Source organism: Salvia splendens, chromosome 20, assembly GCF_004379255.2.
Source record: "Salvia splendens isolate huo1 chromosome 20, SspV2, whole genome shotgun sequence".
Classification (NCBI taxonomy): domain Eukaryota; kingdom Viridiplantae; phylum Streptophyta; class Magnoliopsida; order Lamiales; family Lamiaceae; genus Salvia; species Salvia splendens.
In genome coordinates, this window is record NC_056051.1 from 21,156,626 (window position 1) to 21,223,461 (window position 66,836).

Consider the following 66,836-nt stretch of genomic DNA (forward strand, 5'->3'; position numbering starts at 1 on the left):
GTGAAAAGTTACATCATTTAAACACATGTAACGGAATGTATTAAATTGAAACACAAGTGAAATATTTTGTATGATTATGTAAACTTCAAACTTTTTGTATTAATATGAAACAAACGTTAAACATTTTGTATGCGATATGTATTCATCCCTTAAAGTTGTTAGTGTAATGAAAAAGGTATACATCTTCTCAAAAACAATATACCCTTTAAAAATTAACATATTCAAAAGAAAAAAAGATATATAGAAAGGTAAACTATTTTTTAAATAAAATAATAATACAAAATGCAATTTAAAAAAAAAGGTAAATATAGTAGTTATAGGATTTTACCTCTCAATTATAGAGAGGTAAAGATACCTATTCAAAATGAAAAAAAGGTATAATATCTTAGTGAGTATGCTATGAAATGTAATATGTTGACCCAACTATCTTCACCAGTAATAAAATGTGAAATCAACCCAACTAATTCTGAATACCCTTTCGGCATTGACCAACCAAAGGATATGTGGCTGGCTCAATAAGCACAGTCCTAATATTTACAAACGTTGCATTTTGGTTTCCACCTTGACGATAATGTGTATTTCAGTATTTCATCCATGGGAGTTGAAACGCATATTTGTTCCACCTCATCTAATTTTTTTCATAAGTCTAAAATATATTATCTAGAATATAGTTTATTCATATTTTTAGATTGTTAAGATTTGATGTGATTTTATTTGATTTATTAGTCTAGTATATCTTTTATAAATATGTGTGAAGTATTGATTATTATTAACAACGAAAAAATAAAATGTTTTTATCAATCTCTTTATATAAACAATTTCTATCATTTTCTTCAAGAAAAGAATGTCGTTCTCTTTCCTCTTGGAATATAAAATCACCACATGTTTTTTATAATTTCTTCTGTACATATTAACTAATACAGCAAACTTGCTTATATTTATGCCACCTATCGTGAGAGCAACTCTCTTTCAAATTGTTTAATCGTTTCGATGAGAACTCGACAGTAAATGGCTATGAAATGTGACACACCAAGATTGATCGCTGCCCGATTTCATAGCCAACTCTAGAGCTCATCTTGAACAAATTCATACCAGTCTAACATCGGGTTAGGGTTAGGGCAACTGACATCTATTTTCATTGTGGTCTTAAACTTATGGTGGATTGCTCAAATGAGAGTGCCATTGACGATGGCCTATTTCACAATGTTGCACCACACCCACCTGACCAACGCCGGCCATGGGAACAAGGTTGTTTTCCAGCTGAGAGAAGGCCGGTTTATGGATAAACCTTGGAGATATCGTCAAGTTGTTTATCTTTATCTTTCGTTTGCTATTATCTTTAGTTATGAGTCTTGTGTTTATCTTTAGTTATTCAAACTATTCGGTAAGTTTGTATCAGCTGAAGTCTGAGGCCTCGCAAAAAGATAGAATTGGTATTGACTATTGAGAATAAAATTAATCAATCATTTATACGATAAATGTAAACCACCTTCAGTATTTTATGTAATGAACAATGATGTGAGATAAATTACATCAATGACCTATGCTACTTTGCTATTAGTTTGCATAATGCAGTGACCAAACTACCATCATCAATCCTTCAGCGAAGGGAATCATAGTAAAACTCGGTGGTGAGTTTCACCTTACAAAATGAAGCCCTATTTCTCATCCGTTGGTGATGGAACACTACTGAGCAGCCATATTAGAACAACACCGATGAGGGCGCCAGAGAGATGCGCGATGTGGTTTACGTTCTGCATCGCACCTCCTCGGAAGCTTCCACCTAAGCTCGCCGAAGCTTGGGCTGCTTCCATAACCTGATATGGGTTATCAACGTTAACCACAAAACTCAATTTTACAAGCATTCACACGAAAACTAGTTCTGAGTCACGAAAGAAACCATGCATCAGGTAAATATCAGTTTATGTCCAGAGCAATGTCCAACATTTCAGCATCTTCACAATCTCAGTGTAACATTTCCGGCACCTAAAACCTAATGTGACACGCACTCAGTTTGATTCAGAAATACATGCTAATATACGAAATCTAATATTTCCCATGGGCACAATACGGTGAAGTGACGTGAGATTTCAAGTGCCATAAATATCACATATGGGACATAATTGTTAAAATGTTGAAAATTTGAGTAATCTATCAAACGTCAAGAAGCTATATCAAGACACTAGTGCCACAGTTACAAAGTTACTGGAACCAAACAAAAGGTCTCGTAGCTATGAACCTTTTCTACCACAAATTGCCCCAATATAAGAACTTCGAGGATTTTTCTCCAGTCCCATGACATCTGCAGCACATGTAGATAGAGTTTCAGCAGCTTAAAAAAAGCAAGCAATATACGTCACCTCATCCCTCGAGAAAGGCTAACATTCATCCTACCTTCACGAGGACACTAACAGCAAAGAGTCCAAATACAGCACCTGATGCCCCGATGGAAACAGCATTTCTTGGAAGAACCAACCAAGAAACAAGGTTCGCCCCCGCACCTGTCAAAATATAGGAAATCCACAGAGCAAAGTTCCCCTCTTCTTCTTCAACAAGTTTTCCTGGATCAAAAAGAATTTACAAGCCAGCCGTTAGCACTAGTCATGACTTCAAACTTTTTTAAAGGGAACGGGCGCAAAACTTCTCACCAAAAATATACAAGAAAAACAGATTGCTCGATAGATGGCTCCTGCAAGCAAAAATACTTTCTGAATATGATCTCAAATTCCAAAAGTAAGAACATAGAGAATGAGCAGCCTTACCAGTTGAAATGACAGAACGTAGACGTTATAAATTGGTACCAAGCAGGATTATTATGATACAGATACAGTTCCTTAATCAACGGAACCTATAATCGGAGCAAATCCTTAGTTAGCTTCTTCACAAGAACTAACTCCACCGGTTGGCATTGTTTATGAACTAAAGAACCCAAAATTTCATGAGTTTTTCTCTCGGACAAATGAAACTGTCGACTTCCATCACACTAAGACACTAGAGATAGCAGCCGAAAAATTTTATAACCCTATACTTTACAGACTAAGGCATAATGCATAATACAATCACCACCTATCTAGTAAGTATGTACAAGATAGTGAAACATCAAAAAATATGAGATTATTCAAACCTGGAACACGTGATCGGCCACATATATCCCGATATTGACAAGTAGAATCCAAAATATGCCATTAACACGCTTCACAACCTTCCTTTGCTCTTCGGGCTTCCCAAGTTCCAGCTGTGATATAATGTCTAAGTGAAACATCATCAAACTGAATTACAAATTATACAGAAATCAAATCCCTAAATCTTGGTCAGTTACAAGCTTATTCCAATAAACAACTAGATAAACCTTTTATATGAAAATTTTCCCCTCTTTTCCAATAACAGCAGCAAACTTAGGGCTTCACCAGCTGTGGCATAATGTCTAAGTGAAATATCATTAAATTGAATTACAAATCCCTAATTCATAGTCAATTAAACCTTCGAAATAAAGCAAGTGAATGAAAATACAGCACAAAATTCTATTTCTATTGTAATAATAAATCAGAAAATTTAGGCAATTCATGTAAAAGTACCAAATGTAACTAATAATAGGAGTGAAACTGGAAACTGACCTGAATTATCCTTCGCTCGGCAGAGAAACAACCGGGAAACCGAGTTCGCACACAATCCAAAGTTAACTCGACTGAGTTGAAGAGGAAGAGGGCGCAGCGCAGCCGCTTTGTGGGGACGGACGCTGTGGAATTTCGGCACTGCGAGAAACTGCTTCTGCTGAAGCTGAAGATTGAGCTGAAGCATTTTTCTGCTTTTGGATTAAAGCAAACCAATACAAATGAAGAAGATCACATCGACATCGATGAAATCGCTACCGCAAAACATTACTATTTTATTAACACCCGTGATTTGATATGCATCGCACGTAAATGTTTCCAATTATAAATACAAAATAAATGAATATATAAAACCATAAACCATGTATGGCTATATCTTTCCCCCAACTATTACATTACTATGCACAAAAACAAAATGCATATACAAAATGCACAAATACACACAAAGTGACAAATGACAAAAAACACTACACAAACATCTAAATTTAATAGACGTTTTGTTTTATGAGAGATATATAACAAAGACACATTCAATAAAAACACGTGTAAGATGGGGAGAATCCTCTGCTGTGTTATAATATAACGTAGCGGGGTTGCTATGGTTAAACGTAACCACTATCATATGAAAAGCAGTAGGATGGTAGAATTTTAAACACGTAGTACTATAATTCTATTTCTCTCATTGTTTTTTCCCTATTTCTTTCCTTAATTAAATATCCGGTGGGCCAATGCAACTTTTTTACATGGAATAGTCTTACTACCAATAAACTTGTAGAGCTTAATAGAAATAAAAAAAATGAAAACAAATTAGAGAAGGTATTGCTTCTTATTGAATGGTTGTAGAGTTTGATCTACATAGTAATTATTTATATAAAATAAAATCAACTCAATTAGAATTATGTAAGAATTATGTATACTAAATTTACCTGTAGATATATTTCCATAAATATTAAAAATAAATAATAAATTTTACTATTTTATATTGCATATGATAGTTTTAATATACTAAAGGGTTAAAAAATTATGTAATAAATTAATGTTAAATTTATTTATTTCATTACAAAGAATTTAATTTTTAAAATACATACTAGTAAACATAATCCAAAAATCAAAAGTCAAAATTAGAACCTACTAATTTAAGACATAATTGAGCAAAACACCCAAATTGAAACTTTTAAATATTAAATATATATTTAAATCTCAATATAATACCCAAGTAGTACATTAATACCCAAAATAAAGCCCAAAAATTATGGAATACATAAATTAATAAACCTGCATCTATTTAAAAGTGTTTCAAATCTTCTTCAAGAAGTTTGCATTTGGTTGGACAATTTGAGAAGCCATTATTGCTCCATAGGAGCTGTCTTTTTTCTATCCAATGGCTGTCATTTCGCAAAATGACCAAAATAGCAAATAAAATAGCTTCACAATTTCTCGCCAAAAAGAGCAAATAAGTCTTTTCATTAAACTGATATTTTAGATTATGATGGATGTATCACGCGTGTGTTTCATCTATATGAGAAAATAGAGAATTAAGTGCGTTGAAATAAAATATTAGTTGTAGTACTTGTAGTACAAGTATTTTATAGCTTAAAATATAAAACAAAAATATTTCTAACAAGACATCTTATAAATTGTTTTGCAGTCCAATATAGAAGAATCTACAAACCATATATGTGTCTAACCGTTCGTAATAATGTTTAGTTGTTTACAGAAAAACCAATTGAAATTAATTATCTACAAACTAAATTAAGTCAAAGCTACTAACTAAAAATTAAAATACATGGAGAGATAATTATACATATGAAGGAAATTTATAATAATAATAATAATATATTGAATTTTTAAAGGAAACTAATGAGTGTAGATAAATTTGAAAGGAAAGATTTAATGATGGAAAATAACAAATCCTATAGGTTAGTTTCTTGATTCTTATATGGCTAATTAAGTGAGTCCACAATAGCGGAGCCGCGGCTCCCTATTGCTAAGGAAATGAAGAGCTGCAGCGGGGGAGAGCCCATGGGCGCGCCGCGGAGTTGGCCTGGCCGGGGCTCTTGGGCGCCGGGCGCGGCGCCCTATTGTGGCGGCCGAGAGCCGCGGTGCCCGCCCGGGTTCGATTTTTTTTATTTTTTATTTTTTAATAGTTTTCAAAAAAAATTATATATACCTCATTCCACACATTTTCACCTCACACACATTTTACACCCTAATTTTCATTCTCTATAATTTTTTTAGTCTCAAAATACAAGGTGGAGATGATGACTCCCCCGGCTATGGAGAATCGGGATATGGCAACATTCCACCTTCCCAACTGGAGATCGAATCCCACCCCCCCTCCATCCTAGATGTGGAGTCTGCAATCGCCGCCGCCGTGGCAACAGACACCCCAATATCGGGGTCAGTTCTCCTCTCATCTGCAGAGGAACGTGGGTCGTCCCCAATTAAGGTTCGGCGGCTACCAGCCCAATATGGACGCGATCAACACCCCTTCTCAGCAATTCCAATCCACCCAATCTCCTCTGTTTGAATCTGATAGATTCACATGGCAGCAGTTGATGGGGACATCGGAGACCCCGACGTCCGGACGTGTGGACACGGGGAGAGGAGGCGGTGGTGGGCGAGGCGCCGGCCGCGACGGAGAGCAGCAAGGAGGTGGCCTTGGCGGCGGCGGCGGCGGCGACAGCGGTGACGGTATCGGTAGCGGTCCACGGGGGTCGTACTACAAAACGGCGGAGCCCGTTGCTATTGCCAGGGCCTGGGACGCGGTCATGACGGATGTCGTAGTTGGTACGGATCAGATCGACGTATGCTTCTAGAAGCGCGCCAGTGTACAACGGATTCAAACCGCCATGCAGCACCGAGTGTACACACGACCAGATCTGGAAGAAGTTCACCAAGATCACTAGAGCCCTCAAGAGGTTCACTGGCATAAACGACAACCAACTCCGCTCTGCTGAGAGCGGCCGCAGTGAAGCCGACATACAAGCGTTGTCGAGTCAGTTGTTCAATACGGAAGGGTGGCCCAAGTTCGGCTACTGGGACGAATTACTCGTTCTGCGGGACTCCTCGAAATTCAAGGCCATCTGCGAGGAAGAGCGTGCTCCTGGTGCAAAACGGACAAGACTCGGCATCGCCGACAACTACAGTAGTAGTAGCGGCTCACGTACCTTCGACCTCAACGACGATGTTTCGGATGAGCCCCTCTCGACACTCTCCAGGCGCCCACGTCCATAGGGCCAGCAGTCCGCAATCCGAGAAGCTAGATCCGCCTCCCAACTCTCTGCTGCGGGCACGTCTGGATCGCGCCCAACACCGGCCGCGGAGGCGTTGAGCCATACCCTGGAGGTGCAGATGATGAAGCAACTTCAGAAGAACTTGTCCTTGTACAAGAAGTCGACCAGCCCGGTCACCAAGGGGATGTACTACGAGCTCATACTGAGGCTGAGGTCGAAGTTGGGGTTCAGCGAAGCGGCGGAGGTGGGAACGGTGGGCGGCGGTGGGGGTGGCGGCGATGGCGATGAAGCTGGTGAAGAAGAAGCGGCGAATTCTGATGACGCCATCGAATAGGCGGCGGTGGCGGTGTTTTTTTAATGTTTTTATAAAATTTTCATTGTATAATTTTCCCCTATCTATAATACAACGAAGATTTGGTTTTAAATTTTTTTTATTAATTTGTGGCTTGGATTTGTCCACTATTAGGGTGGATAAGTTTTTTTTATGGCCTGGCCAAGTTTTTATGACTTGAGCTTGGGCTTGGCCTGGGCCTTCGCCTCCACCATTATGGACACTCTAAGTAACTGGGTTCACGTATTGTTTTGAATTTGATAAAATATTACCAACAAATCCTATCTTTTTGTCTCTACGAATTTAGAAGATGAAAATAGGAAAAACTTATTCAATACAATTAAAAAGCTAAATAAAAAAAATAATATTCTAGATGAAAATAGGAAAAAATTATTCAACACAAATAAAAAGCTAAATAAAAAAATAATATAGAAAAAATTATTCAATACAAATAAAAAAATAATATTCGCTCACTGTGGGGCTCGACCCCACAACCACAAAAATAATATCGAAAACATTATTCAATACAAATAAAAAGCAAAAATAATATAGAAAACATTATTCAAGACAAATATAAAAAATTAATGTTCGCCCACCGTGGGGCTCGAACCCACGACCACAAGGTTAAGAGCCTTGCGCTCTACCAACTGAGCTAGACGGGCTATTTAATAGTTTTCTACTATATATTTATCCATAGACGTCTTTAATGAATTTTAATGTACAAATAGTAAAGTAATCATAAGAAAGAAAAGATGATTGAAGTATTAGTAGTGAATTATTGATTAGAATTTAGAAGGAAAAAAATTACTAATAGAATATTGGACTATTTTTATGGGACATGCAAATATGAAAATATGTCTATTTTTATAGAACCAATGGTGTATATTTTATGAAATATTTATGAATAATGAATAGTAAAATAATAATGTAGTTGTATTTGAACAGTGATCGAATTAAAAAAGTTTTGGCAACGTGATCAATTATATAATTCCAGTTCTATTAATCCATGATTAATCCATGATCCGAATTGAATCTAGAATGAGTGGATTTCTAGAATGTGTTAAAGATTGTGCATTTAACTTACACGTACATGGAACTTGGATTTAAATGCAATGAATCGTCTCCATCAATAATTTGTGGAACTACTTAGTGATTTACTTTCCAATAATTGATATAAAACGAAATGATAGATGCGCACTACCAAATTTGTCATTATCATGCAATAAACACAACATGTCCTACCTAAATAAATAGAAAAAACCAAAACATATAAAAAACAAATACGAATTGCACTATTCGTGTTATATTCGGTATTGAAATTGTCATGCCCACATTTTCTAAGGATAGAAAACAAGGTTGATCGCGACTAGGGGAGGATTAAAGAAGCGGGGAAGAAAGAGGAAAACAACATAACTCGACCATAGCTCGAAACAAACGGGAATAGCTTGAATAAAATCAGAGTATCTCAACAATCAACAACTCAAAAATAAATATCATCTCAACGATACAAGAACTCAAAAGAAGGACAACTACTTAGCGGATGCATTTGAGAGAAGGAATATGCCACGTGTGAAGACATGACCCATTCTACACACTTAAATTTCTTCAATGGTCTTGCTCAACACCCGCCGCGCCCGTCACGCTCAACCTGCAATTTTTAAAAAGAAAAGCAGGGCTGAGTACTTGATGCACTCAGTGGACTCATGCCGAAAATATTTTATAAAAAGTATTTATCATGCCACCATTGAGTGACCTTGGGGTTTTAACTTTAGAAATCGCCCAAGACACTAAAATCATTTCCATCGTAAAACTCGTGACTGCAGTCATTTTCCCATAGATGTCTACCATATCTGATCCATTGATGACAAGGAATGTGGCCACATTCCAAGTCACTAGACCGGCCGACCCAAAAGACGGCTCACGATCTCCATAGGTGTACACTAGCCTGAATAGGGACTCACTCGCTAGACAGACCCGAATTCGATTATCCATTGATGGCAAAAGCCACATCAGATAGGTTCCATAGAATAAAACAAAACACGGCATGACAAATATTCATATCATTTTCACATAAAAAAGTATACTTAGGGCATTGCCCTTATTTAAAAAGAAAGCTCACCTCGCTTGCTTATACCACACAATCACGACTTTACGCAACCTTTTACTCTTGGTACCCTCGTACGTGCAACAACCCTTGTCAATATCACCACACAATCAGGTTTTCCATTATTACAATTATTATGCATGTCCTATCGTTCCTTTCATCGTTTTCTTAGATTGTTCATTCCCGAACGTTCATCAACATAAGGAAAAACATGCCATAATACTTCTCAACGTGTTACACATAATCATGCCATAGGATACCTTCTTAAATCATACATGCATCATATAATTCATTAAAACTTAGCAACAAGTGATATTTTCACCTAACAACAAAACTGGCAGAAATGCGCGGTTGGTTTGTAAAAATCATTTAAAATTCATCCGGTCTCCGTTGGGGCTGAAACTTTTCCACAATATAGTAGACACATAAAATATCATTTAATTAAAATTTCACATCAAAATAATCTTTTTAGATCGGTCAAATCGAAAACGTAACTCCCTGGTCGAGAAAAACAATTTCTGGCAGAACTGCGCAGTCAACTTCAAAAATTCACCAAAAATACATCTTTCGTCCAAATAGGTTGAAATTCACACACCACACAGAAGACACCTTAAGGTTTACTCAGAAAAAAGAATCGTATAAAAAGGAGTTTGTTTGGTCGGTCAAACATGCGTCGGAACCTACTGTCCGAATACTATAGATTTCATGCTCCAAAATTAGAGTTATCCTAAATGAATGCAAGGAAATCAAGGCTAGAAATTGATCGGTGATTACCTTCTTAGGCGGCAGAAAACTCTCTTCTCCAACTCGGTTCTTTCTCTAAATTTTAGTTCCTGGTTTTTCTTGGTATTGAATTTATGTGTAGAAAGATCGTGAGATTGATTGGATATATATAGGCAAAACTGATAGATATTGATGGATTTGGTGGTTGGAGAGATTTTAGGGAGTATAGATATGGGAAAATCGTTTGGTGATATGGTTTGGAGAAATATATTTGACCAAGTCAACTAGGAAAAGATTTAATTAGATTAATTAGTTTTTTTTCGAGGTGTTACAAAAATTCAAATAAATAAATAGGCACTTATTTGCATAGGGCATGTCCACATATATGTACAAGTTTATGTCGCATCATTTTTAAGCTATAGTGGTTGTGGCTGCTTTGTTTTGTTTTATTTTATTTTAAAAAATAAATCACTTTTTTTCTTGTGGTATTACTAGCATACAAATAATTACATCTGAAAATAATGGGACCTCTTTCTTTCGTCCTCATATTTTACATCAAGAGAAAAAGACAATATGAAAAGATTTGGAGTTACTCGGAGATCACACCCCGTGATAACTACCAAAAAACTCGCCAATTACTGATGGATATTTCTGTCACTAATCAGTAAAATTTCTTCACTTAACAGATTAGTGACAAATCAAATTTCGGCAGATCCGTCATTAACGAACTTGTTAGTAAAAAGTTTTAGTGACGGATTTTCCGTCACTAAAGTTACTATGAAGGAAACCATAGGCGGCTGCTTCGCATTAGCGACGGAGTAATCTGTCACTAATTAGTGACTCACACTTTTCAGTCACTAATTCTGTCACTAGTTGTTGAGCTATTGGATGCCGTCACTAAATCCAGCACTATTTTATGCTTTTTTATAGTGATATTAATTCGTAGTATTCATTGTTTTAGTTCTGAAATTGAAAATGAAAATGAAAATGAAAATGAAATATGAGTATACAATACGTAACATGGAAAGGACTTAATAGCAAAATAAATTAAAATTACAAATCCTAAAAAATAGAAAATTAAAAAGCAGAGTTCACTTCGTGAAGATGGTGTTGGACTCGGGCGATTTGATCATGACGTTTCCAAACCCTTAAAATCTTGTCTTTATGTCCTTAATTTTGGGCTTTATGACCCACTCATTAACCTTTTCTAAACAAATAGGCCCATTAACCAATCGGTACGGATCCGATATCCAATCGCACAAAACATTGAAGAAAACAAAATACATTAATTAAATTATTTATTTATTTATTAAATATAAACGGAGAAACAGGGAGGCGAAAATGAGAGACTCATCACCGCGAAGCTTCATATTCTAATTCCATCGTCAAATTCATCAGAATTCAAACCCTAGTGATTGAAAGGGGAAGACACAGAAAAAATGGTTTTCTACTTCAAGGCTCGCCCTGAGGCTGGGGATTTCACCATATTCATGGGCCTCGACAAGTATGAGAACGAAGAGCTCATCAAATACGGATTTCCTGAAGATATTTGGTATCATTTTCCCCCTTTTCTTTTCTTATCATAACACCTTCATTGTTGGAATACTTTTGAGTTCATTTCCTGGAGTTGTTCTTTGACGGGAGGGGGTTTCCGATGCGCCTATGCACAAGGAATACGGGAGAATGGTGATAGATTTTTGTTGGTAATATGATAGGATGCGTTTATGCTCTGTTTGGAAGCTTATTTTCATGGAAATGCATTTTCATTTTAGGTGGAAGTCGAGTTGAGAGGTTGTTGACTGTGGAATTAGAACAGATAGAGCTGTGATGTGTTTAGATTAAGGGTTGTGTATGGTGAAGGGGATTGAATTTATCAGGTTGTAGGTCGAAAGGTATAGGTTTCGGTCTATTTTCTGTAGTTCTATCATAATTTGATTAAGTTATTACTCTAGGGCAAGGTCAAATCTTGGACTTTTCTTATGTGTTTTGGAGCTTAGGTCTATATTGCAATTCAAAAGATGTATATATGGAAGAATTGCTTTTGATTTTGTTAAAATGAATGAAATTTTTAGCTCAATATAATGGATGCTAAAACATGTTGTGATGATTTAGCCTTGATAACCTTTTCTCTTGTGGATTTGTGGTGGTTGCCTAAACAAGCGCCCTAGGACTGCCGAATATGCTTCTAAAATGTGGCCTATTGTGCTGTTCAATAATTGCTGCAGCTTACTTGACAGGGATGATTTGATGCAGGTTCCACGTGGATAAGATGTCTTCAGCTCACGTGTATCTGAGATTGCACAAGGGTCAAACTATTGATGATATATCTGAAGGTGTGTTAGAAGATTGTGCTCAACTAGTCAAAGCAAATTCTATCCAAGGTAAGATTTTGTTTTTCTTCATCTCGACTTTGTTCAGTGTAGCTTGCGAACTTAAGTGTATTTTGCTGAGACTTCTGAGTGTTTTTGTTTGAAGCAAAACCTTGATTTGTTTGGCATATGGTTCTATTGTCTGATCTAATATCATGGTTATTGCAGGAAATAAAGTAAACAATGTCGATATTGTTTACACTCCTTGGCAAAATCTTAAGAAGACTGCATCGATGGATGTTGGGCAAGTTGGTTTTTATAATTCTAAAATGGTGAGCATTAGTCTGTGTGACTTTTATGATAACTATATGGGGTATTTTCCTACTGCTTGAAGTCTGATACCAGAGATAAAAGTAAATGTGTTCTTCTAATTACCCAGGTTCGTACCGTGAGAGTCGAAAAGCGAATAAATGAGATAGTCAACCGATTAAACCGGACCAAAGTGGAAAGAACTCCTGATCTAAAAGGTTCGTATTTTGTTGTTTATTGTGCAAAAACCCTCATGTTAGACAATAAGAGAAGAGAGTCGAGCTATTCTGTACATGATTATTTTTTTCTTTGGCATGCCTTTCTTGGCTTGAAGCACACAACTAAGTAGTATGCGAGTAAAATGTCCTCCAATTTCCTAATGATTGCCATTCTTTTTGTGTGATTAGCTGAACGGGAGGCCGTAAATGCAGCAGAAAGAGCAGAAAGGAAGCAGCAGCTCCGTGAAAAGGTTAGTTATTTTACCTCTTGATATAGGTACAAGGGTTTTTCATGATTATATAAGTGAGCCACTGCTAATCAGATGCATATTGAAATGTTTCCACTGACTCTTAAGTCTCTAACAAAACTATATTTGAGGTACGATACCTGAAGTTGTCTCTGTTTGCAGTATCAATTTTCCTTACGGATATGTGTGGGGCCAGTTTTTCTTTGTTCCGTGATTGTGGTTGGCATAACTGTATGAAATTCACTTCTCTCAAACTACGACCTGGTATCTAAAACATCTGGGTATTTAGTTTTCTAGGACTAGTTGATTTAACAAGCTATTATATTACCCCAGGTTTGAGAAACTAAGTCATAAAGAAATCCACTGCTCATATTGTTAGTACTTACTTGACTGTCTGGACAAATATAATATTTTTTTCTGCTCTATCACGGGCCTCACCTCAGTAGAGCTTCCCTGGCTACTACTAGCTATCTATGGCACCATGAAAGTAGATTGATGGTGCCTGCTGGTCATGTAACAATTAAGATGTCTTGCAACTATTTTTCTGTGACCGAGTGCAATGATTATCACCTTGTTAAAATTTAGTGAAGGAAAAAGCTATAATGTAATTTGGTTGAGATATTTCTATTGAGGTTCTTTTCCCATATCTGATGTTTAAGTTCCCTATATTTTGTTAGTTTTCTTAAGTAAATTTTTTGGTAGGATTGTACAGATTTTTCGATTGCCACAATGACAAACTAACTAATTCACTGATTGTCACTTTGAAAAGCTCTTTTGTGGCTTACTTATGCTTATATGTGATTATATGTTTTGCAGAAGCGACGGGAGGAGTTGGACAGACTTGAGAAAGACAGGCAGGCTGAATTAAGGAGCTACAAAAACTTGATGGTAGCTGAGAAGATGACATCTAACAAGGACATAGCATCTACCAACAAGTCCCTTCAAGAACTCGAGGAAGATTTCATGTGAACATAAGATGCTTCTACAGTCCCTCAACATCCAGCCATTAGTCGAGTATATGAGTTCTTTGGCCACAAGGGCCGAGGACCACAATGAAGTTCAAAAGAGAAAGTCCACGCGTCATATGCCTTAAGACACATTGATATGAAATCTTGATATATTGAAGCGCTCCCTGATTGTAGTAATAATATGTGGGGAGCAAAGATTTATATAGAGGGAACTGCCCAATTCGATCTGTTGAAGCTCTGATTATGACGAAAAGCTTGTGTTTTGGATTATGACACGTTGTTGCCCTTTTTCTTGGTTAAATTTGTTGCAGGAAATATATAACTTGCTCAGCTTGTATGTGTAATTTATTGCTATTTAAGATCTATGGCATTTTTTATGTTACTTCGATCAGTTTTTGATCGTTTGTGGTGTGTTCGCTTTTCTGGGACGTCTCTTACTTTGTGACTGGAGAGGTTTAGGTTCAATCTTCACTGTTTCGTTTGGTGGCTTTATAGTCTACCTCTGGATTTTCTGGGTATGGGAGTTGATTTCGGAGTTGATTTTTCGGGCCTGTGATGGTGTTAGAGCATCCGCAGCGGCAGCGAGACGAGACTGAGACGGCAGCGAGACGAGACCGAGACAGCATCGAGCCAGCGATGTGGCCACTCCGTCTCGTCCCGTACCCCTCGGCTATCCCTCCGCCAAGAGCATGTTGGCGAGCTGGCTCGCCAGGCGCGTCGGCCACGTGGCAAGCAGCGGATGGGTCGTGATGCCCACTCGCCGGCTCTGCGAGTGGGCGTCGATTTTCGGAGATTTGTAATTGTTTTTTTTTTAATCTGAAAAAAAAATTACCCTTTTTTTGCCCCTTTTTTTGCAGATTTTTTTTTGTATTTTTAATTTTCTTTTTTTTTCCACATTCATCTATAAATAACTCAATTCCCCCATTATTTTTTCCACACAAACACTACACATTCACATCCTCCACGCACGTTGAACATGCTTCGGAATCACCATCAGTGGTGTGTGGAAGGAATGCCGCAATTTCAACGCCATCTACGTGGCTGAACATGCTTCACAACGCTGAAGCCAACATCGTGGGTTTGCACAAGTCGTTGCTATGTATTTCGTTACTCAAAATAAATTATAATATTAGGATTTCAATTATGTATGTTTTGTATTTCCTGATGATTTAATTTCCGTGGTTTTTAATTAATTTATGAAATTATTAGTATTAATTTAATATTTCAGTGAAATATTGATTGAATTTGTTGAAAAATAAAAATAAAAATGAAATGGGATGAATGGTTAAGAGATGGAGGATTGTATCTGTTGTTTCTTAGTTAATGGATGTGGAAAAAAATGCAGTGGGGCCCATGAATAGTTAATGGATGAGACGGTATTGAGATAGAGACGTGGATGACCTTAGATTCAATATCATTTGTCTTTTGGAATGGCTTCTATCTTCTGGTTTGTTCTTGAATATTTGGAGGTTGGTGGATTCAATGTTCATAGAAATGAGTGTTGTTATGCGATGCATATCTGAGAGTGTCTTTGTCTTCGCGATTGCGATTTATAATGATAAATTCTCAATTTGCAACTCACGGTTTCTTTCCATCTACTAGTCTGTATTCTTTAATATAGTGAAAATATATAAAAAATTGCATTAAATTAGTAAATTTGTTGGAAAATTATATATTGGTCAATAACCAAATATTCACCTCTCACATACATATCCATGCACACACATTGTCTATCTTTCTCTCTCACTCAAAAGATTAATCCATCAACCTTCTATAACCATGTCTCCTTCAATGAGCAAATGGAGAAGCTCACGCAGCAAAAGCATGAAATTAGGGCAAAACGCATACTCATCATCATCGAGTGATCACAAATGCCTGATGCTTTGGCGAAAGCTCAAAAGAGGGAAGAAGAAAAGCTCAGAATTTCCCTTTGCAAAGCAGAAAACCTACGATCCGCAGAGCTATATGCAGAACTTCGACGAGGGATCTGCCAGTGCCACCTTCGAGCCCGACATCGACAATCTCTACCAATCATTCTCAGCCAGATATGCCAATCCTTCAAGATTTGATCCAGATGAATTCAGGAGATCCACGTTAATTGATGTATGAATCACACCAAATCTCAATGTATGTAATGTAATCCTAGTTTTCATGTTTTTTTTAGATTTTTAGTTTCCTCATATTTTCTCTTTGGCTGGATAAATATATATATCCTAGCTCTGTCTCTCATGAGATTTTTTTTCTTGAAGCTTATTGTATCAGTTGTATATTGAGGAATGAATGCTCAACTTGTGAATTCAGCTTGCTTTTTTGCATGTGATAAGATGAAGGATGAGTCATACAATGTAGTCTAAATCAACTTCAAGATATTGATTATAGGGTATATAATTTTGAAAATTCTGGCTGCATTAATGCAGAAAGGTTTGAAACCGTGTAGCTAAATATCAAATATTTACAGTCAAAATTCATTCATGATGACAAAAAGGAGTAAGGAGTGATGTCATATTGGACAAAGAAATAGGCATAAAAATGAGAATAAGCAGTCAAATTAAGATTTTTGAAACAGGGGAAATGAAGAACATTCATTTCTTGATTAAAGTTGAGGGATACATGTTCTTCATCATACAATCTGGTTATTCAGTCAGCTGTAATAATAGGTAAATATCACCAATTTTGGTTGGGAGAGACTTCATCAATGAGCAAATTATGGGAGGTTCTTCTATGCTGCATGCTTGCATGGAATCGCCTGTTTCGGGTTCTTCAGCTCATCTCCAGCTACAAGGAAGAATGCGGTGTGCCTAGCAGGAAAAAAAGATCGAATCATGATCGTGCAAAAATACAGAAGACCCGTGAAATCGAAGTGAGTTGGGAGATAAGTTTGCTGTAGAGTTGTGCTATTGTACACACGGTACCTAAAGAAGTTCATCATTTTGGTTTTGGAATCTGAATCAATATCCTTGGTTGTGTCCAGTGCCTCCTGCATGTGGTGCAGCCACCTCTCAGCAGCTTGATGAGTGACTGGGAATGGCCGGTGGCGACCAATCAGAGCAGGATGGCCTGTCCAAGGAATGAGTGCCAAAACACAATTAGGTACAACAAATAGAATAACACAGAAAGCCAATGAGCTTGTAAAGTAGTAATGAATTAATCCTATCTTTTCATGAGTAAGAAACTAGCTGATCATTCAAGCTTAGCAGCTATGTCATTGTTTAACTTCAATTACTTGAATCATCACGTTTCAAAGCACATGTTCTCACATTGAAGACCATAATCGAGAAAGTTTATATTTTTCCATCAAGAAAGATAGTACTAAAACAAGAGAGAAGGTTCAAGCAAGAATCTTCTGATACTGAAAAGAGGAGACACTTTCACATACCAATAGAGATCAATTCCATCTCAACAGTAAAATCACACAATATCTAACTACAAGTTAGTAAAGGGGATGATGAAAATCTCAGCATACTATAAGATTGAAATCACAGTAACAAGAAATGGCATAATAATTGAAGTCAGATTTCAGTCACCTCTTCTTTGGCTGAACAGTGGAGGCCCTCCCATTCTCTGTATAAAGAATTCATACTGATTTTGAATGGCATCTTCCTTCTTAGAATTTGCAAAAATTGATCGGAACCACTCTTCCTCATCATCATATACTCTGTCATCCAACATCATCATAAATTATACTCCAGATATTACATTTATCAACAAATGCCTTAGAGGCTTAGGGCAGAGCAAGTTTCCATGAAAAAACCCTATTTTTTAAATAGATTATTTTTTAAAAAAGCGTAAATAAGAAGGAATACTTGGTTTCATTCTTTTTGACTTCTCCTATGCCGTTAATGAATAAACCCTAAAAAAACCTTACAACTCATGTGGAAGCTTCAGTTCATCCAAAAAATCCAAACTTCAACCCATTCTCAATAATGAATTTAGAGAGAAATACGATCGAACAGCGATATCGAGTAAAATTCAAATGAAAAATTGAAATAGCGATGTCAATTTTACCTGTTGTAGAAATTGGTGGAGAGGTTGATGAATGTCTGGTGGCCGAGCTTCTCGTAGAGATTGGTGTCGTCAATGGCGAACGCGTCGTTTTGGGATACCCCGCTCCACTCCGACGCCTTTTCTTGCAGTGTCTGCATCTCTGCCTCTCTCTGATTTGTGGAAATTTGGAAGAGGGAAATGAATTGGGTATTTATAGGGGCACGTGTAGATCGCGTGGGCGGCACGCTGTAGAGTGTGGTGGTGGGGACACTCGCATAATTTTATATAAATATTTAATATTCTTCTCATAAATAAATTAAAATTACTAGTATTAAAAAAATGTTTTGATAATGTGTAGCCACTAGTTTCATTTGAAACAAGGGGCAGATTTTTTATTTTTAACTTTTTACTGTTTTTTAATGGAGTTACGTGTACAGGATATTTTCTTTGTATATCATGGGTAATTTGTTATTAAATTCTTCAATCTAATTACAGAGCCCAATTTTATAGACCTATTTCAATTTTGACGACCCAAAGAAAATTTATCATTTCTTTTTGTGAATAGTAAAATATGGTTTTCGTTAAATGTCATAAACAAATGCTTATATTTTATTTTTGTAATCTAAGTGGTATATTGATCCAAGTAATTTTTTATTTTTGTGGCATTGATCATGCATGTGATGTGATGCAAGAATGTGGGCATGACGCATGTCAAAATAGAATTTATTAAGAAAAATATGTATGTTGTAATTATAAATTTAGAATTAATTTGTTTTTGGAAGTGAACAATCATGTAAATCTAATAATCGCATAATAAAATTATATTGCAGATGATCATATATCTTCTGAAATATCGGGTTATTTGCTGGATCAAAAAATATACTATGAATTACAAGACCTTAAGTAATGCCACTTTTTGATTTTTTAAAAATGATAATATTACCATTTTTTTTGTATTTATCCGATGAATTACAATGACCATCTGTGGATTCCGAAACATATTTCTCGTGTATCTTTCTTGATAACGTATTCAGTTTGTCATTTTGATTGGTGAGGACATAATGAGGCAATTGTGTTGTAACTTTGAATTCTTTTCGCCATAAATATGAAAATGCATCCAAATTCGTTGTAACACATCATGAAGACATATTTTCTAGAATATTCTTTTCTCTTATTTTATCATTTTTTTTGGTTTAATAGTAGATATAGTACTACAAATTATTGAGTTTATTTTACTATAATGTTTTTCTTTCAATCAATAAATTGAGAGTTTGAATCATAGTATTTATGTAAGTACAAGAAGTGAACTGTAATTAATTAAAAAAGTTCAATCTTACTCAATAACTTAAACTTAAAACTCATGCAAACAAACTAGTATCAAATGTCGATCGAAAAATTTAAGTGATATATAGGTGAATTTTGATGTGAAATTAATATTGGATTGCTAGTTTTCAAAGATTATGTGGATTTACATCCTTGTCTCAATTTCATCGATTGATAATTGTAGCGATTGGAAATGATGCTGCGATATTTTATATGCTATACAACTTTTAGTGATAAGGAAAAAATTGCAGTGTATAATTTACAATTTCAAATGCGTCGAATATAATTGTGAAAAAAATTCAATATAAAGAGTTTCCAATTTTCCCATAGTCATAATTACATAAACTTGGCCCAAAATCAAATATCAAAATAAACCCATGTGTGTGCAATGTGCAATTATGCCCATTCAGTAGAAGGCCTGGGTTTCTTTCTTAATAAAAACCTGTTTCATAGATAAGAAATATTTTGCCAAAAAAGTTTATACTAGTACATAAAATATTTCAATGATAGTATATTTGTTTGTACAATATAAGGTGGAATATGTAATTTTAATATAAATATAATTATATAAATGTAACACATGCTCGCAGGGAGTATAATATATCTGATGTATTTTAATACTTTATTTGTTTAAAAATACAATGCTTTTTGTATAACAAAGACCTGCTATGTAGTAGGAGTATTATTATATCAGTTGGTTGGTGTGGTTATCAATACTATGAGGCCATCCACAATGGGGCGGACAGTGGCACGCCCGATGGCGCGCATCGTCCGCACCCGTCATCGTCCGCCCCATTGCGGGTGCGTGACATAGGCCGCGGACGATCGTCGCGCCCTATACTAAGGGCGCGGAGTATAGCGCGGACGATGTCCATCGTCCGCCCCATTGCGGCCTACGCGGACGATGGCACGCGTTTTTCTATTTAAATATAGTTTCTCATTCATTTGTACATACGAACATATCAATTATCTCTTTACATATTCTCTCTCAACATCCAACTAAAATGAATCTCGGCGACGACACCAATCACGGTGGGCAATTGTGAAAGGGCCGGCTCGTTCCTGGTACAAGGAAGTCATCGCCGATGTCATATATGCGTGCATAATCATGCACAACATGATAGTCGAGAATGAAGGCGGAAACATCACCGATTGGAATGAAGATGACTGTGCATCTACCTCGTCCGGCACGTCGACCGAGACACCCGATAGAGGGTTACCGTTAGGCTTCAATGAGGTTCTATCTAGACATGCCTCAATGCGCAACCAACAGGATCATGCGCAGCTCATGAGCGACATGATTGAAGAAGTGTGGGCTCGTAACCGCCGTCGCTGAGTTTGCGTTTTTTTTAATTCGCATTGTAATGTATTAATTTTTATTAAATGAAATGAGGTTTTTGAAATTCATATTTTAATTTATTAAGTTTTTTTAAATTCGTATGGATTTTGTAAATATTAAAAAAATGATGATGAGGCGCCATAGCAGGTGGGGAGGTAGGAGGATAAAACTGATGACGTGGCGCGCCATAGGGCGCGGCGCGCCTTAGGACGCCCCACTGCTGATGCCCTAAGGGGAGATATGTAATTTTAATATAATTATAACACATAATAATGTAGTGTTAGCCTGTTGATCAAATTTAACTGATAAGAAAATTAGAAATATAAATTTAAATGATTTAACGTGTTTTATTAATATAATATTGATATCTGATGCTCTTTAAATTCCTTCAAATAAATTCTTAATTCAAATAAATATTTAGCAGAAGTGTTACCGGCGGAGAAAAAAATATGTCGTATAAATGAGAAAATGACTCAATAAAGAAAGTTACACATTTTTAGAAAGTATAGTATTGTGCTCAATATTGCAAGCATGAATGCTCAATACTAGAGCACGACCTTACAAGGTCGTGCGCACAGGTCGTGCGCACACATTGAGCACGTGTTGTATCGTCCAATGGAAGAACAATGTACATCTATTTCCTTTTCTTTCTTTTCTTTTTATAAAAAAAATCAAAGTTAAATAAAAAGTTTTTAATATCCAGCTGCTCTTTAATGCTAGGTTTTAATGAAAGAAAATATTTATTTTTGTTTAATTCTTATTCTTGTTAAAGAAATAGGGTCACACATCCTCACTAATTTTTTATTTGAATTATGTAATTTTGGATGTTTTAATAAATTATTATTTTTTTTAAAAATTATTTTTAATTTTAAATTTTAATTAAAATTTAAAATAAGAAAAATATCTGCCTTTGCATATAATGGTGAAAAATATGTACACTGGAAAATATACTGTATGTATGAAACAAGAAGCAGAGCACAGACCAAAATCAAGAATACAAAATTGAACCCCTAAAGCTAAAGTTCCGCCGCGAAATAAATAGCCAAAAAGAAGAGACGGTGCACTCCCAATTAAGAGTGAGAGAAGAAGAAGAAGAAGAAGAAGAAGAAGAAGAAGAAGAAGAAGCAACTAGCGCCAGCAGCTGAAGCAGAGAAGAATGGGAAAGAAAACGAAGAAACCCGGCAAAGGAAAAGAGAAGACGGAAAAGAAAACTGCAAAAGCCGAGGTCAAAAAGGCGCGACGTGAGTCCAAAAAAGTATCTCCCGAAGATGACATCGATGCTATTTTGGTATATACCCTACATTCTCCTTCATATATCAATCCCAAAAAACCATTCTTTCCTCTTGATTATTTATTGATTTCATACAATTCCATTTGGATTGATTGTGCTGAATGTGGAATGACTTCTTCGAATTTGTGCAGTTGAGTATACAAAAAGAGGAAGCCAAAAAGAAGGAAGTCCATGTTGAAGATAATGTCCCAGCACCATCTCCAAGATCAAATTGTTCGGTACAAGTTCTTTCATATTGTGCAAAATTGTGGAGCTTAATTTGTAATGGGATTGGAAGCTGATTTTTGAATTATTTTTGCACGTGCAGCTAACTGTTAATCCCTTGAAAGAGACCGAACTCGTGCTTTATGGTGGTGAATTTTACAACGGAAACAAGGTTTCTTTCTTTCTTGTTATATATCAGTAGAAATTGGAGAATTGACCCAATTGAGTCTGAAGCCTAAGTCAAGTTCTGAACTTTAGTATTTGGAGAATTGACCCAGTTGAAAAGCAAGATCCCTCTGTTTTATTGCAAGTAATGAGTCTGAGGTGATTATTGTTTATGCAGACATTCGTTTATGGTGATCTTTACCGGTTTGATGTGGAAAAGCAAGAATGGAAGTTAATTTCGAGCCCCAATAGCCCGCCCCCTCGAAGTGCTCATCAGGCAGTTGCATGGAAGAACTCTCTATATATTTATGGTATAACGGGACTTCAAGAGTAATTATATCATTTATTTATAGATAAACGACATTGATCTTGTTTTCTGAATGAATGATGCAATCAGGTGGTGAATTTACATCTCCAAATCAAGAGCGTTTTCATCACTACAAGGTATAGATTGCTGGTGATTAATGAAGCTTTTGTAAGTATGGAATTTTGATTCTGAAATGTGCTTATAGGATTTTTGGGTGCTGGACTTGAAAACAAATCAATGGGAGCAACTGAACTATAAAGGTTGCCCTAGTCCACGATCAGGTCACCGAATGGTAAGCTGGCGTTTTCTGATTTGTCATGCATTAACTTTGGGGAATTTTAGTTATGAGAAATTGAGAATTGAAATGTCATAATGAATTCGCGTTCTCATTCTTTTGCAGGTACTGTACAAGCACAAAATCATAATTTTTGGAGGATTTTATGATACTCTTAGAGAAGTGAGGTAAGTTTTTTGTTCTTTCTGTGCTCCTGTAATACTTGTTTTACAACATTATCACTTCAATATGGACTACTCGATTTATGTCAGCATGAAAGTTGTATCAAACAATTATGAGCGGTATTGCTTGCATAGTGAACTCGATTTATGTGTATTTGAGCGTGTATTTGCTTTAAATTCTTCCCAATCATATTCCTTAATATTTTCTCATCTATCTGTAAAATATTTACCCTACTGCAGATACTACAATGATCTACATGTATTTGATCTGGATCAGTATAAGGTATTGTATCAGTTATCTTTGTAATTCAACCTTTTCAGCATATGTTCTCTGGTGCTTGTTAAATATAAGATTGTTAACTTAGGCAATTATTACTTTGATTGTAGTGGCAAGAGATAAAACCTAGACCAGGATCCTTGTGGCCTAGTGCTCGAAGTGGATTCCAGTTTGTTGTTTACCAAGATGAGGTGAGTGATGCATGTCGATTTAATAATATATTAGCTTAAAGGGAACTCTCTCTGTCTACATTAAATACTCCATAATACATGTCAAAATTGTTGGTTGTAGAGATAGTATCCTAGTTGTTTTATATCATGTTGTTTGAACTCAATTGTTTGAGGTTATAATATATTACTATTTTCTAACATTCTTATAATTGACTGTTTGTCCCAGATTTATTTATATGGCGGCTACTCAAAAGAGGTTTCATCATCAGACAAAAAAGTCTCAGAAAAGGGAAATGTTCATTCAGATATGTGGTGCCTTGATCCTAAAACCTGGGAATGGAATAAGGTATCTATGTTTCCTTAGCTGCTTATTCACTTTCTTTGCGAAATAAATATGATTCGCAGTTACAGAATGACTTTCATTGCTGTTGCATGTTAATACTGGATGCTTTGTTTCTCTTAGATACTCCTTTTCTGTTAATAATACATATTTTGCACTTTGAAAAAAATAGTACTACTTACTATCTTTTAAAGAAAGCTCCTTTTCAGTTAATCTTTGATACGGATGAGTTCTATGTGACCTATTTTGTGATATGTTCTCAATTTCATAGAGGCAGAACCTAAAATATGTGCTTTGAAGCAGAAAGATAAAGTTAAAAATAGATCAATCAATGACTATATGTTTTATGAAGTTCTTTTTATCTACAGTTTGTTAATACTTTCTTTTATGTCTCATGTAAAAGGTCAAGAAGACTGGGATGCCTCCTGGACCTCGTGCTGGTTTCTCTATGGCTGTCCATAAGAAGAGGGCACTGTTCTTTGGAGGAGTGGTTGATATGGAAATGGAAGGTCGATATTATAAATTTCTTTTCTTATAGTCTATAGCTGATTTAGATCCTTTGCTTTCAGCAACAAAAGAATAATATTTGAAACTGATTTTTCCCATGAAGTAGTTACGATACTTTAGATTTACAATTGGGGTACGAATTAGGTTCAATCACGTTTTATGGCTGCAGCTAGATTTCAAAGTATAATCTGCATTCTACAGTACATGTATGTCCTCATAGATTAGATGAAGTGAACAAACAGTAAAACTGCAACCTTTAATTTTTGAGGTTTAGTTTTTATTTTTCTCTTTTTAGTACTTAATCTTCCTTTTTCTCTTTTGCTGAATGAAGAACTTTAAATAGTACTACTAGGACTTTTTCCTCTTTGAGTCATTTCAGCTTATAAATCTGGCTCGCGTTTCTGACAGGTGACGTAATGATGAGCTTGTTCTTGAATGAGATTTATGGTTTCCAACTTGACAACCATCGCTGGTATGTTCTGCTTGCTAATAAATTTAGTTATAATAATTATTTCTCGCGCATTATGTCATCCCTTTACTTTGCTGAGGATGCTGAACTGATAATGATTTGTTCTGTGTCTGAAAAAGGTATCCGTTGGAGCTGCGGAAGGAGAAGGCAACGAAACATAAGGTATTCTTGTTGGGATAGTTCCTGAGTTCCAGCTCTTCTTTTGGCCGTCTCGACGTATCCACATGCCTGACTCCTCCCTTGGTTCTTGTCTCTACAGTTAAAGAAGGATTCTGACGAGATGAAAGTGGCAGAAAGGCAAAATATATCATCCCTTGACGAAGATGAAAATTCCGATGATGATGCTGACATGGATGTTGACGTAAAAAATATATCTGCTAGTTTGCATAAAAAAGTAACAGTTGTTGATGACAAAGAAGTATCTGGATCTAGCAAGAAATTCGCGGTGCAAGAATCTGATTTACCAGAGGTTTATTACTATAAGCCTCTGTCCTCCTTTTCCTTTCGTTTGTGTTTGATGAATTGTCTATTGAACTATTTAACTCTCGTTTGCAGATAGTGAAACCTTGTGGACGGATCAATTCATGTATGGTCGTTGGAAAAGATATGTTATATTTGTATGGTGGCATGATGGAAATCAAGGATCAAGAGATTACTCTTGATGATATGTATGCACTCAACCTTAGTAAACTGGATGAGTGGAAGTGCATCATTCCGGTTCGTGTCTATCTTGCTCATGCTATCTATTTACGTTTCTGGGTTCTGTATCGTGTTCGGAGCCATTGTACTGAAGTCCTTCTGTATCCGTTTTGGACAGGCGTCTGAATCAGAATGGATTGAAGTATCAGATGATGAAGAACAGGATGAAGACGAAGATGAAGATGATAGTGAAGACGAAGAAGACTCTGGCAGTGAAGATGACAGCGACAAATCTGATGATGCGGATGGAGACGTGGAGGTATTTTCTCATGTCAATAGGGCACTGAAAAATATGCTATTTTCACTTCTAGATTTTACATAGATGAAAACGTGCTACAGATGGGGGATGCCGTTGCTATAATAAAGGGAGAAGGAAAAACCCTCCGGAGGAAGGAGAGACGGATCAAGATTGAACAGATCAGAGTCACCCTCGGCCTTTCTGATTCACAGAGAACGCCAACGGTACTTGCTGCAACCCGTTCCATATCGACAACTTCATTATGTCACCAAATCTTGCATGTATGTTTCTAAATTGATTTCGTTCTTGAACTTTATTCGTAAAGCCTGGGGAATCTCTCAAGGACTTCTACAAACGTACGGATATGTACTGGCAAATGGCTGCTTATGAGCATACACAGCACACGGGAAAGGTGAGTCTTAGCGTATAGATCGTACAAAGATCAATGGTCCAGAATGCATTTTACATATTACGACAGGAAAATTTTATGTTTGCATTCCGTTTGTGTTGTTGGATTAAGGTCTTTTGGTGTTGTAGGAACTCCGTAAAGATGGATTTGATCTTGCTAAGATGAGGTACAAGGAACTGAAACCGATACTCGATGAGGTAACATTGTTTCCTCTGCTTTCACCCGTTGATTTCAAGAATCAGCGCGTGCTAACGTTCACTCTTTCGTCATGGACACGTTTCTGCAGTTGGCAATCTTGGAGGCGGAGCAGAAGGTGGAAGAGGCAGAGGCACCGGAGTCTAGTGGCTCGAGGAAGAAGGGCGCCAAGAAAGGCATGCTTTCGGCCGGCAGGTGAAGAGGAAATTTGCTTAGCTGAAAAAATTTTCACATTTTGAGCAAATTCTAAATAGTGTTTGTTATGAAATTAAATCCTTTCCTTTCTGGTTTGAATTTTTGTTTACTTTTTTAGTCTACGACATATGGGATCACATTTTTCAGGAACATAAAGAGTTATGAGAAATTGATTTGTTAATTTTGCTAAAATAGTACTCCAGTATTTAGGAAAGCCAAATTAAACTTGAGTTATGAAACTGGAATTTTATTATATCGGAGAATAGAATTATCTGTGGTGAACAAATCTTTGGAAATAAATTTTAAGAAATCTAGTGTTATTTGTATTGAGAGTAAAAAGGAGTTTTATTTTAATGTTGTTTGTATTTGTTAGCGGATAAAGATATTGTGTAAAGTTATTATAGTAACAATTTGAAGAATCCAACCTAGACTTCCTAAAGTTATTTGGATATATTTATTCCATTTTAGTTTTCCAGCTTGGATTTTATTTTTTGGAATATTTTGATTCGGTTCGCTTTTATTTTTCATTTTTAAAATTTTTCAATTTGATTTGATTTGATTAAAAAAACAAGCCAAAAATCGAATGTTCATCCATAGTAATATAAAATGAATGCAATTAAACAACTCAGCTTTTGTTTCTAAATCCACCCCCAAAAAAATGAAATGGTGTTCTACTTAAGGTCAATAATAACTCAATAAATTGAAATTATTAAATTTTACTTCGTTGATAAGTTCATAATAGTAACTTAATAAAATAAAAGTACTTAATAAAATTTAGTTGATAAAACACAATTAAAATTATAATTAATCTCTGAATGTTCCTTATGGGGGTATATTTTTTAAAAAAACTTAGGAACAAAATGCCACTATCTCCAAATTCAATAAAAGTTTAGTACTATCATGTTATACTATCTAGTACTACAACTATGGTGAGCACCCTGTAGAATTCTTTTTGAGACACAAAATTTTTAAAATAGTATCAAATTGAAAAAAATAAAATAGAAGAAAAAATTTAATAGAGATAATAATATTTCAAATTTTAAAATATACCTTCAAATGAGATAATACGACTGTATCTACTATTTTAAAATAAAATAGTAGTACTAATTTTTTCGGAATTTTAATTTATTGAAAAGTAATAAATTTACAAAAAAAAAAAACAATGGATTTATTTTCGAGTATTTCGTTGCGTACTTGTGTTGGGTTCAGCAAATTAGAACCCTAGCTAAAACCCCCAATCTTATTCTCAGTTAACGTTTCCGGCGAAGAAACAAATTCGAGACAATGGCGTTTAGGTCCAGAGGGATGATGAAGAAACTTGTGAAGAAAATCGGAGGTGAACAGAATCTAGCTCCGGGAGTGAAAGATCAGTTGAAAAAATGGGTGCCGGATCGCAAAATCGTCATGGGCCGTGCCAACCGCGGCCTTTTCGCCGGCCGCCATATCCAATTCGGCAATCGTGTCAGTGAAGACGGAGGCAACAAGTCTGTATGTTTACGTGCATATGTCATTATTTTTGCGCATTTTCGGTTTCATTGCAATTCATCGAAGGAAGGAATAATTGCTAATTTATGTGTGTTTTTATCTGACCTGTGATCGTATAACTTTGTATGAATTGAGTTGCTTAGTGTTTGATTTTATGAGGCTGTTGATTTAGTATTGTAAGGATTCATAATTGGAGAGCTTACTAGTAAGAGGTTTGGCTAAGTGTAGATCCTTTAAGTTCTAGCCGATCATCTTGATTAATTCGATTTGAAACGATCATCTTCTTTAATTCGATTTGAAACTGGTGTGGTGGAGTTATACTAATTATTGTTGGTGAAGAACTGCAGAAACTGTATTTCTCTGTATTTATGACTTTGATAGTTCAAAGATGTAAATTGATGGAAATTTTAGCTTGGTCTTGTTGAGAAAATGTCTGATGTTTGGTAACTTCAATTGGCTTGATCATTTTTTAACTTTCGGGTTCTTCGGTTCTTCGATGCTTTTAAGCGATCTTGCCATTGGCTCTACGCTGCATACTTCTGAAATTCTTATATATTCTCATTCTTGACTTTCTTGACTTGGCAATTATTCTAGGACGAAGAGGTGTTGGAAGCCCAATGTGCAAGAGAAGCGGCTCTTCAGCTACATTCTTGACCGTCAAATCCGCGTCAAGGTGACTACTCATGCGCTGCGCTGCATAGACAAGGCAGGCGGAATCGACGAGTACTTGCTCAAGACACCACACCACAAGATGGACACAGAAATGGGTCTTTTCTGGAAGGTTAAGATTGAGAAGATGTATCAAGACCTTGGAGGCAAGCAGGTCGTCTTCTTTGCACCCGAGGACGAGGCCAACTTCGAAGAAAAATTCAACGAACTGAGATTAGAACAGAAGGCTGGACGTAGGGACGCCAGGAGAAAAATGTATGGCTCGGCCTCCAAGCAAGAGCCAACCAAGGATGGAACAGATGCGGGGGAAGTCAGTAAACCTGCGACGTCAAAAAATGAAGATGGGAGCTCTCATACCGACTTCCATGAACCACTGGTCGCCAATGCTTAGAGATGCATCGCTTCTGCACGTGGCAGTCTTCGACTCGTCTTCTGGCATTTCCACTGGATATGCCCCACTGCATCTCGGCAAGAATGACCAGTTCTGTTGGCTTATTATAGTGACTACGTAAGTTCTCCACTTTTTGGGATGTATGTTGGAATTCTACATCCAAAATAGTTGATGACTGACAAGCAAAAAGATTTTGTGGTATTTTCAGTAAGAGACTTGTGTTTTTTTTTGTACTTTGCATATTTATTTCAACTCGAGTGTCAAGAACATGAACTAGTTGTATGATAAAGAGTAAAAAAGTGTAATAACTTCTACAATACTGTGAACAAGTCTGAGTGAGTTGCTGTCTCTCTCCTCTGATTCTATCTATCATCATATCTCTCGACTCTCTCCACAGTCCACATCTATCCTTTATCAAAGTGAAACCTCCCAATCCCGCTGGTTCAACAACCACGCCGTCACCGAGCTCGCCGGCGATTCGACGTGAATCCGGCAGCCCACGCCGGCAAATCTCAATTCCCATTAGTTTCTCTCAATTCTAGAATTTGAGTTTCAAACCCACATCGACCAAATTTCGAAAATCGTTGGATTTGGAGGTTAGATTCTTCCATGATATACAAAATGTGAGGTGAAAGCAACAGCAGCAAGTATTGAAGAAAAAAAGGTTGGATTTTTTCATATCAGAAAATGGCGGCAAAATTGGGGGTTTCGAGAATTAGAAGATTGGAAGATACATTCATCCCCATATTAAGAAAATGCAACAACACAAAGTTGTTGAAGAGAATCCATGCCCAAATGGAGAAGTTCTCATTGCTACAAAGCAATTTCTTGCTCACAAGAATGCTCGAGATTTGCGATCAAACTGGTGAGATTGAGTACGCAAATTTGCTCTTCACAAGAGTTGCAGACCCAAATGTCTTCGTATACAACACAATGATCAGAGCCTATACCCGCAACCAAATGTATCTATCAACCATCACCTTGTACAAGTCGATGTTGAGCTGCTTTGAAATTCTTCCCGATAGATTCACATACCCATTTGTAATTAGGTCGATTGGAGGGATGTCGGATGCTTGTTTGGGGAAGCAGATTCATGGGCACGTCTGCAAATTTGGGCTGATTGATGACAGTATGGTTAAAAATTCTTTCTTGGATATGTATGTCAAGTGTGATGCAATGGGGGAGGCGCACAAGGTGTTCGACGAAATGTCTGATAGAGATGTGGTTTCGTGGAACAGCCTCGTCTCGGGCCACATGAGGCTGGGCCAAGTTAGGAAGGCTCGAGCCATGTTTGATGCGATGCAGTGCAAGAATATTGTCTCTTGGACTGTGATGATATCAGGGTACACGAAAAACGGGTGTTTTGAGGAGGCGTTGGATGTGTTTAGGGAAATGCAGATCGCTGGGGTGCAGCCGGATTGGGTCAGCTTGGTTGCTGTGTTGCCTGCCTGCGCGCAGCTGGGAGCTTTAGAGCTCGGGCGATGGATCCATTTCTATGCGGAAAGAAGGGGGTTTTTAGCTAGTACTCGCGTGTGCAATGCATTGATAGAGATGTACACGAAATGTGGAGGTGTGGGACACGCGCTGCAGCTGTTTGGGGCGATGGAGAGACCAGATGTCGTGTCGTGGAGCACGATGATTGGTGGTTTGGCGAATCACGGGAGGGCTCGCGAAGCTATTGAGTTGTTTGAGGAGATGCAGAAGGCAGAAGTGAAGCCTAATGAGATCACATTCATAGGCTTGTTATCTGCTTGCAGCCACGCAGGTTTATTGGAGGATGGGCTGAGGTATTTCCATTCAATGGATAGTGGTTACGGCGTGAAGCCCGGGGTGGAGCACTACGGGTGCATGGTGGATCTGTTGGGACGGACAGGGCACGTCGATCAGGCCTTGGAGCTCATCAGGGGGATGAGGATGAGGCCGGGATCAGCGATATGGGGCTCGCTGCTGAGCTCGTGCAGGGGCCACCGCGATCATCTTGAGACGGCTGTGGTTGCAGCGGAGCGCCTCTTGGAGCTGGAGCCGGGGGACACGGGGAACCTGGTGCTGCTTGCTAATATATACGCGAATCTAGGGAAGTGGGGGGAGGTCTCGAGGTTGAGGAAGGCGATGAGGGGGGAGGGGATGAGGGGGAGGAGGCCCGGGTGTAGCCTCATTGAGGTCGACAGCGTGGTGGAGGAGTTCGTGGCCGGGGATGACACGAAGGCATGCTCTGGGGAGGTGTTTCGGATGCTGGGTGTGGTTGCTGTGCATCAGAGGGAAGAGATGTTGGATGATGTGATTGTGTTAGATCATTATGTATGAAGGAAAGCTCAGTTTTGTGTAGGTTTGAATCAACATACAGTCTAATAGCACTAGTTTGTAAGAATAGAACCAAAAATGCTAAGGTACACAACAAGTTGAAGTTATAAATTAATTCTTTTTAAGTGGGGAACAAAGGCAGGGAATACGTTGAAATTAGCTAAAACAAATTGGAAATTAGACAAATGCTAGTTTTTTTTAAAAAAGACAAAAAGGGAAAAATACTTCAATTTCATAAGTGGAATTTGAATCTTAGGGTTAAAAATTTATAGTCCGAGAAAAAATCACAATTTGAATTGCTCGCTACCATATATAGAGTTGATCCAAAGTTGCAATAAAAATAGCAATCCGGAAAAAATTGCACCCAAATAGTCCGATAATTCGAGCAGGTTAGCCCAAATCTGAGCAGGTTGGTCTGATTGACATACATTTTTATACTATAAGCCTAAGATAATATTTTTATAGGTTTATTGGTTACTAAATCTATGAACTTACATTCAATTGCCTTATTTTCCAAGAACTTTAAAAATAGTAATAAAATATTATAATTTTTTCATTTAGTTTGCTATTTCTCAATCTGGATTGAATAAGATTTTCCCGACCGTAACTTATCCTACGTGGCAAACGTGAAAAGGACGTGGCTTGGTTGGAATAAGATGTCGGTTCTTTCAATTTCGAACCTTATATTAATACTTCATCCCTTAAAATTAATAAATTATATACGATCTAATTTAGTCATAAAATTTAATTATGGGAAATATCATAATTGGGCGAAATGGTATTAACAGGCAAACATAATATCCTTGGTTGAGCAGCTCATTGTTCAATCACCACCAATACTCGAAGAAACCTACAATGAGAAACGGTAATTCCATCGCCACCATTGTTCAAAATCGCCTTTTGCAAATCTAACCAAAATATGCGAGTAGAACACTCCAACGCAGTAATATTGTATTTGTATTGAGTTTTTCTGGACAAATTGAATCACCTAATTTGATGTAAAACTGCCTTCGGTTTTCAGGCGACAAAAATCAGCCCAGCAAAAGGATCAAGTTCTCAAAGGTATTTACAGTTCGCCGTTATATATGTTTGCGATTCTATCCATACCCTTCAAAATCGCGGTTGTTTATTGTTTACTTTCTTAATTTAAAGGATGAACATAGGGCTTCGACAGCACAAGACTATAGTTCTCACTTCGCAGAAGATGTGGAGGATGATCCTCGTGATGGTACGAATACTTTGATTGAATTGAATTCAGAATTTATTTTTCTTTTCAACTAGTGTGTATTGAGTTGCTTGATTTGTATTCTAGGCGAGGGAAAAAAGAGGGATTTCTCGAAATTGGAACTCAAACCCGATCACATGAATCGGCCTTTATGGGCTTGTGCCGATGGTCGGATTTTCCTTGAAACTTTTTCCTCGCTATACAAACAGGCGTATGATTTCCTCATTGCTATTGCTGAACCTGTTTGCAGGTATAATTTAGTTGCATCTGGTACAGTATGCGTTTCTTTGTTTTGTTGGGTTACAAACTCATCCCACATCGGATGAGTGAGCCTTTTGGGAGTGACCCAAAAACAAATCCGTGCGGGCTTGACCCAAAGCGGGCAATATCAAACTACTGTTGCAGTTGACGATCCTAACACGTTTTTGTTTACCAAATATAGCATTTGATAGTTGACAAATATAGATGCTTCGTTGTAAGTAAGTGTACTTGTATAATAGTCTAAAACCCAAGTTTATGATAATTAATTCAGAGACAATTTCACTAGTGCTCTCGTTTAGTGAACTTGTTTTTGTTAGTGTTTTGGAAATATATTTTTTGTAGTATACGTCTCTGATAATATTGAAGCATTAAAGTACTGTCGTGTAACTCCTGTCCTGAATGATATGTTTCCAAATTGTGAGAGGCTAATTTGACTAATTGACTGAGTAGTAGCTAGTAAGCCTGCCAAATTAATGAAGAAGGTTATATATATATGCATTTTGTTTAGTCATTTGATCATTAATAGTTGTTATGTGCATTTTGATTTTGTGGGGAAAGGATTTGATGTGCATGTTGCTCTACAGGCCAGAGTCGATGCACGAGTACAACTTGACTCCTCATTCTTTATATGCAGCAGTGTCAGTGGGACTTGAGACAGAAACCATCATATCCGTCTTGAATAAACTATCAAAAACCAAGCTTCCTAAAGAAATGATTGATTTCATTCATAATTCTACGGCTAATTACGGCAAAGTGAAGTTGGTCCTGAAGAAAAACAAATACTTCGTGGAATCCCCATTTCCAGATGTAAGATATGTCGCTGTAGTCAGCTTTTAGGAAATGTGGGGTGCTATCATACATAATTGACTCTTTTCTCCAGGTGTTAAAGACGTTGCTTAAAGACGATGTTATAGGACGAGCTAGAATTTCCTCAGAGGTATGTATTTGGGGAGATTAGCTACTATAATCTAACTATCAAACTAAATACAGTAGTTGCACAAGATTTTGACTGCTGCTTCTTCAGGGATCACGTGGAGCTGATGGGTTTACAGTTGGAAAATCTGCTGTTGAAATAGATGGTATTGGTACTCATGAAGAGTTGCTTAATGAAGCTGAGTTGGCGGCTGCAGCTGAAGAAAAAGAAACTCATGCATTTGAAATTGACCCTACTCAGGTTGGTTCTTTGATGATTTCAAGTCAAGATTTGAGATTCTTGTTGCTTCTATAATATTCAACAGCCTCTGGCCGCATTCCTAATTTGTATTGTATTGGTTTTTTAAGTATTTTGTTTGATAGATTTGTCTAATCCAGATAGTTTTGATTATTCCATATGAATAAACTATAATAGCTCAGTTTTTTAATTCATGAGTCCTTAACATGGTGTGCAAGCATTGTGCATAATTATAGTTGTGTTTTTGAGAACCATCTTACTATAGTAGTGCTATTCTTGACATATGAGATTAAGATCTGCTGCCGAAATACAACAATAGAGTTTGCCCATGTAACTCTGTTTGTTTCCTACCTTTACTGATCAGAATTAGCTGGATGGGGAATTGACTATTTGTTAGTTATAGAAATTTTCTATTCATGCTTTCCTATTTGTCCTTTGATTGGCTTAGGGCAATAAATTTGAGAAGAATAATGTGCCAAACCTCTCAAGATTAACGTAGATTGCTTTCTGATAAATGGCTTCTTTCTTGCAGGTTGAAAATGTGAAGCAACGATGCTTACCTAATGCTTTAAATTACCCAATGTTGGAGGAGTACGACTTCAGAAATGATCCGGTCAGTAGCTTCAATATCTGCACAGGGGTTAAGCAAGGAGCTTGACTTTAAAACTGTGAGTGGGGACATCTATAGAAAAGTTCCACTGATGTTGTAAACATTGCAGGTCAATCCTGATCTTGAGGTGGAGTTGAAGCCCCATGCGCAACCACGTCCTTATCAAGAAAAGAGTCTCAGCAAGATGTTTGGAAATGGTAATGATCTTCATATCAAATTTTGTATATGATCTTTAGGGTCATCCCTCCATCCCACTCAAGATGTCCACATTCTTGAGTGGCATGTGATTTTAGGAAGAGTTGTTGGGTGGAATAAGTGGAGAGAAAAAAGTAGTTGAATATTTTAATGGGGAGAGAGGAGAGAGGGGTTTATTTACAAATATAGAAAGTGGACATCTTGAGTGGGACAAACGAAAAAGGAAAGGTGGACATCTTGAGTGGGACGGAGGGAGTATTATTTATTTGTATATCACAAGCTTAAACTTGAGAATATATGAGGATTTAAGTTAGGTAGCAATAAGGAGTGGTGGTAGTGTTTCTAATAATATTGAAAGACTTGAGGAAATGAAGCATCTGTTTTACATTTATTCTTGGAGCAGTCTTTTTCTAAAATTCGTTTTCTATTCTTTACCATGACTTTGGCAGATTATATGCTCTTCCTATGCATCAAAATGGGTCTGATCCCTCGTCTTAATTAATTCTCTTGTGGTTTGGAGATAGGATGTGGGGCATTGCATTTGGGAATATGGATTAAGCCCTGTACAAGAACTTGTATCATTCTAAGCCAAAGTTTGCTGACATTTCAGGCAGGGCCCGCTCTGGTATTATTGTGCTACCTTGTGGTGCGGGGAAGTCTTTAGTTGGTGTATCTGCAGCTTGCAGAATAAGAAAGAGTTGTCTTTGTTTGGCTACCAATGCGGTGTCTGTGGATCAATGGGCTTTCCAGTTCAAATTGTGGTCAACCATCAAAGAAGATCAAATATGTCGTTTTACATCTGACAGCAAAGAAAGATTCCGTGGCAATGCTGGGGTGGTGGTGACAACATACAATATGATTGCGTTCGGTGGAAAACGTTCTGAAGAAGCAGAAAAGATAATTGAAGACATAAGGAATCGAGAATGGGGACTGCTTCTCATGGATGAGGTAATGTGTTATCTGTAAATAGTTTGTCTTTACCCTTGTATATTGGGTGAATATGAAGCTTCTTTGGATTTAAGTTGTGGCATACGTGCTCATCTCTTCAAAATATCAGGTGCACGTGGTTCCTGCTCAAATGTTCAGGAAGGTCATCGCTCTAACTAAATCTCACTGCAAACTCGGGCTCACTGGTTTGTATTTTTCTAATCTAAATAAGTAAATGTAATATTCATCATTCATCAAGATTTTCCTGTTGTGCTGACTTGAAGAATAATTCATTGTGACCAACTGGTTTGCAGCCACTCTTGTGAGAGAGGATGAAAGGATTACAGATTTGAACTTCCTAATTGGTCCAAAGTTGTATGAGGCGAATTGGTTGGATCTTGTGAAAGGAGGATTTATCGCAAATGTTCAGTGTGCAGAAGTTTGGTGTCCAATGACAAAGGAATTCTTCGCCGAGTACTTGAAGAAAGAAAATTCAAAGAAAAAACAGGCATGGAAATAACTCCAACTATATATTCTTGAAAGTTGAATCTGAGCTCAACATGATCAATCAACTGTCCTCATATCCTCCTAATTAAATTCCTCAGCTAATGTAATTTGCTTCCTCATCTTCTTCAGTGATCACCATCTTCATACTAGGGCCTTTTAGTTAAGTAGCCCAATCAAAATTTGTAAATAGAACTGTAAAGTGGAAATCCGTAATTGAATTTCACTTGGGAACTCATTTTATTGTGGCTTCTGCCTTCAGAGCTCTAACAATTTTGCATGGTTTTGGCAGATGAAAACTGTTTTTTCATTCATGGTTCCATGTCACCTCTGATATCTGTTTGTCTTTCTACCTTTCAGGCTCTTTATGTGATGAACCCCAATAAGTTCCGGGCTTGTGAGTTCCTTATCCGATTCCATGAACAGCAGCGTGGTGATAAGATTATAGTTTTTGCAGATAATCTTTTTGCTCTGACAGAATATGCAATGAAGCTTCGAAAACCTATGATCTATGGTGCCACCAGGTTAGTTCATACACCCTCCCACTCTCTAAAAGGAAAAAAGAAAAAGAACACTACCCATTAGAATTATACTGTTTCGTAATATTTTCTCAACTTATAATTTGCAGCCATCCTGAAAGAACAAAAATTCTTGAAGCATTTAAAACCAGTCGAGATGTGAATACCATTTTTCTCTCAAAGGTATGGCGACAACCAACTTATCTTACCCTAATGTTTATGAATGTGTTGAAGCTGCAATTGGTCAGCAGCACTAAAGAGTATGCTTATGATGTTTGCAGCATGCATATCACTTGATGTAACTATTTTCGACTATTGCTTAGTCATGTGACAGAACTGACTATTACTTATACAGTCATGTGACAGAACCCTATGCTTAATTATGTTTCAGAATGCCGCACTGACTATTTATAATGTGATACTGTATTTGATCAAAATTAATTTACATAGGACATGAAATACACCTAAGGTTATGCCTAATCATTGGGACTCGAATTCTCTTATGGTGATCTATGATGTAAAAAGGGAAGATAATTGCTTGCTGTACCCTTTACAGGTTGGTGATAATTCTATAGATATTCCCGAGGCTAATGTGATAATTCAGATTTCATCACATGCTGGTTCAAGGCGTCAAGAGGCTCAACGACTTGGGCGTATTCTCAGGGCCAAGGTAGGTTCTCTAGAAGCCTGTGCATAGCTAAAAAATTTCATCACTTGTATGTTACACGATAGAATGCTCTCAGAAAGAATTCTCGAACATACAGCATGTTCATCTGTGTTCATGTCTTTTAAGTATGGGAAAATATAGCTGGCATTTCGTATGGTCTCAGCTTCTTCTTAGACGATTTGTTAGTATGGTATGCGATAGGCATGGTGTTAGCTACTATATAGTAGTTGCTTCACCCCTCTTCTTCATTGTAACCAGTATAAACCTCAAGAGCCTACAGACTTACACTTTCTGGGTGGTGACTTATGATTTCAGTATAAACAACTTCCTCCTCCCCAGAATATAAGAAGTGTTAACTTTTGCACTAGGATTTTGAAATAAGAATTGACGCCATTTGAAGAATTCGTTCTCTCTCCCTGAACCTAAGTGATCTTAATCAATATTTAATGCATTTCTCTATTTATTCCATTCTCAAATAAACTTATAGAGCAAAACAACCAAGCTCCAAAATTCTTATTTTGCTTTCAACCACATGAATATTTGATGAGAGAGTTGGAACCTGGAAAAATTAATGGACAGAGATAAATAATCTTGGTCAAAGAGAAAAACTTATACTATTGCGAAACAAAACAAAAGCCTAAAACATCTTTTATTTTGGTGAGGAGGGAGTATGGGTTGTTTCTATGTGGATCTTCCAACAAAATGTTGAAGACTCTCAGCTGTGTTCTCGTCTCACTGTTGTTTCTTATTTCTCCCATTAATTCCATTATCTCTCTTCACATCAGGAAGTATCTTGGATTTAAGTCTTACTCTGTAAATGTACTTGGTTGTAGGGGAAGCCTCAAGACAGGGTTGCTGGAGGCAAGGAAGAGTACAATGCATTTTTCTACTCTCTTGTATCTACGGACACTCAGGTATCTTAGGTTTCTAAATTCAAAATATATTTCCGTTTTAGTAATTCACTTATGATCATACCATTTCTGTGATGTAGGAGATGTATTATTCAACAAAAAGGCAGCAGTTTTTGATTGACCAAGGTTATAGTTTTAAGGTACCATATCAACATTCATCTATACTGCTTTTCTGACACAAATACCATCTTTTTCACTACGTTTTGTTTTTTACCTTTGCAATCTGTTTCAGGTGATCACAAGCTTGCCGCCAGCTGATACAGGCCCCGAGTTGAGCTACCACCATCTTGATGATCAGCTTACACTTCTTGGAAAGGTGCTTTTAAACATGAACAGCTCATCATATAATCTGAGACATTTTCTACTTCTAAAATGCTAATATATTACTCGTTGTCCCCCTAAAAGGTTCTAAGTGCAGGCGACAATGAAGTTGGGCTGGAGCAACTAGAAGAAGACGCAGATGATATTGCACTTCAGAAAGCCCGTCGCTCAGCTGGATCCATGAGCGCAATGTCTGGAGCCAACGGAAGGGTATACATGGAGTATAGGTACGCATCGTGCTACCTTGCCATATTGGCTGTGAAATACGTCGTACTGTATCTGACTTCGTTTGTCTCTTGATTGCAGTACTGGTAAAAAGCTGCAAGGCCAGATGAAGAGTAAACCTAAGGATCCGGCTAAGAGGCATCACTTGTTCAAGAAACGGTTTGGCTGATGCGTCGACTCTGCACACATCAAATCTAGTATAGTGATATCATAGTATATAGGTAGTTAAACTCTACAAAATTTTTATTTTGGTTGTGTTGTATTTTGACTTATCAAACATATGTTCCCTGTTTAAATAAAAAGTACTACTAGTTGTCTTTTTTATAGAACTGCTATGATGATGATAATTTATGTATTTATACGAGTATTTGAATGATGGTAGAATTTTTCGTTACTTGTGATAAATTAGTAGTGTTATGTCAGTGTACTGTTTGTCTGTCACATGACATGAGGAACAATTCTGATGTTTGAATATTTCTATATGCTAAAATCCAATTTCGTTTTCGAATGCTAGATTTTATGCCTTCTTTGATTTTTATTATAGTACTATACCTTTTTTACTTGTGAACATAGGCCTTTCCTTTTAGCCTTTTTTGTAGTAATGATTTTGTTCGAGATTAAATAATGTCGTGTGAAACGAATTTTGTTCGAGATTAAAATATTGGTGGAGTGGAAGTTTGGAACGAAATTTCAGTGACAACTTCCATTTGGAAAAGCTGCTTGTTTAAATACTTGCCCTCACTATTTTGTTCTTAGTGCTATTTGTACAAGTTTGTCATCTACTATTTGGATTCATGTGCTGTGTTTTTTATTCAAAGTTTTTGTGTCTTTTCAATCATGAATTTTGGATCAGATTAATTTGGAGATATTTGAGGATTGAGATGAGAGCATGATTATGTATATTAACAATATTTTACATATATTGAGAGCATTATAATGTACTCCTACTTATTAAAAATTTATAAATAATTTAAATTCTCACATGATTCAAATTTGTGACCCACTATATATTCTGGAGTGAACTACAAAACTAGTACCCCGAAAATGGAGTTTGCACAATTTTTAGTATTCAATATGTACAAAATCACATTTAGTCAAAAAATTTCATAAATTCCAATTTTAGTCCTGATTTTTACTAATCTACCCTTTAGGCTTGAGGGGTATATTTGTCCATTTAATTTGATTAGAGGACCAAATTTGAGTCATTTGTTTTTTTGACAAAAAATAAAACATCCCATCATTGTTACTTTATTACATCACTTACTTTATTCTCTCTTTACCTTTCTTATTTTATTCACATCTTCTACTTTTCAACACAATTTCTTAATATCTGTGTCCAAAAGTTTTGTATCAACTTAATTGGGATGGAGGGAGTACTTCTTTTGTGATTTGTTAAGGACCAAAAATCTTTGTGGTATAATTAAATCTTTGTAGTGTTATCTAAATATAAATTATATAAATCTTTGTAGTGTTATCTAAATATAAATTATATAAATCTTTGTAGTATTATTTAAATTATTGCATTACAATCGGTAAATTAATATGCATTTGTAGTATTATTTAGAAAATATTGAATGGTTATTTTTAAGCATTCATTTTTTAATGCTTGATTTCAATAATAATTTATAATTTGTTATACCGATTTTTCTACATGAATCGAGTTGTAATTTATTTTGACTTAAATTGAATTGAGTTATAGTTTATTTTATTTAGATGACTTTATTTAAATTATTGTTGCAATCAAGCATTAAACTAAAAATGAATCCTTTAAAATAAACCATTCAATATATTTTAAATAATACCACAAATACATATTAATTTTCTTGTAATGCAATAATATAAATAATACTATAAAGATTTAAATAATTCATTTTTAGATAACACTACAAAGATTTAGTATATAATTTGTTTTGAGATAATATACAAAGATTTAATAATACTACAAAGATATTGGTCCTGAATTTGGGATTTATGAAACTTTTTAACTGAAAATGTGATTTTATAAATGTTGGGTACTAAAAATGTGCAAACCCTATTTTCTGGGTACTACTCTTCTAGTTCACTCTATATTCTGCACAACAAACATAGTGTGCATAGACAAACAATACGCACAAGAGTACAATATTGCACACATATATACACAATATACATTACACATCAAAATATATGAAAATAATAATATTATACTCTCTTCGTCCCACTTTAGGAGTCCCGATCACTTTAGTAGTATTATATGTTTTAAAATACGGTTGAACTTTACAGTGGGCCTACATCATTGGCCCATTTAAATTATGATTCACACAACAAACACTCCCTCCATCCACCTATAATCGTCTCGTTTAGACATTTTTAGTCCGTCCATTAATAAATGTCACATTTATTTTTCTACTTCTTTTGATAATGCATTTCATATTCTATTAACGTTATTTTACTCATATTTTATTATAAATCTAATATTCCATATAAAAATATGACTCACCTTCTATTAATTTTTTTCCCTCCACTTTTTTTGAAACATGTACCCCAATCAAATTTGACCATGTAATCATGGACGGAAGGAGTAATAAGTTAAATTCGTTACATATTTATGTTTAGTTTTTATTCCGAAACCAATAAGGCCATCCACAATAGGCGCCCAGCGACCGCCCAGCCGAGCGCCGGCGCTGGGCGGTTCGCTGGGCGATCTATTGCAGCCGCCCAGCGGGCGATTGGAGAGAGAAACCGCGCAGCGCTGGGCGGTCGCGTGGCGCTGGGCGGTGCGCTGGGCGGTCCGTTCGGCGCTATTGCAGCGCCCGGATCGCCCAGCGCACCGCCTAGCGCGAAAAAATAAATTTTTTTTTTCGAAACACTATATATACGCGCTTTGTTCGTCATTTTCATTCGCACCACTTGTTTTAAAATTTATGTACTTTTTTTTATTATTGTATTTTTTTTAATTAATGTACTTTTTAAATTATTGTACTTTTTTAAATTTTAATAGTATTATTAAACTTTTCCCGTATATGTCTCGTAAATTAAATTTCGCATATTGTGTGATTGTTAATTATTTCATTTTGTATATATTTGTTAATAGTGATGTGGATATTAGTGGCTAGGCTATGACTGGGCTATTTGCTTGTTTTGATGATGTGGCAGGAGGATTTTTAGTGCTGCTGATGTGGCAGTGGCTGGGCTATGGCTGGGCTGTTGCTGGGCTATTCCTATTGTGGATGGCCTAAACATATAAATTTTGGAGATGAATAAAATAAATGGCACGTGGAGTACTTTTTTCCATCCCATATAAATATTGACTACATAAAACAAAATAATATGTTTGTTTAACTACACTAGTGGCAATTGTATAGTACTCCTTCCGTCCTAAGATATTAGACTCATTAATTTAGAAGGTGTTATTTAGTGGTGTAAGTGAGATTGGTAATAGAGTAAATTTTTACCATAAATAGAAATGGCTCAAGTACGTTGGGACACTCCAAAGTGGTATACGAGTCTAATATCTTGAGACGGAAGGAGTAATATACATCAATGTAATTAAAGAATGGAATTAATCCATAAACAGGGCAACCCTAAGTTGATAACTTAATCGGATAACTTAATCGTTAAATGGAATAATGTTGAAACAATTACTATATGTGTACTACAAAATGGAAACTTAAAATAATGGGAAACTAGAATTAAGAGCAGTACATAAAAAATGAATAGAAGTAAAATGAAAAAGTACAACAAAGCAATGACAATATTGCACCAACTATTAACCATGGTTAGTTAAAGCTAACCCAATGCTGACGTGGCAGTTGAGGAGCTTGAAATGACGGTGGGAAGCTAACGACGGTAGTAACGCCGTCATATGTCGGTGCGAGGGGAACTTGTAATCTCAAGATTGACGTGGAGTAATGGTAATAGATTCGATATTAATTACCGAATCACGGATTCTTAATTATGGATCGTTTGTTTGCAGGCAATAAATTTACATTTTAAGATAATTTGAAAATTATTTGCTAAATTTTGATTATATGGAGTATACAATTTCACATTAATTATTAGAATCTCTTTCTAAAAATATTACTCCATATGTCCGCGAATATGAGTCTCATTTTTTCATAACTCTTTCTGCTCACGTTTTATTTAAACTAATAAATACAAATGAGACTCACATGCTAATAACTTTTTTCCAACCACTTTCTATAACATTTCTTAGAACTCATGCAGAAAGAAATGAGACTCTTATTCATTCACGAATGGAGGGAGTACTACTTACTCCAGTTGCAATTAATATTACTCCCTATATTCCAAGTTACCTGAGTCATTTCTCTTTTTGACTAAAAACAAAATATCTAATTACACATATTTTATTCTTTCTTTTACTTTACTTTCTTACTTTATTCTTTTCTACTTTATTTTACTTTATTTAACTCACTAAACACAATTTTCTTAAATTCTGTGTCAAAAATGCTTCCAATAACGTGGGACGGAGGAAGTACAATTTTATTTGTACAGATTTTAAGAAATATGAATGAGTGGGTGAAAAATTAGTGGAATATTTTATTTTTTATATATTAGTTTTATAATAAATTAAGAGTGTAATATTTTAATGGAACGTGAATATCAATTTTATGTAGTTTTATGATGCAATGTCAATGGCAATGAAATAGAACGAAAAAATTGTGTCAATCTAATTTAAATAAAGGTGAAATTTTATACTATATGAAAAGTGTAATCACCCCAAATTCATAAGAAGATAGGATATGACAACATGCTCATCGACCACCTACATTATTTAAAATTCTTTATAATTTAAGGACATTAAAGAAAGTAGAAAAATGTACTGTATATAATTTGAAGGTGCACATAACAATTAGTGTGTACTAGAGGTATGATAAAATGCAAACTATAAATATTATACAAATTTTAAACTATGATGTGGATCGTTAGAAAATGTCAACAGATGACAAAATAACAATAACAAAAAAGGTCAAGATAGTTTCAATACAATGTCAACACAACGTCAACCGTTGATATTATATTGACATTTTTTGTTGCTATTATTTTATCATCTGTTGACATTTTCTAACGATCCAGATCATAGTTTAAAGTTTGCATTTAATCACATCCCAGTATGTATGTATATTTTATTTATCCGATAATTTATATACTTCCTCCCATCCATCACGCTTGAAGGATTAATTCTTTTCAGAAAATTCCACATTAAATAACATATACTCTAAAACTGAAAAGACTACTTTATCTATTTAACACGTTAAATAACATTACATATTATGAAAAACATGTTCTTTGTTAATGAGACAGATGAATAAATAACTGTATATACATATCATACAAAATCGTTTTAAAAAGACGTAAAAAATCCAATAAGTACAATCACTATACACTTTTAAATAATTTAAATACGAACTGCATATTCTCCTACTTCGTTACTAAGTCATTGGAGTGGGTTTATACTATATATTTTAATTGTTGTATATTCAACAAACACTCACAAAATTTGCTTCCCAACAACTCTTGTCCCATTTCTTTATCTAATAATCCAAATATGCCAATCAAATAATGTATAGCTTAAGTAATCAAACTGAACCATCATTATTAGTACTTGTCAAAAGGTTTTAATTAGTTATGCTTAAATGAAGTAGTTGTCTCTTATGTCACGGAATTAAGCCTCATTAGTTATGCTTAAATGAAGTAGTTGTCTGTCTTGGCTGGATCCTCACTGATGAAGTACACATTTTTGCTAGGACAAACTAAATGTAATTCTCTATAATAAAAGTAGATATCTTTCTCATCCAAGCCCCTTTGCCTAGCGGTAAAGGGTGCTGGATACCGCGTCCATTCTGGTGGTCTCGAGTTCGAACCCTGGGTGGCGTAATTTGTCTTTCCTCCTTGTTATAGGAGTTGATTTATAATTTTCTCCTTCATATATATGATATAAATATATGAAGTTAATTTAAAAAAAAAATAGATTGATTTATAATTTTCTCCTTCATATATATGATATAAATATATGAAGTTAATTTAAAAAAAAAATAGATATCTTTCTCAACGCCCTTACAAATGAACCATCACATAAAAACTGAAAAAAATAATTAAAATATCTATTCAAATATCACCAGTGTTCATTAAAAATTTTTAAAAGTGAGAATATATTTATTGAGTAAATTTTAGAGTGATGTCGATCAATTTTCTAATAATGTAAAAATTTATAAATTTTTTTAATAAAATTCTTTGCGTAGGGTTGCAGAAAAAAAGAAAATAAAGAGAAAAGTTAAAAAGGAAAATACGGTCATTGCAAAGATGAGTAATAAAAATACTTACTGAAAAGTACAGAGAATAAGACCTATTTTTGTCGTCTTGTGATGAATCATCACCCTTAAAGTGAAACACACAAATAAGAAATGCAAAGAAAATACGTAATAATAACTTGACCTTTTCAGAGAAATATTATTTAATATAATCATTAATTTATTCCCCACTTATTATTTTCAATAATTATAGTTGATGCGTACGGTGAGCGTATGGTGTATGTGTATTTCGATTACCACGTCTACAACAGTAACAATACAAAAATATTTGAATAGATATTTCTTTAGCAAATTCAAAGCATGCATGGCCTGTTTTATATGCATGGTTTAAATTGATTGCCAAAAAAAAAACTTTGAAAGAAAGAGAGGGAGAGAGATAAGAGTTAAATTAAATACATTTACATCTCTATACTTCAAAATTAATAAGATATTGTTAAAGAGATAAAGAGATTAGAACTCCATATTCCTAAATTGAATAATCACTACACCTCAATTTTAATTAAATATGATGAAAGAGATAGAGAGATTGGAACTCTTAAATTGAATAGCAGGTAGAGAGATTGGAACTCCTAATTTGAATAAAAAGATGTAAAGTGAAAATGAACATGTTAAATCAAAGATATTTGTCTTTTGACCTCAAATTATATTTCATTGTGAAAATAAAGTTGGCAGACAACTATTAATTTTTTACTATTAAAAAGTTTAATTTCACAAAAAATACTAATTTCGACTTTAGTGTACACACTAATATTTTCCATGCATAGCACAATAGGTAAATCTCGAAAAAAAATTAAATTAATCTTTGCATATTTTACACTCATACCAAATAATGACAAAAATCGCTATATTTTTATCCCACCGTTTCCTGAGAAAAAAAATAAAAATATACTGTAAAAAATTGTTTAAAAAGTAAATGAAATTAAGGTGATTTTTTTTATAATAGAAATATTAGTGCCACGTGTAAAAATGACTAGGTGGGAGAAAATAGAGAGAGAAATAGTGTGTGATTTTGATGAGAGAGAGAGAGTACTGTACAAGGTTCACACACAAAGATAAAGACAGGAGAAGGGGTCTCCATTTCTTCTTCACTGCATTTGGGTCTCCTTCTTCTCACTCTAACCCCATTTCTCTCCACTCTAGAGAGAGAAAGAGAGCAAAGCAAGGTGGGATTTTCCCCCAATCTAATTTTTTATCACCTCTAATTTTTTTATTCTGCATAAATATATACACAAAAAATGATCAATGTTGATTGTTGTTTTTGCTAAGAAGTCGATTGATTCATCAAATACTCATCTCTAGATTGTTTTCTCCTAGCTCATTGCTGTTACTAGGGCAGTTTATTGCGCTTACCGTTTTCCAAACATTAAATAATCTTATTTCTGAATGCTCTTGATCAGGAGAGTTTTGTCTGTAGATTAATGTTAGGTATGTTGAGACGAGTCCAAAATCTTTGACATTTTGTTTCATTTTTTTCCCTTTTTGCTTCCAACATTTGGATTTCTTTCCTTTTGTTGACTCCTCGTTACTGTATTTGAGTATAAAGTTGACTCCTTCGCCCTTTTTCGTATGATTTCTCACTGATTTCGTATTCGCCTTTGATTCTGGAAAGATCCATTATCTTGGGCTTTCCTCTATTTAAATCTCCTAGTTCTGTTTTTTGTAACTTACTATATCTTAATGCTAACAAATTGTGCCGATTGATTGGTAATTGAAACTGAATTAGGGTTGTGTTCTTGTCAATAATTATTCGTTTTTTTGGATTAATTGTACAATGCACCTCTGATTTTGTGATGGATTCATGTGGATACAGGGTATTTGTTCATTTGGTGCATTTTGGAGGTCTAGTTTTTGAGAAAAATGCTGAGGAAGAGAAATAGATCATACCAAAAGGATCAAAACATGAACAATACAGTACCTGATTCAACATTGGGGCATTTTCACTCCGATGATGTCTCGAATCAGAAGCACAAAAATACCTCCCTTTTGAAGGTTCCTGGCTTGTTTGTGGGATTTAATGCCAGGAACTCGGATTCTGATGCAGTGAGAAGCCCCACTTCGCCGTTAGATTTTAGGATTTTTCCGGTCTTAGGAAATCCCTTTAGGTCTCTAAAAGCACAGAATGAGGGGCACCACAAGAGCTGGGATTGTAGCAAAGTAGGTCTAAGCATTATAGATTCCCTCGACCCCGAACTTGATCAGAGCATCGCCCAATCATCCGATAACAAGAACATTATTTTAGGACGGCATATGAGTGTTAGAAGTCCAACTTTTTGCAGTTCTTTGGAGGCACCTAAGTCACTGCCTAATGATGTTGCTATTTTCCCTAAGCCATCCAATGCCCGTAAGCCTGATTCTGATGTTGTTTTTGAGATTGGGGAGGTCCCATTCGAGAAGGAGGCTTCTGGAAGCTTCCGTGCTCGTTCAGTGGATTCTGGAAGATACGGATCACACCTGATGGATTTTAAGAACCACAAGTCCAGGCTTGAGTCTGGAAGCTTTGGCGTTGATAAGCCTGTTTGTTTGGGTTCTGGACGCATTGGCGTGAGCCCTAAATTGGGTGACTTGAGTGGGGAGAAGCTGAGTTCGGCTTCTCTTCCGGGGAATTGTTTTATTAGTCCCATTCCCACAAGTGAGATTGAGCTGTCTGAGGACTATACCTGTGTTAGGACTCATGGCCCCAATCCTAAGGTTACTCATATCTTTGGTGACTGCATTTTAGAATGTCACAACGATTTTTTGAAGAATAGTGAAGACACCCCTGAGGCAAGAGGGCAGTGCGACGTTCTTCCTCCTTATCCATCTGATGATTTCTTGAAGTTCTGTTTTTCTTGCAAGAAAAGGTTGGATGGTGAGGATATCTTCATGTATAGGTTAGCCAGCCTCGACATTCCTTACCATCTTTGATTTTTTCTCTGCTGGTGTGCACGTTTTTGATGAAAGTGTGTTGTTTTTTTCTGCAGAGGTGAGAAGGCGTTTTGCAGCTCAGCTTGTCGCTCACAGGAGATGGAGATCGATGAGGATGACAGTGAGTCGTCTGAAAGCCTCTAGCAGGGGTTGTTCATACTGAAACACTTGCCATGAATGATGAAACAACAGCACAGGTGCTCTCGTCTGTATCCTCTTTAACTTAGAGCTGTTCGTGTATCTGTCTGCGGCCTTGGATGATCATGGAGCGCGTGTGCTGGATCGTGTTTCATCTCCTCATGGTGATAGTGTGAGTAGTGCAAGACGCTGTTTTTTTTACTTGGGAACTTTCTATGATAGTATAGAAGATAAGCTCTATATATTAATATTGGTGATATGTTGAAACAGCTCCCCAGTTTGATCACCTTGTTGATGAATTTTGATGAAAAGAAATTAGAGATGTTGCATCAAAGCATATGCGTCCCAGAGTGTTATTCTTGCTCCACTTAACGCATCGAAAAATGCATAAAACCACGTGTCACCTAAGAAAGAGGTCATATTCATCAAGATGGTGGGAGTATTACCTTTTCCTTAATTTCCGTGTTCAAAAGAAACGAGACATTTCCGGATGAATAAATAATAGACTAGAAGATGGGATCGAATTTACCATGTCGCACGTGAAAGAGTGACTCGATTAAATGATATCGTAAATAAGGTTGGTACATCAATAAATCTTTACATTATTGTATGTTATTAATGGTATTCTTGACCATGGACTAAAGACTGAAATTTTCAAAATATACCATTTTGCCCCTCAAAGGCACAATTTTGGCATTTGGTACTATCCAGAAATTAACTTAAGCAATTGATATAATTCAATATTGTCAGTGGAGATGCATATATGATATAATTGCACAAGTATCCAAGAAGTATCATATGTCAACACTATTCTTCACACTAATTGCATTCAACAAGACTTTCTCACTTTTGGTATTTGATGTGTAAATTTCGAGTTCAATTATCAAGTCTAAGATCACACAAGTTTAATAAAATAGCTCTAATATTATAGCAATACTGCAAGAATACAACATCGAATGTAATACTTCGAGTGTCGATCCATAGGGAAGGAATTGATTATTTAACTCTAAAACAAAGGAAAGACATATTAAAAGGTGATTTGTTTTGAAGGTTTTGATTTCCAAAAGTTAATGACAAAATCAAGCTACAAGTTAACTAAAGAAAGACTATTCGAACGGGAAAATATGTCACTCCAAGTTGCTCACTAGGCTTGTATTGTTCTACACCTTTAATAATGAAACATATGAATGGATTAAAACATCAACCTAATCACATACACTGAACATGTACACGATGAGTAGTTCGCAATTAGCTGAACACATAACCTACGAACCAATCTTCAATGTTTATAAACTCCTACGAAGCGCTAGAGAAATAAACATCTACTATGATCACCTACTTAATCCACTATCAAATTATCCTTTGAACAATTCTAATTCAATAGCAATCCAACAATCAAACATTCCTAAACTATGTTAAAGAGACAATAGCAAAGGAAATAACAACACTACATTATTAGCCAAAAACATAGTGAATAACATTAAGCACATTGTTGGTAACAAACATATGAGCTCAATGGTGTAAAAACATCTATACAAAGCCTAGATTACAACTTGGAGCAACATAAAGAGGTTAGCCTAAACACATAGTGATATTTGCAATAAAAACCATAGGAAGCATGCTCTCGTTGAGTGGAATTGAGATTTGGAGACGGATCGTCGGAATGTTGGCCGGAACTTCTTCCTTTTCTTCTTCTTCCTCCTCTCTTTCTCCCTTTTCTCTCTTTTTTCCTCTCTGAATGATCCTCCTTCGTCTGATTCTTTTCCTTCTTTTTTATTCTTCAACTGCCAATTAGCGGTTGAAACTCCGAAACGCCCGACCGGGCGAAATTAAAAAGGAAATTCGCCCGACCGGGCGAACTGCTACTGGGTGCATCGCGGGAAATGCCCGACCGGGCATTCCGAAACATGAAATCGCCCGACCGGGCGGTAAATCTGGACTCCGCATGCTCTGCCGATATCACCCGGCCGGGTGGAATTTTAGCTCCACAAAATCACCCGGCCGGGTGCCTAATTCTGTGAGCTTCCTGACGCAATTTTGCACAACTTTTTCACCATCCGAGCTTCATCCCTCTTCCTACACCATAAAACATACTTTCGCAAGGATCAAACTATATAAATCATGTAAAGTTAGGGGAATAAAAATGTACAATTTGATTGGCATCAGTATTGAATGAAGTTGAGGTATTGGTATGTATCTTCAATTACTTTTGAACAATATCAACACATAATTAAATGCAATCTACTTGAGTATTAAAAACTGATTGGCAAATAAATTCATAATCTAATAGAAAGGCCATTGTGATAAAACTTAACTTGAAATATAAAGAGATGAAAATTGAAAGATTGATATGAATTCAATGCCACAAATTGCGTGTAGAATAGGGGGAGGGAATAAATGAGCTAACTAATTTTTAGGGCAGATGATGAATTGGCTAATACTATATGTCTATTTTGACCCACCAACTCATTTTTAATACTAACATTTACTACTGTTTTCAGTACACGCACAATACAAGTATATATAGTATGTATTTTAAAGACAATAAAAGGGTGAGCATTTGGGTTCGATTCGGTTTTGGCAACTGAAAAACCAAATTTAACTCAAAACCCAAACCGAACCGAACCCGAAAAACCGAAAAAAACATACTAGATATTAATATATATTTGTAATTTAATTTATTTTATACATACTAATAGAATATATATATATATGTAATATAAAATTAATAATATATAATATACATATCGTATGGCATAATATATTAAAAGAATATATATATATATATATATATATATATATATATATATATATATTATTTAAAATATAGTAATTCACTTTTTCGGTTTTTTTTCTTCGCCCGAACCGAACCGAAAAACCGAGCCGAATTTTAAAATTTCGGTTTGGTTCAGTTCAGATATTCGGTTTGTGGTTTTTTTGCTCACCCCTACAATAAACAGCTTACCAGAGAGTAGATTGCAAAAAAGGTGATGGTGCTGATCATCAAACCTGAAGCAAATATTTGAAACTGTAAGAGCATCCACTACGCTGTCCCCCCACCGTCCCTTAAACTACTATTTGAGGGCCCCACTGTACTTTATTCCTCCATCTCTTAACTAAGGAACGGAACCTGCAACGCCCGTCCCTTATTCCATCCCTTAAATTACTATTCATTAAATTTCATTTTTATTTTTTTTCCAACCCAATTCAATTAAAACAAACACACTTTATTAAAATTAAAACAACATTAAAATTCAAAAAATAGAAAATGGACATAATTAAAATCCTTTAAAAAAAATGACATAATTTAATTTTCCCCGCCAAAGTTTTCCCAAATGTGCTCAATTAGATCCTCTTGGAGTTGGGCGTGGGCGCTAGAGTCGCGTGTCCTTGCCCGAATAGACAACCGTTCTTGTATTGACGGATGCGCTCCACTTCGCGGCGGACTACTTGCGGTTGAGATTCCGGGGGATTCGGGGTCGAACCAATTTCCCGCCTCGGGTCCTTCATCTTGGACAATCATGTTGTGCAAGATTATGCACGTATACATGATGTCGACCATGCTCTCCATGAACCACGAACGAGCCGGGGCTTTGATGATGTTGAAGCGCGCTTGGAGAACCCCGAACGCCATCTCCACATCCTTGCGAGCAGCCTCCTGCTTCTGCGCAAAAAGAATCTGCTTTGGGTTCGCTGGCCTGTTGCACATCTTCACGAAGGTCGGCCACTTCGGGTAGATGTCGTCGGCGAGATAGTACCCCATTTTATACAGCCGGTTGTTGGCGACGAAGTTGATGGCCGGCGCTTTACCATCCAAAACTTCGGTAAAGAGGTCGGACTGGTAGAGCACGTTTATGTCGTTGTTCGAGCCAGAGACCCCGAAGTACTCGTGCCAGATCCAAAGCCGGTAGTCGGCAACGGCCTCGAGTACAACGGTTGGGTGGGTGCCTTTGTGGCCGCCCGTGTAGGACCCCTTCCAAGCCACCGGGTAATTCTTCCATTGTCAGTGCATGCAATCGACAATGCCAAGCATCCCGGGGAATCCGTGCACTTGTTCGTGCAGGTCGAGGAGGAACTGACAATCGGTCGTGCTTGCCCTCCGGAGAAATTCATCGGTAAAGGCTGCCCGGACGCCTTTGCAGAATTTTAGCAAGCACATGTGCCCAGTGGTGTCTTCGATGTGGAGGTATTCGTCGAACATGTCGGCCGTTTGTCCAGTCGCAAGCTGACGGATTACTGCAGTACATTTCTGCAGCGTCGTGTGGCTGGGACGCCCGACCGCGTCGAACCCTTCTCGGAAGAACTCTTCCCGGGCCACCAAAGTATTCGCGATGTGGAGAAATAGCGGTTTACACATGCGGAAACAGCGACGGAAGTAGGTTCCTCCCCAAATCGGGTTATCGCAGAAGTAGTCGCGTACTAACCTTGCGGCGGCTTCCTCCCGGTTGCGATGGATGTATGTCCGGGAGCGTCGTGGAGGCGGCGCGGCTTCCTCCGCCTCTCGGTGTCGATCTTCTTCAAGTGATTGTTCCATTAGTTGACGCATTTGCTCAAAATGATCCATTTGTTTGAGTTGATTTAAGATGAAATTGGAGTGGTTATAGAGAGGATTTGAGAGGAATAGATGTGTGTTTGTGTGTGAAAAGAGTATGAAATAGGATTATTTATAGAGTAAATAAATTAAAAAAAATTAACGGTAACATTACCGTTTGAAAAATAAATTCTTTTTTTTATTAAAATTCGAATTTTTTTAAAAAAATGAATTATTGCGTCATCCGTGGCGACGCCCACTCGCGGGCGAGCGAGTGGGCGTCACGCATGCATCGGGGGCGCGACACGTCGCCCGGGCGCGTGACGGGACGGCACGTCCCTTGTCTCGCGGCTACGGGCTACGGGACGGGACGAACGTTGCAACGCGTCCCGCGGCGGAACCGTCCCTCCGGGACGGAACGCGAGCCGCGCGCGGGACGCGTAGTGGATGCTCTAACCATACATCAAATCCAAACAAAGTGCATAAAACAGTATGATGCTTACAGAGAGATTCTATCTGCATTTATAAATGTTGCAATTCATTCATTTGAAAACTTGGGAGCCACTCTCTAGGCTTTGTATATGCACATGGCAGCAACACAAAAAATGGAAGAAAGATATAGACATGAAAAGCATAATCACAAACACCTCAGTACAACCTGCCGCTGCATCCTGCAGCACCGCAGTAACAATTCTTAACCTTAACGTTTCCTTCAGAGTCGCGGATCTGACCAAAGGAGTAGTTGTAAGAATAGGTGAGCTCCTGGAGTGGCGGAATGTTCTCCATTGCGAAAAGCATCACGTGGGGCATTCTCTTGTCATCGTTGTCATAAATCACATTTTGCGCCCAAAGGTTGGGCGCACAGCTGTGATTAATGAACCTCCCAACATTCCCATACGTCAACGCATCAATTGTGCAACCCCCTCCTTTAAGCTCAGCAGTCATTTCTTCGTCCTCAGAATTGGCAGGGGAATCGATTAGATTCTGGCCAATGTCAAAGAGATACTCATCATTGCCAATTTTCTCCTCAGCTTCTATATCATCAAGAAGTTCTCCTACATACTCGCATATGAAGCTTCCTGAAGGTATAGAAGACAGGGCCCTCACACCCCAGCCTCTAACCTCTGTCTTGAAGATCTCAAGCTGAAACTTGATGCCACGTTGTGTGGCCTTATTGTAGCAGGAAGGGGGGCATTTGCAATGGGGACCACATTCGTACACAAGATTCATAGTTTCAACTAAAGCTCCATTGCGGTTGTATGGGATTGCTCCTCCATTTCTATGTGCACATGCACATTTTTTTCTGGCAGAACATTGCCCGACACAATTGCAACCTTTTGGGGGGTTTGGACTGTACCAATCAGGGTACACCATCTTTGAAATGTAGTTGAATGGAGGCGGTTTTCCATCGTCTATAGTGTTCACCGCCCAAATAGGACTGCGCTCTTTTCCACAAGAAATATCAGAGACACACAATCCTGGGCGGACTTTGGACTTACTTGACTTCTTCAATTCTTTCCAAGCAAGATCAGGCTGCCCTGGGTTCCTCCTCAACTCAAACATAAAAACTTGCTTACCATGTGGCCCTTTTTCTGTACAGCAATCCGTCACAGTATATAGGCCATCATAAACATAACTAGTGACCATTTTAGGCTTGGAATCCAGAGGGTCAATACGCACCATCTCCTTCCATCCACGAACAACACGCACTGGTGTCTTTTTATCTATACAATTCTTTAGAGCCAAATTCCCCCTTTCGAGCTTTTGATCTTCAGGTTGTTTAGACTTCCCGAGGACATTTCCTCCTTGCCCACAATATCTTAAAACATCAGCATTCTCCGCATCGTCTTGGTATGCCCCAGAGGTAACAATACTGGTAGCAAGTAGAACTTCATCCACCTTCATACTATCTATTCCAGACTGGAATGGGAAGTGAATGCCAACAACAGCAAGCTCCACTCTGTATTGAAATTCATCGCCCACTTCAACTCCTGGAACTGCTCCAATTCTTTTAGTTGTATTTACATATTTTCCGTTCGTCTTGAGCGCCTGTGAAGCTATTAGATCAATCCTTCTGACTTTTCTGCCTGACTGCTTTGATCTTCCTTCCTCTCCTTCAACCAGGTTTCCCACTTCTTCTTCTTCCTCTCGTTGCAAGAGCTTTCTACAGGTAGCATTGAACAACCGAAGAGTTTCTCTCACTTTGTAGCGGTCATCACCATGACCAGAACTCTTGGGACCAAATCGAGGGAAGCTTATTTCACATTCTTCTAGGTTGCAGCTGACAGGAGAATTTGTACCAAAATCTCCATCATGATCTCCATCATCTCCAAGCACCAAAGTATCAGGTCCCTCATTTACATCATTGGACATATGAACTTTCTTTTTCTTCTTAGAAGACAAACCTGGAGATTTCATTTCAGGTTTACTTTTTATGGCAACGGCCTTGAACTTCTGCCTCCAAGACAAATTCTGCTTCATCTTTTTTGCTCCACTTGTCTTTCCATTTGAGTTAACTATTGTTTTCTCCTTCTTCCATGGACAATTAGGTGCAGCCATCAAACCATGCACAACCTCCCTATCCATAACATCCTTTGAGACAAAAGCATCATGCAAATTCCTCCCTTGATCACTGTCTCCTGGAGAAGAATCAACAACATTCTTTCTGATAGTTTCTACTGAATCATTATCACTGCTGTTAACATCTGCCTTGAACATGGATATAGGAGTGGTTTCACGTATGCCCTTATTTCCGGCATGATGATCTCCCTCGTCTATGAGGGTTGGTTTACTATGCGTTTTATCCCTATCATGTGAAACAGGACTCTTATTCTTTGGAGATGGAGAGCCTGATGAATTTGCTTCGACATTAGTGTTTAAAGTATCGGCTTCGGGCTTCTTCTGTAGAGACACATTCTGCATTCTCCTCTTTAGACCATCTGTTCCACCATTTGGACTGTTTAAAGAAGCTTTCGATTTCCTCCAGGGGCAATATGGTGCCGCCATCAGGCAATGTACAACCTCTCTATTTAATTCATTCCTGGAGGTAATATCACCGTGAGGAGGCATATCTGTATCATTTCTATCTGGTGAAAAAGTGGCAACTTCTTTGCCAACTGATACTCCAACATCCTCGATTCTGGTATTCACCGATGCCTTAGACATGGTACCTGATCCTGGAGATGCTCCATTTGCCTCGGTGATGCCATGCAGTAAATCTCTGTTATATTCTTCAAATTCCATCCCGTCCCCTTCTGCAGTTGCTACCGTCATTTCTCCTAGCAATCCTCTTCCAGCACTATCATTCAATGTTTCACTTTCTTCAATTTCAACACTAACATTGTAAAGACCATCAGGACATTTTTTAGAGGCCATGGGCATCTCGCTTGTTATCTCCCTCTCTGAGGCATCCGTCGACATAATTGGTTTTGGTGTCAATTCAGCTTCCTCAGTTCGTTTCAGACTATCCTGTCCTAGGCCAGCCATCTCCTTTTCTTTCTCAATCAATAAAGAAACATTTATGCCACAATGTGGAGGGAAATCACGAACAGCAGATACTCTTCTGGGACGGTATTTATCTCTTGGCCTAATGGTAGTCCCTGGCTGAGTACTGCCACAAATGGCAGAAAGTTCCAGAGGATCACCCAGGGACTTAGCCACCTCAATACCGGATTTCTGAAAGGAAGATTCACCAACATCCTCCTTTAACTCTTCCAACAGTGACCGACCTCCAGACTGATCAAGAGTATCTATATCTTTCACAATGTTGACACCAACAGGATCTGATTCTAGCATAACTTCCTGAACGTCGTCCATGAGACCATTAATTACTGTTGTTTCCACATTTCCCACATATGAACCCAATTGTGCATCTCTCTCTATTTCAACAGGATTATATACTTCTTGCTGTCTGTGCGACTCATCATCATTGGGTACCTTAGTTCCAACAGATCCAATTTCCTCGACCAGTTTCATGGAGGCAGCTATATTCTCCTTTGCCTTCTCGATTAATGTATCAAATGTTTCAGTCATTGATACGCCCATGCTACCATTTACACCTGCACAGTGCCGGGGAGTCGAGGAAGTTGGTGAACTGACAGCTTCACGTGATTGACACTCCAACATAGTGTTGGTCAGTTCCAAATTCACAACACCTGGATCGTCTCTACTCCCAGCAGCGTTACTACAGACAGATTCTTCTGGTCGCAAATTCACTGGCACTGCATTGGGGCCACACCGAGGGGGGAAATCGCGGACAGAAGATACTTTCCTGGGCTTATACTTAGGCATACAACCATTCTCCAAAGGCCGCTTATTCGAGACCTCATTAGACAAGCTACCATTTGAACATGAAACCATTTTCTGATGTCAACAACTACAAGAAGTCAACTTCGAACCTGAAAATCTAGAGAGAAAAGGTTAACAATGACACAGTAAAAATCAAGGCTTGCACCCCCAAGAAACACATACACACACACAAACTCAATTCTCAAATTTAATTAATTACTCCTACAGAATAATGTAATTTTTAACTTTAAATTACTTATATCCCCTAAAAATCCAAAATTGTTGGAGCCTCCACGGCTCCACCCCACCCGCCAACAACCTTAATATACATAACTTTAGGGAAAACAGGAAAAAAGCTGAAAAATGAAAAAAACTAGAATAATTGCATACACATTGGCAATGAAAACTGGACATACAAATAAAGAAGAGCAATGATCAAAACAGGAATCCACACATGCAACCACACAAACATGCAGCAATACCTGAAGCAATCTCCCCGAATAAATAAAAGCGAATCGGTCACCGCAGAAGCTGCATTAACGCAAGAAATAGTATTATTTTCCAGAAATCAATCAAAATCAAATCGAATTGCAGATAAAAAAAATAGATAGAAAAATGGGGATTTATGTACCGAATGGAGGTGGCCGCGGCGGAGGGTTTGGATTGGAGGTTCAGGCGAGCATGGAGACATAGATAGATGCAGAGAGGGACGACAAACACGAGAAATAAGTGTGGGAGTGGTAAGGAAAAGGCAAATTTACGCTTGTAGCCCTTCCAATTAGGGGCCAATCTAGCCCCGTCACGCTTTCGCCTCATTTTGAACGTTTCAACTTAATAATAAGACTTCATCAATTTTAATATAAATTTAGTACTAACAAAATTGAATTTAAATGTTATTAGTGAAGAATGAAGCTCATTTAATAAAAGGAAAAAAAAAAACTTATCAAAATTAAAAATAAACTAATTTTATAGAACGAACTAGAATGGACAAATCATTGTTTAAGAACGGAGGAAGTACTATATTTTCTAAGGTAAATAATACTTAAATGATTAAACTCTTAATAAATATTTCTTCTTTTACAGAAGATCTTTTAGTACCTTGCAAAAGTAATCAATAAATATTTTCAACCTATTTGTTGCTAACAATTGCTAGTGCTGATTTGAAGTAACTTTCTATCTTCAATGACTAATGACACTAAAGTAGTTTAATACTACATGGATCGCAGTGAGATAAGTACTTCTTGTTTTATTAAACCTAGTGTGAAATCTTTGTGCTTATTTATTTTTTAATATCATTAAACATATGGTGTTGGTTATACACTACTTTGATTTATTAATGTCATGTCAACTTGCGTAACGGTGATCAATATACGAGAATAACTAGTATTATTACTTTGTAAAGTCAACTGGAGTTAATATTGAGTCCCTCAAAAATTATGAACAGAGTATTTGGAGTCCTACATGCCAGATCCATATTTTTTTTGAAGGTCATATCTTGTAGCATGAAACAATATTTTGATGGGAAAATTATGATAGTGTGTTTCATCATGCATAATATGAGTGAAGTATGAATGCAATCTATATCAAAATTATTACGACCCGTTGAGTTTTTTTAAGGATACATCTACTATAGTACAAAAAGAAAATGTTAAATATTTTATTGAGAGTTTGTCTTTTTATGTTACTAATAGAGATCAACTTGATATAGCACACATGGAGAAATTTTAGCCAATACAATAAAATGAATATGGTCAATGGTACTATTACTAATGCAACAAGAAAAATAAAAACTGCTAAACTAATGAATATACACAAATTATTTCAAAATACAGCTACCAAATTCGCAAACATTCACATTTTTGTAAATAGTAAAGCATAGTATACATGCTAAATAAATGAAGTGCTAAATATATGTGGGGTGGATATTACACTCAACATTCACACTAACAAATTAACAAAATGCATAAAAATCTCATCTAAACCAACAGATTGATCAAATTTCATGCTCCATCTCACTTATTCTAAGCACCAAATTCACTCAAAAACTACATCAAATCCTCATTCCAAAACAATCAATCCCAACACAATGAAGCCTTTTCACTTGTTCCTCTGCACCATCTTCCTCCTTCTCAACGTCTCCCGCGCCACAGATGATGATCCGGACCACCAGATGCGACGCCTCCTGTCCTACCAAGGCGAGCCTCTAGCAGTCGATCCCGGGCTCAATATCGACAACCCTAGGCTCAGGAACGGCTACATTGCACTCCAAGCTTGGAAAAAATCCATGTTCTCTGATCCACACAACATCACTGCCAACTGGATCGGACAAGACGTTTGCAACTACACCGGTGTCATCTGCTGGCCCACGCCCGAGTTCCCGCACGAGCTCACGGTCGCAGGCATTGACCTCAACCACGGTGACATAGCCGGGAGCCTCCCCAATGAGCTAGGCCTCCTCTACGACCTCTCCTTGATCCACTTAAACTCGAACAGATTTTGTGGGACCGTTCCGAAGACTTTTGTCAACATGAAGCGCCTCCACGAGCTGGACCTCAGCAACAACCGCTTTGCAGGGACGTTCCCTAAAGTCATGCTCCAGCTACCGAGCCTGAGGTACCTAGACATCCGTTTCAATGAATTCGAAGGCGAACTCCCAAGAAAACTCTTTGAGTTAGACCTTGATGCCATATTTGTCAACAACAACAGATTCTCCTCTGCTCTGCCTGACAACATAGGCAAATCTCGCGTCTCTGTCATCGTTTTAGCTAACAACAACTTCCGAGGGTGTGTTCCAGCAGGCTTAGGCGAGATGGGAGAGACGTTGAACGAGCTAATCCTCATAAACACTGGTCTTTCGTCGTGCTTCCCAAGTGAAATATCGAAGCTGAAGAACTTGACCGTGCTGGACTTGAGCAATAACCAGATTGTTGGTGAGTTGCCTCATGCTATCGGGGAAATGAACATGCTGGAGCAGCTTAACGTGGCACACAACATGATGTCCGGAAAGATAGCTGACCAGATATGTGAGCTTCCGAACTTGGATAACTTTGTGTACGACAACAACTTCTTCTCGGAAGGGTCTGCTTCGTGCCCAAAGCTGCCTAAGTTTGCTGACAAGATGAACTGTTTGAAGGAGAGGCCGAACCAGAGATCCGCGTTGGAGTGCCAAAGGTTCTTGGCTCGGCCGGTTAACTGTGATGGCTTCAAATGCAATCATTCCAATACAGAACCACCACCTAAGGTGGTGCCATGTGCACCACCACAACCACCCCCCGCTCAGCCATCTCTGCCTCCACCTACCAAGCCACAGCCCGCGCCATCACCACAACCATCAGCACCACCACCACAACCACCATTGCCATCACCACAACCATCAGCACCACCATCCCCACCACCACAGCCACCATCATCACCACCACCACAACCACCATCAACACCACCACCAGAAGCTCAGCCTCCTGCTCCAAACGCTACAACACCAATGTGTCCGTGCCAACAACCATAAAATCCACCAACAAATCCTTGATCACCTCCTTTTTCGGATTCAACGCATCCACTTCCTTGTTAACAAGCTACTCCACCACCACTGCTATAACAGCTGTTGTTTCTATTTAACCCTGACACGATGAGATTAAAATTTAGGGATGACATCAAGTGAAGTATGAATGGTGTGAGATATGATTGAAACTCAAGATCTCAATGTGCAGCTGATCAAGGAATATAGAGAAGATGATGAAAGAAGGCTTTGTTTGTTTTTTGCACTTGTTAGGGAATAATTATTATCAGTATTAGACTATCAGTATCAGTCAGCAGTCACTGACATTGACATTGCTCGAGTTAATGTAAAGTTATGAGCTTCTCTACCTCTAAATCACTAGTTTTATGTTCAACTAATGCAATTTTCAGTCATCATCTTCTATCAACTGAAGCTTTAATAAACATCCTGCTGGAAACTTTATGATCAGGTTATAAACAATTACAATTACTCAAGTTGATATACACATCTAAAAGAAGAATGTTTTATTGCAATATTTAGAAGGCTTCCAAATTCTTCCTCTCTTGCTCAGATATTGCTGATTTTAATGCACCAAGCTCACATATATTGGGATCATATCTGAGTTAATGTTAGAATCATGGTGGAATTATCTTGGAACAATAAGTTGAAGTGAAAATGTTAAACAGCTATTGACTTAATTGATCTGCTTTTAATTAGGATAAGATTAAAATTGATTGAGTGTGTCTCAAATAAACAAAGCTTTCAATTATATAGGAGAGGGTTGAGTATACAACAACAACAACATCATCATCATCATATAATGTGTCACATTGCCTCCATTTCTAATCTTTAGTGTAACAGCATCATGGCACTGGCAACACACTTTTGTATCTCAATACACGACCATTCAAGCCATCATCCGAATGGATTTCCTCGTGGCAACGGAGAACTAGGCAAGGAGCGTCTGATCGGATTCAGGGAAGCAAAGGCGTCTTCGCTTGTGCCAAAGTTGCCATTCCCTTCTGGCCTGCAAACAGATCTTGATTAGGAGATATTATTTCCCATGTAAATATTACTAAAACTAACTATTTTGGAGAAAGAGTTGCAATGTTACCTTGTAAGAAGCATGTTGTTTGGAAGCTGCACCATGTAAGCTTCAGGAACTACATGCAGGTTTGGCATCAAATCATGAATATTTGGACTTTTTCAAAAAAAATGATTCTTTCTTTTATTTATACCTTGAGGCATGTTCATGCCATATGGGGTCATGTATGGTTGAGGAGATAGATAATAAGGTGAAGGCTGAGGCTGTGAAGCTGCTGGATTCAACATGTTTGGATGAGCTCCGTGCAACGGTGACATAGACGTGAACTAGACCAAGCATATACGAGTTAGGTAAGGTAACACATTCACAAATTAAAAGACTGTTTGTTTGTGCTTACTGTTGCTGCTTGAATTTGGATTCTGTCATCATCATCAATGTCAAAGGGATTCCTTGGTCTCGGGGGATTCTGATACGTGGCCACATGCTGTTGAAACAAGACACATTTGGATTGATGTGTACCCGTAAAACGTCAAGATTTGAGATTTATTTGAGGCATACCATTGCAGGATGATGATGGAATTGCATTCCTCCATGAGGCAGATGCATCTGCCATCCAGCGACTGGTGGATTGAACGAGACGAAACCCGAACTGAAAAGATTCTGCGCAATGTATATATATACATAAGCTTATGGAAAGGATAATACAAGTGGATTAATACCTCTGGGATTTCCTTCCTAGCACAAGGTGAATGATTGGCAGCTTCTAATGATTGCACGTTTGAAACGCTCTTCGTTCGCCTCAGATCATCCGGTGAAAGTGATCTGCACCCTTGCTGCAGAGAAATTACGTCTTTCTTTACAGAAAATAATCATGATCAAGTGAGATAATTTTCTTGAAAAAATTACTTTTGTTACCTCATTCAATGAAGATTCAACGGATGAAGCGCTTTGTATAGTAGTAGTGTTGGGAGGCATTATATGATGTGTGTGGACATGCTGCATCACATGATTGGTGACGTCTCTATGCAACGGTTGGTCACTTTTCATGACAGTGAGAGCAAGAGGTTCAGGGTAGTCAGGTACCCCGGGTGCTTCTTCTGTCTCGACATCAGTAGCATTATTCGCGCTGTTCACAGTTGCAACTGCAAGAGATGTTTCAGAGGCACTAGCTGGAGACGAAGGCATGGGATCCGAGAGTTCAAACAGCAAAGCCTCAATTGAATTCATAGGAACAATGCTTCTGCTTTCATTGCTAGTTTCTGAAGCCACTTGCTCGTTAGCCTCGGGTGGTTTTGCATCAAGAAAATCGATCAAGCTCATTGAATTTGCTGCCTCGTTTTCCTTCTCTTTAGAGGCAGCAGCAGCAACAATCTTCTGCCATGATCACACAAACACCATAACATTTCTGAAGCTCAATGTTTAAAGACACATTAATCTATAACTTTAACTAACCTCGTGACCTGTAGGAGAGGCCTTATGATCATCGAGTGCAGCTACTCGTAGATCGGGTGATTTGCATCCCAAAAACGCGTTGACAGGGGAGAGACTTGACGCACTCCTTATAGAGCAAGGTGACCTGCCTCCAGAGCCAGAGTTCCTGTCGTAGCGTTTCACACTCCCATCTTCTCGAAACCTGTCATCAATTATCTCGAAATGAGTGGAACGGTTCCTGTTGCTGATAGACCTTGGAATCACTGCGCTGTTTGTTGCACTTCTTTCCTCCAAGAAATCCTTCAAATTCAACCCACCAGATGAAAGAGATCTCTCGAATAAACTGTGGTCACGAAACTCGTCTCTGCCACAGCTACTGCTACCCGGAGACCTCCCCACATAGTCATCCCTTCTACCCCAACGAGACCTCTCAGACGGCCACTCACATAAGGCGTTTCTTGGTTCCTGCAGCGTTGAAACAATGCATAACTCTTCGCGCCTCAAAATTTATATTCTGTGATCAATTAGATCCAACTGTGTTTGAGCATTAGGCTTACTGATTGGGCCATTTGTAGCTTGTTGGAGCTATTATCACCGGCATACTTTCTATCAATGTAAACGCTTTTCACAAACTCTCGAAGCCTCTCAATATTACTGAAAATGCAGAAATAGGCCTCGTGTGGGATGACAATAAACTGGAAATTCAATAACTATGTTATATACCTGCTTTTAGGATAAGTCTTGTGATAAGGATCCCAACTTTTGAAGTAAACTTGCTTTGCCCTCTGAAAAAATTATGCAGAGAAAATTGTTTATGTTAGGGTCATAGTCTGATAAAGCAAAAGCAGATTATGACCTCATTTCCTCCAGCTTGAAGAGACATGATTTCTTCATCACTGAATTTTACCATTGACACTGATTTTACGCGATGCTGGAATTCCCGGCTGTGATTTCAGAAAGACGAGTCAGAATTTACTACAGCTAATGAGTAGTGATGTTTCTGTATTCTTATTGATCAAAAACTCAACGAAACTTACTGTACTCCGCTGCAATTTGTGCAGACGAATGTCCAGAAAGTTGTGCAGACATACTGCGGCCCCTGATCATTCAATAATGCGTATTAGGTTCATTCGTCTCGTCTACAACATACATATATATATATATATATATATATATATATATATATTTGCATGATCCTCAACATTATCTATCTCACGGTAGTAACACATGACAGAGAAGGGAAAACAAGCATAGGAATGAGATTAGCTAAATGATTAGAATATAGTTGTTTGTAGACAAATCAGAGATTTTCTTCACATAATCCATTTGTATTAGTTTCACTTATCAAATAATGAGTATATCTCACATGATCAAACAAAAGATCATTGCCAATACAAAACAATTCAATTGAAATGAGCATGAGCTAGAAATTCCAATAAAAATGAAAAAAGAAAGATGAATAATACCAACGCGTTGCAGTTGATGCATCTCCTATTGTCCGGTTGCTTGAGAAGGCCGCGGATGATCATCTCAACTTTCTCCTCTTCCTTCACACGACGAGGCATTTTGAAAATTTGTTCCTACTCACCCTCTAAACAAAAACTACCAAAAAAAGAAAATCAAGAAAATCAAAAGATGCAAATCTTCAAGATTGATGAAACCCTCCCTAAATTAATGGGTGAATGGATTAGGAAAGGTAGTTTGGAGTGTGGAAGGAGGGAAGGAGAAAAGAGAATGAGAATGATGATTTCATGTTAGCAGAGGCAGAGAGGCAAAGAGGGAATCTTGGCGGTTTTGACGGTTGGTTTGCCTTTTGTTTTTTAGGCACTCACATTATTAATGATAGTTGTAATAACAATTAGTATTCTTGATTGTATTATGGCTGATACCAAAGACAAAGTAATGATATTCAAGATTTTGTAATAGAAGTAAAGATCCAAAATTCTTCCTTGGGACGAATTACTATTTTTATTTATTTTTTAAATATTCTTTTTCTTTTGCAAATTTAGTATTTGCATTAAGGATAAAAAAAATTATCCTTCATTAGTCATTCCGCCCAATTCAAAGAAGAGAAAGGGGAAAATTACAAACTTCAAAATAACTATACTTACAAATAGAACTTTTTCACTCTTTTTTTGGGGAAATATTTACTTGGGATTCACCTCGTGAATGATCAGAGAGCACTAATCAAAAGCATAAAATAAGAGTTTCTTTCCTGGAGTAATTGACATACAGTTTTGATGGATCTGACAACCATAGTGTAGTACTTAATTAATATCAGTAGGTTAATAATATCAGTAGAGATTAGAAAACCATGAAAAGGGCAACAAAAAAAATTATGTACAAAGATTGAGAATTCTAAAATTTGAGGCGCCTCTTGCTTCATTTTTTGGCTGGAAAAATACATGCGTCTACCAAAAATGCCCTTGACAGTGAAAATACAGCCGAGAGACCTTTGTATCAGACTAGGCAGATGTGACAAATCGCCATCTACAAATACCTGCCCAGCCATCACGCTACAAATGACTACTATTTTATATTATGGACAAAGTATAGAAAGCCACGTATCTGAAAGCTGCGACTCTCTATGCACCCACAGCGGAGACGAGGACGATGATAGGATCGTGCCCTCTCGGCTGATGGGAGAGTTATTCTCCTCCACACGAACCAGAACCACATTGTCTTTTCTAATTGATGTCGCTTGCCTCTTTTACGGCCTCTGCATTCATCAGAGCAACCGCGGCTTTTTGGATAGCTAGGTCTGCTCTGTAGAACAGCTTCTGAGCCTTCTCCCTCTTCAGCCTGGCCATTTTGTGTGCATGCTGTGCTGCGCCACATGCATCGCGTAACCGTAACTCGTGGAGATCTGGACTGTCAGGTCCTTCAAGGAAATAAGGCCACTGACCAGGTGATTCAGGCACACCTGTGTTCCATTGCTGGATTGCATTTCGCTTCCCTGTTGACCTCGGGGTGTAGGGCTGGTTGTTATAAGAGGGGTATGATCCGAGCTTCTTTGATTTGTTTTTATAAAACTTCGGGCTGCCTGAGGCTCCGGTGCTCAAGTAGAAATGCGCATCGCGTGGAGACAGTAGCCTTGTTGATGGTGAAACATCGGAATAGTCATGATGAAGACTGCTTGCGTATAACATCTTCTCGTGTCCGAAAACATGACCATTGGATCTCCTCCCTGCCATGACAGATTGTTAATAGGTGACAAGAATAGAGATGATCATGGAAGAAAAGACAGGATGGATATGGCTTCCAGAAAGGGGAAAAAAGGCAATGGTATAATTATTCATAATCATGGAGACAACTGCAACAGGAAAGCGGTGAATACTACCAAAAATAAGACCGTCCTGATCAGCCATGGAAGCATGATGGTGTCCAGAAACTTGAAGTCTCCTGTGAGACCGTTGTTTCGAACCCTTATTGGGAACCTCCAAGCCACGTGGTCTTAAGCAGAATGCAAACATGGGTGGTTTTTCAGGAGGAACCTTCCCCTGAGTACCTGCAGACAAGGCATATAATCCAGGAGAAATCTTGTGCTCCCATTCTTTCAGCTGTTGTTGATACCTCTTCCAAAGTGGAGGCTGAATACAATACAGTGATAGCAATGAGCCGAAGAACAACAATAAGAAAGAAAATGTATATCTATACTATATTGGCCAGTTAAGTCTGAAGCTGTAT

At 37.4% G+C, this 66,836-nt stretch overlaps 12 protein-coding genes and 1 non-coding gene across 17 annotated transcripts in view; 7 read left to right on the plus strand and 6 right to left on the minus strand.

The window, feature by feature from the left end:
* Positions 1-1,450: 1,450 nt before the first annotated feature.
* Positions 1,451-3,900, minus strand: LOC121782645 (rhomboid-like protein 11, chloroplastic). The gene is made up of 8 exons (XM_042180580.1): positions 3,615-3,900; positions 3,350-3,410; positions 3,125-3,269; positions 2,763-2,848; positions 2,649-2,689; positions 2,395-2,561; positions 2,240-2,302; positions 1,451-1,817 (listed from the first exon to the last, which is right to left on the minus strand). Exons 1-8 carry the CDS (start codon positions 3,796-3,798, stop codon positions 1,659-1,661), a joined length of 906 nt encoding a protein of 301 aa, XP_042036514.1. The 5' UTR covers positions 3,799-3,900; the 3' UTR covers positions 1,451-1,658.
* A 3,867-nt stretch (positions 3,901-7,767) lies between these two features.
* Positions 7,768-7,840, minus strand: TRNAK-CUU. The gene has a single exon. It is a non-coding gene; the product is annotated as a tRNA-Lys (tRNA).
* A 3,500-nt stretch (positions 7,841-11,340) lies between these two features.
* Positions 11,341-14,448, plus strand: LOC121782980 (coiled-coil domain-containing protein 25-like). Its single transcript, XM_042180994.1, has 6 exons — positions 11,341-11,557; positions 12,259-12,386; positions 12,543-12,646; positions 12,754-12,841; positions 13,031-13,092; positions 13,906-14,448. Exons 1-6 carry the CDS (start codon positions 11,445-11,447, stop codon positions 14,056-14,058), a joined length of 648 nt encoding a protein of 215 aa, XP_042036928.1. The 5' UTR covers positions 11,341-11,444; the 3' UTR covers positions 14,059-14,448.
* Positions 14,449-16,611: 2,163 nt separating this feature from the next.
* On the minus strand, positions 16,612-18,215 carry LOC121780929 (two-on-two hemoglobin-3). Its single transcript, XM_042178586.1, has 4 exons — positions 18,063-18,215; positions 17,582-17,712; positions 16,970-17,114; positions 16,612-16,855 (listed from the first exon to the last, which is right to left on the minus strand). The coding sequence occupies exons 1-4, from the start codon at positions 18,197-18,199 to the stop codon at positions 16,777-16,779; spliced, it is 492 nt and encodes a 163-aa protein (XP_042034520.1). The 5' UTR covers positions 18,200-18,215; the 3' UTR covers positions 16,612-16,776.
* A 3,455-nt stretch (positions 18,216-21,670) lies between these two features.
* On the plus strand, positions 21,671-26,817 carry LOC121782577 (kelch domain-containing protein 4-like). Its single transcript, XM_042180472.1, has 20 exons — positions 21,671-21,991; positions 22,126-22,212; positions 22,302-22,370; positions 22,542-22,674; positions 22,761-22,807; positions 22,876-22,962; positions 23,071-23,132; positions 23,367-23,409; positions 23,514-23,594; positions 23,800-23,919; positions 24,317-24,422; positions 24,829-24,892; positions 25,009-25,051; positions 25,149-25,358; positions 25,445-25,606; positions 25,707-25,847; positions 25,928-26,050; positions 26,152-26,238; positions 26,364-26,432; positions 26,522-26,817. Exons 1-20 carry the CDS (start codon positions 21,860-21,862, stop codon positions 26,627-26,629), a joined length of 1,974 nt encoding a protein of 657 aa, XP_042036406.1. The 5' UTR covers positions 21,671-21,859; the 3' UTR covers positions 26,630-26,817.
* Positions 26,818-27,816: 999 nt separating this feature from the next.
* On the plus strand, positions 27,817-29,403 carry LOC121780806 (54S ribosomal protein L24, mitochondrial-like). Its single transcript, XM_042178437.1, has 2 exons — positions 27,817-28,109; positions 28,705-29,403. Exons 1-2 carry the CDS (start codon positions 27,910-27,912, stop codon positions 29,168-29,170), a joined length of 666 nt encoding a protein of 221 aa, XP_042034371.1. The 5' UTR covers positions 27,817-27,909; the 3' UTR covers positions 29,171-29,403.
* A 155-nt stretch (positions 29,404-29,558) lies between these two features.
* On the plus strand, positions 29,559-31,507 carry LOC121781203 (pentatricopeptide repeat-containing protein At2g20540). The gene has a single exon (XM_042178916.1). It carries the CDS (start codon positions 29,858-29,860, stop codon positions 31,472-31,474), a length of 1,617 nt encoding a protein of 538 aa, XP_042034850.1. The 5' UTR covers positions 29,559-29,857; the 3' UTR covers positions 31,475-31,507.
* A 710-nt stretch (positions 31,508-32,217) lies between these two features.
* LOC121782860 (general transcription and DNA repair factor IIH helicase subunit XPB1-like) lies at positions 32,218-39,411 on the plus strand. The gene is made up of 20 exons (XM_042180836.1): positions 32,218-32,336; positions 32,493-32,533; positions 32,624-32,699; positions 32,784-32,946; positions 33,542-33,764; positions 33,838-33,894; positions 33,982-34,131; positions 34,661-34,741; positions 34,848-34,935; positions 35,544-35,881; positions 35,991-36,066; positions 36,175-36,368; positions 36,725-36,888; positions 36,993-37,065; positions 37,439-37,552; positions 38,383-38,463; positions 38,541-38,600; positions 38,693-38,776; positions 38,866-39,008; positions 39,088-39,411. The coding sequence occupies exons 1-20, from the start codon at positions 32,327-32,329 to the stop codon at positions 39,173-39,175; spliced, it is 2,304 nt and encodes a 767-aa protein (XP_042036770.1). The 5' UTR covers positions 32,218-32,326; the 3' UTR covers positions 39,176-39,411.
* Positions 39,412-46,325: 6,914 nt separating this feature from the next.
* Positions 46,326-48,693, plus strand: LOC121782994 (FCS-Like Zinc finger 11-like). 2 transcript variants are annotated; one of them, XR_006046506.1, is made up of 4 exons: positions 46,326-46,480; positions 47,128-48,187; positions 48,278-48,531; positions 48,630-48,693. XR_006046506.1 is itself a non-coding variant. In XM_042181020.1 (3 exons), the coding sequence occupies exons 2-3, from the start codon at positions 47,175-47,177 to the stop codon at positions 48,363-48,365; spliced, it is 1,101 nt and encodes a 366-aa protein (XP_042036954.1). In that variant the 5' UTR covers positions 46,326-46,480; positions 47,128-47,174; the 3' UTR covers positions 48,366-48,693. The 2 variants fall into 2 exon arrangements, 1 of the variants encoding a protein (XP_042036954.1); XM_042181020.1 differs by having other exon boundaries at positions 48,278-48,693.
* Positions 48,694-53,389: 4,696 nt separating this feature from the next.
* LOC121782525 (histone-lysine N-methyltransferase, H3 lysine-9 specific SUVH5-like) lies at positions 53,390-57,934 on the minus strand. Of its 2 annotated transcripts, none has more exons than XM_042180399.1 (3): positions 57,809-57,934; positions 57,660-57,708; positions 53,390-57,287 (listed from the first exon to the last, which is right to left on the minus strand). In XM_042180399.1, exon 3 carries the CDS (start codon positions 57,247-57,249, stop codon positions 53,539-53,541), a length of 3,711 nt encoding a protein of 1,236 aa, XP_042036333.1. In that variant the 5' UTR covers positions 57,250-57,287; positions 57,660-57,708; positions 57,809-57,934; the 3' UTR covers positions 53,390-53,538. The 2 variants fall into 2 exon arrangements, with proteins under 2 accessions (XP_042036333.1, XP_042036332.1); XM_042180398.1 differs by having other exon boundaries at positions 53,390-57,295.
* A 1,329-nt stretch (positions 57,935-59,263) lies between these two features.
* LOC121781651 (leucine-rich repeat extensin-like protein 3) lies at positions 59,264-60,682 on the plus strand. The gene has a single exon (XM_042179366.1). It carries the CDS (start codon positions 59,264-59,266, stop codon positions 60,680-60,682), a length of 1,419 nt encoding a protein of 472 aa, XP_042035300.1.
* Positions 60,683-61,407: 725 nt separating this feature from the next.
* On the minus strand, positions 61,408-64,846 carry LOC121781898 (probable ADP-ribosylation factor GTPase-activating protein AGD14). 2 transcript variants are annotated; one of them, XM_042179593.1, is made up of 13 exons: positions 64,616-64,846; positions 64,187-64,248; positions 64,006-64,093; positions 63,873-63,934; positions 63,707-63,803; positions 63,171-63,614; positions 62,634-63,089; positions 62,438-62,551; positions 62,277-62,378; positions 62,116-62,202; positions 61,912-62,044; positions 61,788-61,836; positions 61,408-61,700 (listed from the first exon to the last, which is right to left on the minus strand). In XM_042179593.1, the coding sequence occupies exons 1-13, from the start codon at positions 64,712-64,714 to the stop codon at positions 61,589-61,591; spliced, it is 1,905 nt and encodes a 634-aa protein (XP_042035527.1). In that variant the 5' UTR covers positions 64,715-64,846; the 3' UTR covers positions 61,408-61,588. The 2 variants fall into 2 exon arrangements, with proteins under 2 accessions (XP_042035527.1, XP_042035526.1); XM_042179592.1 differs by having other exon boundaries at positions 62,634-63,092.
* Positions 64,847-65,345: 499 nt separating this feature from the next.
* Positions 65,346-66,836, minus strand: part of LOC121781256 — a 6,654-nt gene continuing 5,163 nt past the window's right edge. For both annotated transcript variants that reach the window (XM_042178996.1, XM_042178997.1), the window contains exons 4-5: positions 66,490-66,739; positions 65,346-66,336 (exon numbers count right to left, since the gene is read on the minus strand). In XM_042178996.1, the coding sequence (XP_042034930.1) occupies positions 65,837-66,336; positions 66,490-66,739 (750 nt within the window). In that variant the 3' untranslated portion in view covers positions 65,346-65,836. The remainder of the gene's footprint in view (positions 66,337-66,489; positions 66,740-66,836) is intronic.

Excerpts from the sequence above, each read along its gene's own strand:
- LOC121782645 (XM_042180580.1), bottom strand. The coding sequence starts at position 3,798 with ATGCTTCAGCTCAATCTTCAGCTTCAGCAGAAGCAGTTTCTCGCAGTG. Across the intron at positions 2,562-2,648 it reads GTTTTTCTTGTATATTTTTG|GAAAACTTGTTGAAGAAGAA; the intron begins GTGAGAAGTTTT and ends TTTTTGATCCAG. Across the intron at positions 1,818-2,239 it reads GGCAATTTGTGGTAGAAAAG|GTTATGGAAGCAGCCCAAGC; the intron begins GTTCATAGCTAC and ends AACCCATATCAG.
- LOC121782980 (XM_042180994.1), top strand. The coding sequence starts at position 11,445 with ATGGTTTTCTACTTCAAGGCTCGCCCTGAGGCTGGGGATTTCACCATA. Across the intron at positions 12,842-13,030 it reads AAGAACTCCTGATCTAAAAG|CTGAACGGGAGGCCGTAAAT; the intron begins GTTCGTATTTTG and ends TTGTGTGATTAG. Across the intron at positions 13,093-13,905 it reads AGCAGCAGCTCCGTGAAAAG|AAGCGACGGGAGGAGTTGGA; the intron begins GTTAGTTATTTT and ends TATGTTTTGCAG.
- LOC121780929 (XM_042178586.1), bottom strand. The coding sequence starts at position 18,199 with ATGCAGACACTGCAAGAAAAGGCGTCGGAGTGGAGCGGGGTATCCCAA. Across the intron at positions 17,713-18,062 it reads TCCACCAATTTCTACAACAG|AGTATATGATGATGAGGAAG; the intron begins GTAAAATTGACA and ends GTTGGATGACAG. Across the intron at positions 17,115-17,581 it reads ACTGTTCAGCCAAAGAAGAG|GCCATCCTGCTCTGATTGGT; the intron begins GTGACTGAAATC and ends TTCCTTGGACAG.
- LOC121782577 (XM_042180472.1), top strand. The coding sequence starts at position 21,860 with ATGGGAAAGAAAACGAAGAAACCCGGCAAAGGAAAAGAGAAGACGGAA. Across the intron at positions 24,423-24,828 it reads GGTTGATATGGAAATGGAAG|GTGACGTAATGATGAGCTTG; the intron begins GTCGATATTATA and ends CGTTTCTGACAG. Across the intron at positions 25,052-25,148 it reads AGAAGGCAACGAAACATAAG|TTAAAGAAGGATTCTGACGA; the intron begins GTATTCTTGTTG and ends TTGTCTCTACAG.
- LOC121780806 (XM_042178437.1), top strand. The coding sequence starts at position 27,910 with ATGGCGTTTAGGTCCAGAGGGATGATGAAGAAACTTGTGAAGAAAATC. Across the intron at positions 28,110-28,704 it reads AGTGAAGACGGAGGCAACAA|GACGAAGAGGTGTTGGAAGC; the intron begins GTCTGTATGTTT and ends CAATTATTCTAG.
- LOC121781203 (XM_042178916.1), top strand. The coding sequence starts at position 29,858 with ATGGCGGCAAAATTGGGGGTTTCGAGAATTAGAAGATTGGAAGATACA.
- LOC121782860 (XM_042180836.1), top strand. Across the intron at positions 38,601-38,692 it reads ACCAAGGTTATAGTTTTAAG|GTGATCACAAGCTTGCCGCC; the intron begins GTACCATATCAA and ends AATCTGTTTCAG. Across the intron at positions 38,777-38,865 it reads AGCTTACACTTCTTGGAAAG|GTTCTAAGTGCAGGCGACAA; the intron begins GTGCTTTTAAAC and ends TCCCCCTAAAAG.
- LOC121782994 (XM_042181020.1), top strand. The coding sequence starts at position 47,175 with ATGCTGAGGAAGAGAAATAGATCATACCAAAAGGATCAAAACATGAAC. Across the intron at positions 48,188-48,277 it reads GAGGATATCTTCATGTATAG|AGGTGAGAAGGCGTTTTGCA; the intron begins GTTAGCCAGCCT and ends TTTTTTCTGCAG.
- LOC121782525 (XM_042180399.1), bottom strand. The coding sequence starts at position 57,249 with ATGGTTTCATGTTCAAATGGTAGCTTGTCTAATGAGGTCTCGAATAAG.
- LOC121781651 (XM_042179366.1), top strand. The coding sequence starts at position 59,264 with ATGAAGCCTTTTCACTTGTTCCTCTGCACCATCTTCCTCCTTCTCAAC.
- LOC121781898 (XM_042179592.1), bottom strand. The coding sequence starts at position 64,714 with ATGCCTCGTCGTGTGAAGGAAGAGGAGAAAGTTGAGATGATCATCCGC. Across the intron at positions 64,094-64,186 it reads ACAAATTGCAGCGGAGTACA|CCGGGAATTCCAGCATCGCG; the intron begins GTAAGTTTCGTT and ends CTGAAATCACAG. Across the intron at positions 61,837-61,911 it reads TGGCATGAACATGCCTCAAG|TTCCTGAAGCTTACATGGTG; the intron begins GTATAAATAAAA and ends ACCTGCATGTAG.